Genomic DNA, 72,089 nt, shown 5'->3' with positions numbered 1-72,089 from the left:
TCTCCCCCTTTTTGACATAAATGCCAAAGGTTTATTCTATACAATAATACCAAAAGATGAAAAAAAATCAAAATGTACCTTTAAAATTAGTGCCATTGTCTTGTCCTATTTTTCTTGCAACACCTTGCTTGTGTGCAATGCAATCTAAACTTCTATTCATAGTTCTATCATGTGGTTAGCAATGAAGAAGTTTTTATCATGGATGAGGGTTTTAGCATGTGCAATATGTTTATGCAATGCATCCATGTTAGGGAGAATCATGCCTTGTATATCTACTAGTGTAGCTCTTATCCTAGCTTCTTCTCTTAGCAATTTTGCCTACATATCAGTTAAAAATATGATTTTTGTATAGTGAGAAAATCTATAGCTTGGGTCAAGTGATAACTGTTGTGCACTTGCCTTCAGATCTTCATCAATTTTTGAAAGTTTATCTTTAATTTCCTTGGTGAAAGTGGATGTGTCACAAAGTTTACCGAATAAAGAAGTCATGTTGATGGCAGAGGTCTCCAATGAGCCTAGAATAGTAGACAAATATACTTGGTGTATTGCAATATTCTATGCTACTAGCTCCAATACTTTATTCTCAAATTTCTTCTTTGCTCTCTATAAAAATTTCTCTTGTCCATCCAAATCTTCATTGAATTTCTAGACTACTTTTGCTAACTGAGCTAAAATTGGTTGAGCAGTATCAACCTTAGTGTTGAGTGCTTCTACAAGAATGTTCTTTGCATCTTCAAGCACTTGAAATTCTTTATTTCTTTCCTCTTTAAGCCTTTGTTGCTTAGATTTCTTCTGAAGTAGCTTTCTTACTATGTGCATTTGATCAGGATTTAGATTGGAGATATCCCAATTTCGGATAACTATCTCCTCATCAAGATATATGTCTTCTTCCTTTTCTTTGTCTTCACTCAAAACTTTTGTACTTGGTTGAGACTTGGTCTCAACTATACTTGTCCTTATTTGTTGCATGCTAGGAATAGAAACAATGGCAGAAATAGAAGATCTGGTAGAAAAACTAGATATTGTACTTATTGAAGAAATACCTTGTGTGACCAAAATTGATGGAGGAGGAAGTACTAACTGCTCAGTAGATGAAGTGTTGGTTACTTCTGTTAGTGAAGTACTAAGCTGAACAAGTAGAAATATTGATTGAGTGGTTGAACTTGCAATGTTTGACAAAACCAATTTTGCAATAGCTTTCTCTGAGCTTGAAGTGCTTCATTTAAAGAATGAGGAAGTGAGGCTATGAGTATTGTTGCAATCTTCTTAGGGTTGGTCTCCTTAATGTTTTGAAGCTTAGAGAGATCTTCCTTAGTAGATTCCTATTCCTACTCCTCATCATCTATATTTTCATAATGTGTTTCTTCTCCATCATTATTTCCTTCTTCCTTGTCATCTTCATTGTCACTAACATTAACAGAAAAATCACTCTACTTATGAAGATTGAAAATGTTCCTCCATGTGTTGTTGGCATTCCTTACCACATGTTCAATGCCATTAATCAATATCAAGAAAGTGTTAAATTTCAAGGTAAATTTCTCTTCATTCTTCTTGATAGATTCATTGACTTCTTCATCACCCAAGCTTCGCTTGAGTTGGGTCTTCTCATATATGTCTTTAGCAATTTTCATAGCATATTCCCATCTTGGCTTGATTTTCTCCATTAAATCACTGAGAATCTATTGTGGAAGTTGGTTAGGAGAATAGTTCCAGTTACCCATTCTAGACATAACCATGTCTTCAACTTGCTTCTTCTCCTCTATAGTTCTTATCTCATATATTAATGATTTGAAAATTTCCATGCCGACTCCTGAATCAATTTCTTTCAATTTTTCTTAGACTGTGGGTGGTGGTCATTTGAAGATCACATCTCCTCATTGTAAATACTGCAACAGATGGTTTGGTAGGTTTGGTTATAATAATCTTACATTTCTTCTTTAATGGTTCTTCTTCTTCTAAATTTTCTTCATCTTTTGCATCATCATCTTCTCTATCATCTCCTTTTCTTTTTGAAAACAGGAGAGTGGAGTTGGTTTATTTCAATTTTGCTATTCTTTTCTTCCCTTTGTTGACTGCTCGAGGGAGTTTTATTTCCAATTTAATTCTTTCTTTAGCTTCCTCATATGTGCCAAAGTATATAGATTTTGAATCAACATGGTCATTTAACAATGCTTCAATGATGTCCCTAGTTTCATCAATATTAACCTCATAACCTAGAGGCTTGACCCATACAATTCTTGGTCTTACTAGTTGTATATACACTTTATCACAATAAACCATGAGAAAAATATCATCTTTTTAGTCTTCAACAAGTTTCTTAGCGGTCCTAAATCTATTATTCATCTTGTCCTTAAATGCATCAAAATATTTGTCCATAATACTAATATAGTTTTCTCCCATTTATGCTATATACTCATTGATTTGGTAAAGAACATGTACATCTTTTCTCCACACAACTATGCCTTTTGATAGGAAGAAATTTTGCACAAAGAAAGATAACCAGGTTAAGAGTGAACCAAACATACAAGGGTTATTCTTCAAAATTCTGATGCTTTCCATATTTTTGTTGAACTGATTCAACATCAACTCAGCTAGGTGAAATGACATATTGTTCTTGACCACTTTGAATGCGAGATCCATTGCTTCACGAGATACACTATTTAGACGATTGGAGTTGTATATCTTATATGCAATCACATGTATACCAAACTTCAACTCCATATTAGTAACACAATTGATCTTCATCCCCTTCCATCTCATTCGGCAAGGGTTTTCTTCTCCAATTCTACCTAACTTAGGGCTTTAGTTATTTTTTCCCTAGTTAGCATAGGAAAACTTGTGATTTGATGGATCATTTTATTTGTTATCACAATAGGTTTCTCCAACCATAACTTCCCATTATGCACATGGCTAAGAATAAATCTTATCCACTTAATCTAAAAATCTCATGGCATGTGTGGAATGTGAGTCAAACCCTTTGCTTCTAGATATTGATGCTCTAGTTTTAACATGCCATTCACAAACAATTTTTCCAACAACTCATCCATTTATAGTGTTCCTATGTGTTGGATAGAACATTGAAAATGAAAATGAATATTGTTAATCAATAGTACCTTAGCTGGGATTTGAGATTGAGCATCAATTATATCTAGGGTTTCTGCAATAGTTGGATTAAGAATGAAATCTAGTGCCTTCCATTCAATGCCTCAAACCAACATCTCTAACCCTTTCTTTATCTTGTTATTGGTGGATGCCATCACTTGGTAGGGTTTGCAAAGACACAATAATATTCAACAGTAATTCACATGGATCACTTGGATGCACTAAAATCACTTTTCGCAAATAGCTCTTGGAAATTCATGGTAACAAATGAATTCAATTTTATCCTTTTTTTTTATCAAATTTCACCTTTTAATTGCCATAAATGCCTAGTACAATCATTTCTCAATGAAAGATTGTCTTCCACTTGGCCTACATTAAATGTTCGATAGAGTCATCCATGACTCGATGTCCACACAACAATTTAGTAACTCTCAATTTTTCTTGGTAGGGTCTTGCAACCCAACCTCGCTTAGTAATGACTAGCATTTCCTTGAACGGTCGATGATCCCTTTGCATCTTGAATGCTAATATGGATCTAGGGTTTCCGCAATAGTTGGACTAAGCTTGAAATCTTTTACCTTCCATTCAATGCCTCGAACCAACATCTCTAACCCTTTCTTTGTCTTGCTATTGGTTGATGCCATCGCTTGGTAAGGTTTGCAAAGATACAATAATATTCAACAGTAATTCACATGGTTCTCTTGGGTGCACTAAAATCACCTTTTGCAAATAGCTCTTGGAAATTCACGGCAACAAATGAATTAGATTTTCTCCTTATTATCAAATTTCACCTTTCAATTTCCATAAATGCCTAGTACAATCATTTTCTCAATGATAGATTGTCTTCCACTTGGCCTGCATTAAATGCTCGGTAGAGTCATCCATGACTCGGTGTCCACACAACAATTTATTAACTCTCAATTTTTCTCCGTAGGGTCTTGTAAACCTGACCTTGCTTAGTAATGACTAGAATTCTTTTGAATGCTCGATGACCCCTTTGCATCTTGAATGCTAATATGGATCTTTCTTTTCTGCTAACTGGAATTGATGTAAGGTATCTGCTTATGAATCCTAGTTCTAGTTTTCCTTGTAGTAGATCACGTAGAAATGCTTGAGTCACCCAATTCTTGAGTGACATGTGCTTCATTTTTTGGAATTGAATTCTCAGAAGATTTTGGAATCCATTGCTATCTCATCTACTCTCTAATGTTATCAACTTTTTCATTCTTTTCATCCTCAATTCTTCCAGTATTCATACAATTCTTGGCAAGGTGTCCAAGCTTTATACAAATAAAACATTTTCTAGTAGTGTCTCTTTTCCTCATGTGATGTTTTACACAATTTATCCCAATGTGTCCAAATTCTCCACATTAATGACATTTGCACCAAGTTTTGTAGTCCCAACCAAATATAGCTTTTACAATGTGTTATGCTGGATTCAATATCTTAGTTTTGCATTCAAAGGATCTGTGCCAATGCTTCTTGCATTTGTGACATTTTCCTTCAAATTTAGGTTTTTTTTTGCATTCATTTTCTCTATGACCATGCTAATTACAATTGTAGCATTTTCCATTGAAATTAGCTTTTCCATTGCTCCAACATTTGTTTGATGTGTGACCTAGTTTACCATAGCGACTGCAAGTAGGTCTTTAATTCTTTTGAGATCCTTCCTTGGATGATTCACCTTCTTCTATATATCCCATTCTTGCTTTTCCTTTTCGTCTATATTGGATTTGCTCATTTAGCTGATCCATGTTTGCTTGAGATTTCATCATCCTCTCATTGGTTTTCCTTTTAATGCTTAGATCATTCTACAATCTTTCATTCTCTGATCTTAGATTCATGTTTTCTTCATTTTCATTAGTAACCTAATTAATGAAGTTTTCTTGTTGAAGGGATAGGTGCTAAATTTCATTATTCTTTCCTTCTAACTCTTCTTTTGTCTTGTTTTTTTCTTCCACGAATTCACACAATCTCACTGACTGAATTTTTTGTTCTCTTTTCAATTTTCTAATTTCTTCTTGAAGTGTACCATTCTTTTCTAATAGTTCTCTAATTGCTTCATTAGCTTCATCTAAATTTATTTCTAAATATCTTAAATTCTTTCTTCAATGTAGATTTTTTCATTCATTTGAATTGCAATATCTTTTCTTCTTTTCAAGGACTGGAAGAGTTTCTCCTTTGCTTTCTTGAGTTCTCCAATAGCCAATTCCAAATCTAGTTTTTCATTGTCAATAGCCTTATCAAGTCTGAATACCTCCATAGCTTCTGATCTTTTCTCAAGCTGTTAAACTTCTTCTTTGAGAACCACAAAGCTTTGATACCAATTGTTGGAAATATTTATGATACATTAAGTTACTGAGAGGGGAGGAGTGAATTAGTAACTTATAAAACTCAATCTTTATTTACCAATTAATCCCTCATGTGTATTATGATCTAATTACATGCATGAAAAATTGAAAGCATTAAAACATTTATAACACATTGACACACAATAAAAAATTTACAAAAGACTGTTAAGTCTACCTTGTGAAAGGATTTAATTAATCCACCTGTTAGGATGAAACAATAGCTGATCTCTGATCTACAACTTGATTTGTTGAATGAAATTCCTTGAGTGTAATGATCACCTTGCTGTGATAGATAAATATTTGTTGCTCCTTATACTACTATAGCCTTTTACTTCACACTTTTTCTCTTTAAATTAACATCATACTTATATCATCTATATATCTTTTTTCTTTAGATATGATAAAATACATTACATATATACCAATCTAAATTACAAATTCACAAAGTTGGCTAGAATACAAGTTTACACAAAGTTGGCCCAACTGTAGGAACTCAAGTTTTTGAAGACTAACTCAGTGAGGTTCTGATACTTAGTATCCACTATCAATTCTTGACATCATCATGCATTTGTAGATGTAGAAAATTAGTCTATTCTGACCACTTCCAAGTAATCTAAACTCAATTTGCACATGTGAGTCAGTGAATACTACAAAACTTGACATATAAACTAAATCACTTGATTCACACTGCATAGATCAGTCAATGCTATCACTACGGGTTCGGTGTAAATTGAATCACTTAGTTGACATTGTATGGCTCAGTCAACGTTGGATTCACATCATCGAAGATATGAACTTGGTAAGCACTGCACAACTTGGTTTGGACTATGTGACTTGGTAAGCACTATGAAGCTCGATTTACATTGGTAATCACCAACCTATTAAAAACTGCTCATCGCAAACTAAATACTATTCCTTGAACTTGATAGCAATTGTAGGACTTGGTAGAGTTTGAATTACTTGGTTAACACTATTAATTGTACAATAAGCTGGTAGATACTTACTATATTAATAAGTGTGTGTGTCACTAATACATAAACTTGACTGCAATGTCAATAGATACTTGATAATAATTGAGAGTAATAGGCCACTTTGAAGGGGAAACCTCCAAATATATCCAATGAGAACATACTTCACAATCTAATCTTGAAATAATACTCACAATCTCCTATATATACCTAATTATGCTTAAGTTGAATAGACACAACCCTACATAACACATAGGTCAACCTACCTACGTAAATAATAATATAATAATGATAACATGACTTAATGAAGGATTAAGATAGCCACAAGTTGACTATTCATAACCTTATATACACCAATATTAAGGGCATAGTAGATATTATAGTGCATTGATAATCTACTTAAGGTTGGAAAGGTTGGTTACATTGAGTAAGTTTAGAAGAACAAGTTAAATGAAGTTTTTCTACCAAGCTTGACTATTTGATAGGTGTCGAGAAAGGTTAGTACAAGCTAAGTAGAAAATTAGTTAGATCCGAGTAAAGTCAATTTTAGTGTAAGCCAAGTGAAACAATGTAAGCTAAGTAAAGTTTAGTTGATGCCAAGCACTAGTAAACTTTAGTTTGTGTCATGTGTTTTGATAGTGGATGCTGAGCAATACAGTATGTGCTGAGCATTAGAAGACAATTAATGCTAAGTGCCACCATTATGAGAAAGATCAAGATTTTGATTAATCTGAGCTGATAAGTGTGATTTCTTGGATTGTGCAAACTATGTGGAAGATATAATTGATGAGCTGGTGGCACATAATTCAAGATAAACCATTTTGAGGTGAATTCAAATAGGATTGAAGCAGAAGTTTCTAGAAGGGAATGAAATGAAATGAGGGGTAGATTCATTGAATCCTATCTAATATAACCTAACTCTAAAATGGATGATGGAGGATGAATCACAAAATATTTTAATTCTCCATTTATAGAGGTGGCTGGCCAAAAGCAAGAGTTGATGTGCGAGAACCTAAGAAAGACAGGGAGTCTAGTGTATTTGCTTCATTCAATGACCTAAGAGAAGAGACTACATTGGAAAACAAAGCAAGAAGGCTTAAAGGTATGGATGCTTGAAGGGTGAACAAGCTATCAAAGCTAAAGAGTGCTAAAGCCAAGAAGAATGGAGGACTAAAACAAATATTTATAATCTGCAAATGAAGTTATAAGTTGTTATCAGATCAAGGCTTACTGCTACTCTCTAATCATTGTATCAGTCTAGGGTAAATCCTTTAGATTAAGGTTGACCTAATAGTCATTTGTAAATCCTTTAACTAGGTGACATTCCAAGTGAATGAGCTAAAGTCCTCTAGCAAGGCTCACTCCTAATAGGATGATTGAAATCCTTTAATCTGGTCATAACTAATAGTGTGTATTGTAACCTTTAATAGGGTTGGCCTTTCACAGGGCATCACTTTAGAAGAGTGAGAATGAGTAGCATGTTACTCATGGTTTTTCCTAAATTGGATTTTCATGTTAAATCATTGTGTCAAATGTGTTATTAAATCTGTTGCGTTTCATGTTTACATTTCTACAAATTGATTTGACAATAACCTACAAGTTTAAGTGATTGCATAATCTAATGGATGCATATATGATGAAAATGTTTTATGGATATGGGTTCACTAAGTTGTGAAAAGTTACAATTGTAAAGAATTCCAAAGAGTCACTCAGTTATTCTAAAGAATTCCAACAATTGGTATCAGAGCCATTTTCTTAAGAGGAATAGTTTGAACTATACTAGAAGCATAAAGATCAATATGTAGAAAAGAGAAGTACCCAAGCTTAATAGAGATAACTTTTCTACATGGAAAAGTTTGATGAAGCTACACTTATGAGGTCTTGGAGATCATGCACAATCTATGATTGTTGCTGAGCATATTGATCTTGTTGGAGCCCTAACTACTGAAGATCTAGAAAAGAAGAAAGAACACAACCAAGCAATGTTGGAGATTGCCTCTGCCCTAAGCTATGCCAATTTTGTTGATATCTAGGGCTATGATAGTGCAAAGAAAATGTGGAATGCTCTACACACTATCTATAGAGGTGACAAAAATGTTCTAAGCCAAAGCTGAAAGTCTTAGAGGTAAGTTCAGTGATATGAGAATGCAAGAAAGTGAGAATGTTGCTCAATATTGTTCTAGGATAAAAGATGTTGTTAATGCAATAGGAGGAGCTACTGGTAAAATAGATGATAATATTGTACTAAGAAAAGTTTTGAGAACATTGTTGCACATCTATGTTATTAGAGTTTCTACAATACAAGGATTAAGATGTATACCAAGAAATGATCTGAATCTTGAAGGTCTAGTAGGTATGATCACTACTTTTGAGCTATTGAATTTTGATAATTGTAAACCTGAAAATATTGAATCTTCTTTCAAAGCTAAGTTGTCATTGAAGGAACCCAATGAGAAGGAGAAGATAAAGTTAAAATATGTGTCTAGTGATAGTGATAGAGATGAGGAAGATGTAGATAAACTTGAAGCACTATTGGCAAGGAGATTTCACAAAGGTGAAGGCAAGTTTAAAGGTAAGTTACCTATCATGTGTTTCAATTATAATGAGGTTGGTCATATTGCTGCTAGATGCCTAGAGAAGAAGAATTATAGAGGTGGTGACAAGTACAAAAGGAGAAGAGATGAAGACAACAAAGAATACAAAGGCAAAGGCAAGAAGTATTGCTACATCACTAAAGAGGAAACAAAAGATGGATTTGAAGATCATGATGATGAAGTGATTTATGTTGCAATGAAGGATGAATTTGATCAAGATGAGGTGACTAAACTAGTATCTTGTGTGAATAAGAATGATAGATGGATCATTGATAGTGGGTGTTCACATCACATGACTAGAGATAAAAGTAAGTTTATTACCTTGAATTATTATGATAGAAATAGTGTAAAGTTTGGTAATGATGCACTGTGTCTGATAAAATGAAAAGGTTCTATCAAGCTTACATAAAAGATTTTATGTGACAATGCTTACTATGTTTAAGGACTTAATTATAACTTATTGAGTGTGTCACAACTAAATAGTTTGGGTTCTAAGGTCGAGTTTGAGAACAAAATTACTAAGATATATAATACTGATGGAAAATTGATTGGAAAAGTTGATCAAACTAGAGGTAATCTATTCTACCTTGATATAGAGGATGCTACTTGTTTAGTTGTAGAATTTGATGATGTGTGGCTATGGCACAAGAGGTTATGTCATGTTAATTTTGATAACTTGTTTGATATTAGTAATATGAAAAGAGTTAGAGGTTTTCCTAAGTTGAAAAATCTTGACAATATAATTTACAAACAATGTCAGTTAGGCAAAATGACAAAGTCAAGTTTTAAGAGTAAGACTCATGCCTCTAAACGAGTATTAGAGATTGTTCATACTAACTTGTGTGGACTAATTGAAGTGAAAATATACAAAGGAGATAAGTACATTATGCTGATTGTTCATGATTATTCTAGAATGATGATAGTTATATTTCTAAAATAGAAATCTGATGCTTTCCAAATGTTTAAATGGTACTTAGCAAGAGTTGAGAAAGAAACAAGTAAAAGTCTAAAATGTTTGAGATCTGACAGAGGAGGAGAATTCACATCAAATGAGTTTGATATGTTCTATAATGACAAAGGAATCGAAAGATAGACATCTACCCCTAGAACACCTCCACAAAATGGAATAGCTGAAAGAAGGAACAAATCTATAATGGAATCTGCTAGAACAACCATGATGGAGGAGAATGTTGCTTTCAAATACTGGAGAGAAGTTGTAAGTATAGATCTCTATACCTTGAACTATATACAAGTCAAGAAAGGTACTCATTCAACACCTTTTGAACTATGGTATGGATACTCACCCACGTAGATGAAGCATCAAGAATTGCTCAGACATGAGCATACACAGAAGAAATCTTTGATTGATATCAATTTTTTTTTGATGCATTCAGTTTTTTCGGCTCTAGAGGAAAACAAGTCAATAATTGAATAGTTAACTAGCTTAGTGGAGAGGCTGAATGACACAAACCTAAATTCTAATGTCAAATTACTTGAATGGTCTGAGAGAAAGTTATAAAATAAGGTTGATGAAAATATATCAACTGTTATTGCACTGACACAGGTTGACCTAGCAACCAAAATAGAAAGTGTGAAGAAGATACTAGAGAATATTTTCTCTTTGTATGCGAAACTAAATAATAATACACTCTTCACAACGAAAGTTAGGAGTCATATCCTAAACTTGGAGAGCATTATGCACACATTTGGCAAAACTCTACCAAAATCTCCAACCCAAATAGAGGAACACTTCAACACCCTTCTACATTCCCAAAGTCATTTAGTAACATCACATGTAGATGAATACAACAATAGGGATAAAATAATATGCATCTAGTCAATGTTGACTCCACACATGGAGATATTTCACAAGGAACCTGCCTATGCTAAAAATCTTATGAAGAAAGACTCTCATCTTTCTACACATGAAGTCTTAGCTGTAGTGCCCCACACAGAGATCCTTGGAACAAGGATTCAATTCAAGTAAAAGTTTTTTTTTACAAGTATGAATGTACATGACAACATCATACAAGGATCACAAAGATGGCAACGAAAGAGTTCACCAACAACCCAAGCAACCAATGAATCTCCAAATGCCACTACCAAACAAAAATGACAAACCTGTTGCCAATTGGTTAATGGAGGTTTGTAATTGTTGCAATTTATGGAAACATATGATGTACATGCTTATAGGAAACCTTGGAAATAAAGATTCTTAGTGTTTGGTAATCAGAAAATTGTCTAAGTATGAAATTTAGTATACAAAAATGTATTATTTTGTTTATAACTTGTTGCTGACATCATATTATGACTAGTGAAGTTAGATGGAGATAATATACATGTTGGTGATGATGTATATAACCTTGGAAGTCAGTAAAAACTATACAAAACAAACATAATCATGTCTTAGTGAAACAAGACAACATAATTGAAGGAAACAATTATTTTGTTTACAAAATAATTACTTGTCCAAGTAGGGCCAACATCCTAGATGTTTACTCTAACTTGGAAAAGTATATTGTGGTCTTAGTTGACCTAGCAACAATTTGTGTAAAGGCATAGTATTTATGCAAAGGACATTTTACGATGAAGTATGTAAGTTGTGCGAGTATTGTGAAATGTGAACTTACTGTGAAAGGGATATATGGAAAGTTTTGTGAAAGCTATTTCGTGATCCGAGATTGAGTTGAAGATTAGAGATTAGTCAAGTTATAGTACCTATACTCCAGAAGTTTGATTACTTGTTTGGACAATGAGCACTTCTCGTAATTGGAAATGCATGTTTGGGCAGTGGGCTCATCTTGCATCTACTATAATACAACTCCTAACAGCGATGAAATCTCCTAATAGGGACTCTTTATTCTAAATTTTTTGATTGACTCCTAACAAGGTTCATCCTCTAACAAGGAACTTATATATTAGTATATTATCTAGTGTGTATCATCCCCATCAGGGTTTTCCCTTGGCCAAGCTTTCCCTAGTTAACAAATTATGGTGTTATGAGTTATCTTTGTGCATGATTGATGTTACTATTCAACATTACTTTATTACTTTGTTATGGATGGTTTAAAGTAAGAAATAATATCTAGTTGATGAACAAAGTTTGTAGATTACTGATTTGCCCCCCTCTTAGTAATCCCTATTTCTAACAATTGGTATTAGAGCATAGTTACTTTGAAGAGGCTTAACAACTTGAGTAAGATTCCTATGGATATGGAATAGTTGATGAAGAACCTTGAAGAGGCACTTGAACAAATTGATCTCCTTACTAAAGAAAGAGATAAGTTGAAAGATAGATATAAAGAATCCAAAGTATACATTGGACAATTGAAGGAAAAGATTGAACATGTCAAATCAAAGCCTGAACCTACTAAATTTGGAACTAGTGGTGATGACTATTCAAAGCTAAAAATAGAGTACAAGATCTTGAAGCATGAATTGAAGATTACAATTCTAAAGTTGACTTTAAGAAATTATCCTAGCAAAGTTGAATCTGATTTAAAGACTAAGAATGTAGATTTCCGAGCAAGTCTGGCAAAGAGAACATCTGAATTTGAAACATTGAAAGAAGACCATGAAGAACTTCATAAGTACAATACAATTGTGATAGGTGAATTAACTCAATGCAAGCAACAACTTGAGAAGCTTTATTCTAGCAGAGAAAAGTTTGATGGTTCAATGTCAATACATAGACCTACCTATGATAAGACTAGTATTGGTTATCTAATTAATATGTCTGTGAAGAAACCTAAGATTAGATCGGATCCAAAAGAAAAAGGTAAAATTGATGATCAGATTGAATCTAGTCAATCTTCTGATAAACCTAAAGAAGTTGGATAAGATAAGGAAGTTTAAATTTTGGATAAACCAAAGCAAGTGGAATCTCCTAAGGAAACCAGGTATGAATTTAGAGGTAAGTGTTTTTCATGTAATGAAATAGGTCTATGAAAAGAGATTGTACAAATAAGTCATTTAATCATGTTAATGACTTTTATTGTCATAATTGTCATGGTATGGGTCATAAAGAAATTGATTGTAGGAAACCTAAGTATGATAATGATAGAAGGAATAGTAGAATGTCTAGAAATACTAACCCTGTAGATAGAAGAAGATATATGAAAGGACACCAAGAGAAGGATGATATTATGAAGATAGAAGATAGATCATGTGTTATAAGTGTAACAACTTTGGACACATTACTTAGAATTGTCATGCACTTGATGATCAACAGAATCCTAGAAGTGGAGCACCAATATGTTAGTTATGCAACAACTTCAAACATACAAAAAAGCACTACAAAATGGACAAAAAATTTGGAGATAGAAGGAACAATGGAAGAAACTTTGGGAACAGAAGGTATGATGGAAAGAATGTTGGAAGTGACAGAAGGAACGATGAAAGGAACTCTGAAACTAACAGAGACAATGAGGAACAAAGAAGTGTTGTCAATGAACTTTGAGAAGAACTTAATGAGGCATTTGCAAAAGAAGTAGATGCCTCAAAAGTAAAGCTAAATGATGATGAGATAGGAAGATCAAAGTTAGTTTTTGAGTTTGATTCAACTAAGTTAAATTAAGCTTGTTCATAATATTAGAATTTGGGAACATCATTTTGAGATCGAATTAGACATAGTGAAGTTGGGAAATGGTATATCCAGTTAAGTTTAGATGGTACCTAAGATCACTTGTAATTTGGAGCTTATCTAAACAAGTTATGAAGGAATTAAGAGTTATTGGTATTATAGAAAAGGTTAATTCTATAGTAGAAGATGGAAACCATGTTTTTGTAGAGAATTTAATGAAGCAAAGTCTTGAGGAGCATTATCATGATGAATGGAGGATATAGTAAACCTCAGGAAACGTTTCTTGATCCCTTGGGCTATGAATTGAGTGATGATATAGTAGTTGGTTATATTGATTTATAGTTGAAATTAGAGAAGGATAAAGTAGAATATAGGTTTGGAACCTATGATGAGATTACCCAGTCAACTCATTAGGCAACCTTGGAGAAGGCATCATACAAGAAGATAGAGTTAATCATGAAGAAAGCCTTATCAGAGGCTAGTATGACTGAAAGTGAGTCTAAGGAAATCAAGCAAACCATGAAACAAGGAATATTAAATGGGCAACCTTTGTTAGTACCTATTGTAGAGACATCTTAAGAGAAAATCATTCTATATGCAACAATGTTAGATGTGCAACATAGTGAACCAAAGAGGAAATTTGAGAGATTAGTGGAAGAAATGACCACAAAGACAAAAAGGGCCAAGCAATAGGCCACTAGACCAAGAAAGAGGTAAAAGACATTGTTGACAATTGTCGAATATACTGATGAAGAAGAAGAATAAGAAAAAGAAGAAGAAGAAGAAGTCAAACAAGCAAAGAAAGTAACAACATCAAAGCAATCAACAAGAAAAGCTCAACAACCCTAGAAGTTGAAGAAAAAAAATTTAACTTAGCTATTTCTATTGAAGGTAACTTTGTTCAGATGAACAAATTTTATGATTTGTATAATAGTTTTAAGAAGGATTAGATTGATATCTCTACTGTGAGATATATTATAGCCAATAATCCAAAATTGAAAGATATTAAGGGAATAGTGAACCGGAAAGTCTATGACAAACTTATTGAGAATAAGGCATAAACAAGAGAAGAAGATTTAGCACTTCAAAAGTGTATGCTTAGAACTATCTACAAGACTAATGATGAAGAAGAGATTAAGAGATTGTTGAATAATCTTGCACCTTACTTGAGAAATAAAGTAAGACCATTTTTGTTTATGGTGGGTGATAAAGATAAATTAAGAAGTGAGACTATAGCAGCAATAAACTAGATGTTGATAGAATCAAAGATAGCATCTCCACAAACACCTAGAACCTTAGAAGTGTCAATGAGCAGTGACACTATGCAGATAGATCAGACCAATGCTACCATTAACATTGATGATACTAATTTGTTTGAAGCATCTGAACTTAATGAACCTAATATCAAGGATATTGAAGACAAAATGAGACGAATTAATAAGAAAAGATATTACTTGAACAAGAAAACAAGAAAGTGAAAAAGGCCAAGAAGAAATTAATTGAGGATGAGAAGAAAAGAAAGGGAGAGGAGGAAAATAAAATAATAGCAGAAGAAGAAACAAGAAAGGAAAAAGAAAAGAAAGAAGAAGAAGAGAAAAGAGGAAAAGAGGCAACCAAGAAACAAAGGGAGGATGACACTAAACATTATAGTTCATCTACTTCACTCTCACTTGCCAGCTTAACATTTGATGATGACGATCAAACTGATTTGATCTTATCATTGTCAATGCTTATTCAGAAGAATAGAACAATAAAGAGCCTGCAGAAGACCTTGATGGAGGTTACTGATAGATTATATTGTATTCTAGTAGTACAACACACAAAAGTAGATCTAGAATAGAGGGCACAGGCAGTGCTAAAGTCATTTGATTAAGAATTTACTAACTTGTTGAATGCTGTAGAAGCAAAGGCATATATTTCACATGATGCTAACTTGTTTAGCACCATCTATTAGAACATTAAGAATGATTTGGTTAGTCTTGATACTTGTATCAAAAGACTTTGGAAATGTCAATAGGTTGGGAAGATATTGTACATTAAGTGTACTTTATCATATAAATTGACTAAAGATATTGATTGTCAGATTAGAGGTAAGATGAGTGAGCTAGAGGCTCTATCCAGCATGATACAAATCCATCTTGTAAAGTTGATGATTTTGAAGGACAAGTGGCTAGTATTCACAATGATATTAGGAAATTGGAAGTTTGGAAGAAACAAATTTTGAAGAGGATATCAAATTTTAGAGAGTCTATTTCTTTGAAAGTATCTTTTGTTGAGAAATAGTTGGAAGAATGTGTCTAGCCCAAGGACACTTATTCTAACTCTTTGTATTCAGATCTTAATGCAGTTGAGAATGCATCATTTGAAGGACAAGTGGCTAGTATTCACAATGATATTAGGAAATTGGAAGTTTGGAAGAAACAAATTTTGAAGAGGATATCAAATTTCAGAGATTCTATTTCTCTGAAAGTATCTTTTGTTGAGAAACAATTGGAATAATGTGTCTAGGCCAAGGACACTTATTCTAACTCTTTGTATTCAGATCTTAATGCAGTTGAGAATGCATCATATGTTTTATGTGCAATTATCACCTTTGATAAATTCACCAAAGAGATTCTAAAGGTATGAATAGTCTTAAGGAAATTTTGATGATTGCATGAAGATTCTACCAACTTAAAGCAGAAGAACAACATTTTTGATAGTTTTGGACAGATTTTGACATTTTGACCTTTGTCACTGATGTAAAAGGGGGAGAAGTAAACATGAAATTTTTTAAGATTGTTAAGAGAAGTATATTTAAGGGGAGAAATACAATAGGTAAAAAGGATTTTAAAGTATATTATAAGGGCCGGGGGAGCATATATAAACATGGACAAATTGTAATAGATGTAGTAAAGATGTATTTTTGTTAAAGTTTTGATTACTTAGCCAATTTTCCCTATTTTGTTGCCATCAATGCCAAAGGGGGAGATAGTTGAAAATTGGATAAGGGAGGTATGCAATTGTTGTCATTTATGGCAACACATGATGTACATGCTTATAAGAAACCTTAGAAATAAAGATATTTAGTGTTTGGTAATCAAAAAATTGTTTAAGTATGAAATTTTGTATACAACAATGTATTGTTTAGTTTATGACTTGTTGCTAACATCATATTATGACTAGAGAAGTTAGATGGATTTAGTATACATGTTGGTGATGACATGTATAACCTCAAAAGTTAGTACAGACTACATGGAACAAAGATAATCATGTTTTAGTGAAACAAGACAACATAATTGAAGGAAAGAATTATTTTGTTTACAAAATAATTACTTGTCCAATTAGGGATGACATCCTAGATGTTTACTCTAAGTTGGAAAATTATATTGTGGTCTTAGCTAACCTAGTAGTAATTTTTGTGAATGCATGGTATTTATGCAAAGGACATTCTGCAATGAAGTATGTAAATTGTGCGAGTATTGTGAAATGCAAACTTACTGTGAAAGCAATATCTACGAAGTTTTGTGATAACTATTTTGTGATTTGAGATCAAGATGAAGATCAGAGATTAGTCAAGTTACAATAATACTTTAGAGATATGATTACTTATTTAGGAAGTGAGCTCCTCTTGTAATTGGAAATGCATGTTTGGGTAGTGGGCTCATCTTGCATCTATTGTACTACAACTCCTAACAGCGTTGGAATCTCCTAACAGGGATTCAATGTCTCCTAACAGGGACTTCTTATACTAAATTTTCTCATTGAATCCTAATAGGGTCCATCCTCTAACAAGGAACTTATATATCAGTATATTATCTAGTGGGTGTCATCCCCACCAGGGTTTTCCCTTGGCCAGGGTTTCCCTAGTTAAGAAAATATGGTGTTATGAGTTATCTTTGTGCATTGTTACTATTACTATTCAACATTACCTTATTTCTTTGTTATGCATGGTTTAAAGTAAGAAATAATATCTAGTTGGCAACTAAAGTTTACAGTTTACAGATTACTGATTTACCCCACCTCTTAGTAATCCTTATTTCTAACAAAACCAAAGAGGAACACAAACGATTCTGATTTTTAAATCCAATTCCAAGATATTTAAGAACATTGAAGAGGGTAGTCAAAACACCTCAAAAAAAACTTTTAGACAAACCAAAAAATGCTTGTTGTCTACTTGGACAAGTTTTTCCAGAACTCAGGCAATATTGTAAATTAGTACAGTATGATACTTTCTAGTATCGCACGACCTTTCTAAGGAAGGCATATGATACAATCAAGGTTTGGGTGACACTTCTCATGAACCTGTGCAATACTTTACCAGTATCGTACAACCTTTCTGCAAGGGGTGTGCAATACAACAAAGTGTCGTACAATAGAGTTTACAAGGGCATGCGATCTAGTATCATACAATTCTTCTCCTTTGGATGTGCGATACTTTAAAGTATCACCCAATGTTGATGCACAATTTCCTAGAGAAAGAAGGAACTACTCTAAGGGTCAAAACAAGGGATAAAATGGGAAAACATACCTCTACACCAGGGAGTACTAGATCCATGTAGATCAAGGAAAGAATACTTGAGTACATAAAAAACAACATGCCATGAAAGAAGAAAGAGGAACATCTATCCATCTAAACCATAGTAGTAAAAAGGACATACTAAAAGCAATGTCATAGTGTACAGAAGCAACATTGCAATGCACATAAATAACATTGCAATAACTAAACAACCAAACTAAGTACACAATTCCTCCCAATTGTTAATAGTGTCATAAGGCCATTGTGGGTCCTAGCCATCCCTGTGGGTAACATAACTACCGACTAGATCATTGGTGCTATCTTATGAGGACCTCAGTACTAAAATGTGCTACAACATAAGAATAAGGAAATCTAACATGCAAGAAGTAAAGCATATGATAACCCAATAAATCAACAACATCATCTATCATATGCTAAACATCATACGAATACAAAATATAACATGCTAAACCAATAAGCAATAGATACAAGAACAAAGTAATTCTCATCACCTAATCATATGTTAAACATCATAATATAGGAATGCATCAAATAAACTAGCATCATCTACACATGATATCCAAGTATTCCAATGAAAGCATAAATCACAAGAAAGCATATTTCGAAACCTGAAGTACCAAGTGAAAACATCTAGCAATAGTCATACCAGGATAAAAGACCATCTCTATACACTGGTCCCCAGTAGTGGTATAGGTAGCCATGCCTCCCAAAAAAGTAGAACCCATAGGTCCACTCTGTTGGTCTGACTTTTTCTGCAGTAAAAAATTTTCAGTTAAACCATAGAAAAGTCAGATGTTCTATGTCTAAGTGAAGTATAAGGTTTTAAATAAACCATCTATAAGAAATATTCGCCATGTAAGCCTTACATTCATCCCTATTTATAAATGGTCGGGCGCGAAAATTTTCAAAATTCAAAAGAAGCGAATATGCTTCCGTATTCCTTTTCCTTTCTCCTGGGTTACCTTTCTTACTGTTTGTCCCAACCGTCAGATTCGATTAGATCTACCGCTGGCGTTATCTCGCTATTGAAAGTTGCATGCTCATTAAGTATAGCGAGATAGCGAGTGTCAAGTTTTTAAGCAGTGGGACCATGAAGTGAACGTGCGGCGATCGAAGATTTGCTATTTAATTGCTTTATTGTGCAGGTACACTTAGCAATTCGCCATAAAAAGGGGGAAAAGGACCCACTAGAATATCTGACATCAGAGCCGGAGTGTTGATTTTTTCGGAAGTTCCGCCACCTCGCTATCGGAAAATTCAGGCACTTCACCGTTAGTGAAGTAGCGAGGCCACGTGAAAATCTGAAAATGATGACATTGCATCTTGCTTGTGTCATAATTACACTAGGTGGCATGACCTGTCATAAATACTGTTGTCAGAATCAGTTTTAATTAACAGAAGTAATTACCGAGTACCCCCTTGCTTTTTCCGGCACGGAATCCTTTAAAGTGCCGAAGCTCGCTACCTCGCTATCGGAAAATTGAGGTGCTTCACCGTTAGCGAGTTAGCGAGGCCCCGTAAAATGGTAAAAGATCGGCAAGATCTATGATGACGTGTAATGACAGGTGACTGATAAAATTTGACATGTGCTAGCTATGCAGAGATCTGATTCTCATTAATGCCTACCTAACTAAATGTACAAGAAATCTGGAACGTCAGCTTGAAGTGAATCAACGGAGCTCGCTATCTCGTTATGAAGAGTTGCAAGGAAGATAATTACAGCGACATAGCGAGATGGGCCCACCGCCTTCTTTCTTAAGAAGTCCTGTAGCGTATCGTTCGATCATTTCTTGGTCCGATCAACGGTTGTCGCCACCTCGTTATGGCAAGGTGCTAGTTCTTTATGCATAACGAAGTAGCGACATGCTGACACGTGTTCTCCGTCGTCAGTGGTTTTAAAGGTAAGCACCATCAAAAGAAAGAATTATGTATGTGGCAAGCTCTCATTGGGTAATATAACTGACATGGCAAGTATAACTCCTAGTTGTTCTCTTTGTACCGCATGATCGTAGGATCTTTGAAGATCAACGGTGCAGTTTTAAATAAAAAATGTAGTGCCACTCTCTGTATTAATTAGACAAGAAAGCTTCGTCCGTGAGAAAAAACAGAGTATAATACAGAGAGATTGCATCAGTTTCATTTCACGCGAGAAAAGATTTGAAGCCATTCTTGTGCAGAAGCTATTACTGAAAGAAAAGCGTGCCAAGGTTGATAAGAAATTGTCAAGTTATCTGTTCGCTGAAATTTTGCAGGAATACAGAGGAGAATTGAGACAGAATTCAAGTAAGTAAAACTGCCATCATCTTTGTGAGCTTTTAAGTTTTAAAGAGGATAGCCCAAGATGCCTCCTAAGAAGGGATTTACAGGAGCAGTAAACTACCTGGATAGAAATGTGCATGATGATTTGCTTGAGTTACTTCCTGAGTCCACTGTAGAAACGGTGCAAGTTAAGAGGTTAACCTCACTCAATCCTCGGCTTAGGGTAGCTGATGGATTGTATGATAAGGGTAATTGGGTCCGGGATGCTCAAACTGCTCAAACTGGTTTGAGTTTATTCAAGAAATGGTTTGCAGAGAGAAAGTTATATGCCCCTCATGCCAACATTTGGAATTTTGATCTTGGGAAGCTTGTTGTTCCCAGCGTGTTTATGGATTTTGACCTGCTTGAAGCCATAGCAAAAAACTATGACCAAGCCACTAAGGTAGTGAGGAGAATAGATGGTGAGGCTTTAGTTACCATCAGTCCCAAGGAGATTAGGAAGGTATTCAGTCTGGGACCCCTCACCATGTATCATGTGCCCATTAATCTGATAGATTTAGAAAAAGAATATATATCCAAGAGGGATGTAGTTAGAAAGGGTGCACTGAAAGCCCACGTGGGCCGGATTGGAGGCCTCCCAACCATAACATCATCTTCTAAAGAGCCCTTCAAGAAATCATGTTTTAATGCCAGGGCAGTTGAGATATATAGGACCCTGTGCAGAGTCTTCGGAGAGGGCGAAGAAGACTTTATTCCGGTGAGCTTCATGTATATGATCACCCAAATCTCTTCTTTTGGTGTGGAAATAATTTTTGATTTTGCATCTTACTTGGCAAATGAGATCCATCATGGATTGGTGGGGATTGCACAGGGCAAGATGGAAAAGGTTTGGGGTCAGTATTCCTTACTGATGCATATGTTTCTTTTTAAAGGGGCCACTTATTTTGGTAAAGAAATGGTTTTAAATAGAGAACAAGAAGGGGAAGCACTACCAGTCCAATTATGGAGTGCAGACATGACCTGGGAAGCAGAAAATGCTAGCTTCGTTAGATTTGATAGGCACTTTGCCTCCAAACTAAGGTGCCTCTTATTGAGTGACAATCCCAGAATCCCTAAGGCATTAATGCACCTTATCAGGCCTATGGACAAAACCCACAATCTAAAAGTTTCACATAATTGGGGAGATATTATCCCATATTCAGTCTCAACGGTCATCAGGGTCTATGGTTTCAAAGGAACACCCCATGTGTTACCCTATCAGGTACCCTTGAAGGTAGGGATAGCTGAATTTTGTGGCAGTTGGGAGGAGTGGAGGAGGCCTTTTTGCACAAAAGGGGGACAGGATCAATTTTTCCTACTTGTACTATAGCCCACCAATTTGTGATAACTAAAGAAGGGTGGGCCTTTCTCCATAAATTTTTGGATCAATACAAAATGGCAGTGTCTCACTCTCATTTTTGTGATACAGAAGGTTTCTTTAACTCTGCCCTTAGATTGAGAATCAAGCTGCGTCCAGTTCAGCATGAATTCTATTTTCCAGAAGATGTAATAAGAAATGAATATTCTCTCCATGAGCAAGAAATAAAGAAAGAAAAATGGAGAGTCTATTCAAAAGTTTTGGAATTCATTAATTGTTTTGATAAAAATTTCAGTCCTCTTAGTAATGCTGCAAACAATGCAGATAAAGTACATAAGCTCATGAGTAATTTCTCTGAGATAATGGAGGTAATGAATGAGAAGAAACAACATTTTATTAATTCTTTTCCAGATAAAGCCAGAGAAATTATGAGAAAATTGGGTTTCACTCCCAACATTGGAATAGGTCCACTGGTGGTACGGAAGAAAACAGGATATCTCAATTGGAAAAGGTACTTGGAAAGAGAAAAGTGGGAGAATCCAGTACATTGAGAATTGCATATCCCCCACAGTCATCTGTGGGATTAACCCCTATTATTGAGATACTTGACACCCCTGAAAGACCCCAATTCTATACTGCAGAGGAGTTTGAAGCAGAAAAAACCAAATTACATGAGTGGCAGATAGAATTTAGAAATCAGCAGGAAGAGAAATGGAAGCAGGGTGTGACATACTTGAGGGATAAAATACAATGGTCAGATTTTTATGACCAGCTGACCAGGGTTGTAACCCTCATAGATGAGTTAAATAAAGGAAAGAATGGACTAGACTCTCTTGCACAGAAGTGGAGACAGAGGAATAATGATGTTACAATTGTTTGTATCTCTGCAGTTCAAATGCCTTATCATCAGGTTGAAAGAATTTTTGATTTATTGAATCAATTAGATAATTTTGAAAATAAAAGAGATTCTTTACAGAGGAAATTGACACTCTGTTTTTCAAGATATCTTGCTAAAAAATTCACCCTATTTCCTTGTGCCTTAGAAACTGTTGATACAGTAAAGGAAAAGGACAAATGGAAAAAGGAAATGGATGAATTATTTGATAACAGAATAACAAACATCATCAGTGAGACTGGCTGTTGGTTTTGGGCAAAGACAAATGAAGAGCTGGTAAAGATACAATTGTATTATGCTGATATAAGAAAAGAATTCGATGAATTAGAAGAAAATGCCAATTCTTTAATAAAGATACAAAGAGAAACCCTAAGTTTTGATTGGCCAGATGATGATACTTTCAACAGATGGAAAGATCAGTTTAGTGAACAGATGTCAGGAGAAGATGACGAGGAAGATGTAAGAGTAATAGTTACTCTTGTAGTCAGCAATGATGACATAGAAAATCCCCAGGTTAAAGTGATTTTGCATGTAACAGAAGATGATACATCACTTGCAGACCTTATGGATATGTACTCTGAAGATGAGGAATGATTGCGAGAACAGATCATAACAACCAAGAAGCATAACAGAAAGGGACCCGCCAAGAAGTGCTGTTGTAATCAACCTTTCTGTTATTCTTGTTTTTTGTTTTTTCAAAAGAAGGACACCTGTCACCTACTGTAGCCTGAAGCTTGTTGCATCTCACATTATTTAAGTGAGATCCCAAGGCTAAAGAGGGGTCCGAATTTGGTTTTCACTAAGTGTTGTGCCTAGTTCTTTTTTGGTCCAAACATTTTTAGAAAGAAATTTATAGTATGTTTTTTCTGTCAAAATTTCTGAGATATGGATGAATGTAAAAAGAACTGTGCTTCTTCTCTGAAGGTTTTTCTGGGTCTTTTGTAAAGGATATATCATTTTCAAAGGAAATGAATACAAGTTATGAACTGTCCCCATATCTGTTCTTCTCTGAATTTTGTCTCCTTTTTAATACTGAGTTACCTTGATGTTGTGTGAGTAAAAGCTTATGCAATTGATTGCAATTTAGTAAGACTGTACATCCATTTGTTATTGCTGTTAATTCAATGGATTAAGTAAAGGCTTTGATGAATGTGATGAGGTTTCTTGGGTGTTAATAAGGATTTTTGAATGATAAATTCTGGTAAGAATTGCTGATGAAAATTCGTTGCAAGGCAACAAATTAGATCTAAGAATTTACTTGACTCTGAATTCCCAATGGATTAGGCACTGATCGAGAGTATTTCAGCCAAAAGAGAAGTATATTATAACTAGCTTTTTCAAAATACATCATAAAATCAATTTTCATTTATCTTTCCTGTAAGATTTTCAAAGTTGGCCAGCACTTGCCTGCCTAGATTGTTTTAGCTTCATTTAGCCATTGTTGTTGGAAACATCTGCAGAGCTATAGAAGATTTCTTGGCCATATCTGTTCAAGGGATGTGTTTATCTGTTATTTACCTATATGTTTAAGGATTTAGAGATGAGAATCAAAATGAAACTAAGAATAATTCTCATACAATTATTCCATCTTTGAACCATCCCTGGGTGCACCCGCCCTGGTTTTACAGAGCCAAAAGAGTAGAAAACCGTCTAAGGTTTTATTGAAGTTGGGTCCTAATACTTTGCATATGCAAGTGATAATGAGAATTGGCTATTCTTTAGGTTGTGTATGTACTGATATCTAGGTACTAAGCCTTTTTTCGCCTAGTAGTTTTAGTACTGGTAACATCAAAATAAAACACCAACACACTCCTGCCATACTGATGAAGATAATGATCCAAGCGCAAACACAAATAAAGCACAACATCTATGGCTAACACTCATGCCAAATAGTATGATGAGTGAAACCAAGAACAGAGACAATGCATAAACTACAGATCCTAGTTAGAAATTCAATGGGTTACTAAGTAGGGGTTGACATCATGGAGAGTCACTTGGCATTGGCAAGACCAATCTAGTATTAGTAGCTCAAACTTCCCAACAAAAGGAGCACATCCTAAAATTTTTTATTATCTTAAGTTTTATTACCACTCACACATTTTATTTAATTATCACTTAATTAAAACTTCCTTTGCCAACCTATGGTTACATGATCACCAAGCTATGAGATAGAAGCCCCCTCCATAACGTACCCTACCCTACCCATGCTCATCCAATGTTGGGTGCCTGGAGGCATGCAAATTCCCAATCCAATCCTCATAACTTCTGCCAAGTCCGCGAAAGTTCAAGCCTTGCAAGTCACATGACAAATGTATGGGCATGTACTTGTGTGTAGTGCACCACCATCACAAAGATCATAACACAAAGATTGGATGAGAACACAAGCAAAATATCACTCAATCAAAAATAAGCTCGGGAGGATGGACTCTACACGAATCTTAAGAACAATAAAACCATATATCATGAGTTAACTCAACCGGCCTCAATTTGAGAATATGGATTCTTCATGAATTCCAATGATGTAAGAAGACCAAACATCATGAACTCACTCAACCAACATCAATCTAGGAGTATGGATTCTACTAAAATCCTAGTGTCCATAAAACCAAAGAAAGGGTCCCCAAAAAAAAACACTAGATATAAAATCACTCAATTGAACACAAATTTAGGAGTATAGATGCAACATGCATCCCAATGCAAACAAAAAAGTGAAACAATGGTCTAATTGACATCCAAATGGATGATCTAGGTCCAAAACCAAACTCATGCCAAGAAAAAACAAGAAAATAGGGTGGCACACAAAATGAGGTAAGAACCCCCAAAATTGGATAACTTCAAAATTAAAACTGATTTGATCTTTGGGCACAAAAACCCTAAAAATCCAATATAATTTGGGTTTAGACACTGTATGCAAAAATGACCAGCATAACAGTGTGAAAGCCCAAACCCCCATCCCAAAAATGTGGAAAATATTCATACCCAACCAACTGGGTAGAACCAACAAATAGAAATGAAGGGGAACACTAGTTCTCAACTTCCTAACCAATGGTTGCCACAAATAGATTCTAAAACATAGCAAAAATAATAAAATGGGAGAGCCTTACCTCACAAACAAAAAGGGAAAAATAGGAATCTGAACCATAAAATAAAAATCCTACAAAAGTAGCTAAAAATCGTAGCAATCCAAGGTTTCCTTGAGCTGGATCAAATGAGACCAACCTTGTGATGATCCCATGCCCATAGCTCCCACAACGAAAAAAATAGTAAATCCTCATGAAGAGGATTTTGGGTTTTACTCTCCAATTTTCTAATTCAAAAGTGATAAGTGAGGAATTAAATTCCTTTTTGGATACTTATTCACTTTTTGAGTGAGGACTCGATTAGGGCAAGTAACTAGCCAACCAAGGTAAACCTCAAATAGACCCAAACAAAAACAAGCTATTCCTAGAAATAAGAATTCATCTATAGAAAAGTTGCCAGAAATTAAAAATCAATTAAATAAAGTTTGAAAACTCAAAAACACAAAAATTTCCTTAACAAATTTCACAACAATGCAAACCTCTAAATGCATAGACATGCTTATTGGTATAATCACATAGTGCAATGAGTTTAGATTTAATAATCACTGAAAGATTTAATTAAACAATTAAAATAAGGATATGTCAACCATATAAGGACGACATTGGTAAAATATGAATGGTTGAATCACTAATTCCATGTGCCACTACCAAGGATATAAATCATTCACACTAACTAAAATTATCAAGTGTGATTGATATAATAATATAGCCAGAGCAATAAATGTATTAAATTACTAATTTAACCATTTATTCAATTTTACTAAAACCATCCATTTACATCACTCATGTTTGCATATAGCCAAATGAAGCAAGAATGAAGTAAATACTCATAACATTAAATTCATTACATAATATAATTTGGGATATGTCCAAATACCAAATAATCGAATATAATCATAAAACACACTATCATCTAAAAATGAAATCATCATGAAATTTGATCAGCTAAACAACATAGTAGTCTAACATCTACAATACTGAAATCAAAGTATAACATCTGATCCTCAAGTCATCTCAAATGTAAAACATAACATAAGTAACAAATATCTCTTGGATCAAAACATAACAAGGTAAATATCTATAGCACATAACCAATAAATCCAACATGGACAATCCATTTCTAATTATTTAAGCATTTAATAATGATAGTTTACAAAACATGAAAAGGAACTTAAAACATATAAGCGAACACATTCATAAACATGACTAACCACTGCTATAGGAACCTAGTCCAGTGTAACATGGTAAAAGTACATAGTGAAATCTCTACACATATCTCAGGATAATCATGGAATAACATCATGATACCACATCAATCCTGGTAACCATTGGCACAAACCCCAGTGAACCATAATCACATCATAATCTCATAAATTGACCATAATTATGATCAAAGCAATTGATATAGTAACATAAATACAATCACCTCAAGGGTGTAGACCACTCATGGTCCAATCACGATCCCTTCTCAAGGAGAGATCAACAAGGTTGCATCCACTAGGATGATTTATAGAATTCAAATGGGAGAGGCACTACATTAGCACACCTTGCTACCAAGCTAGCCATCCAAATTAAGTAATTGGAGGTAGCTTGTGATAATTGCGATGCAACTCTAGAGATTATCCTTGAGATCCACAAACCATTTTTGGATAAGCACACTATTAGTGTATAACCCATTAACATAAGTGTCAAAAAGGGGGAGTAAGGATAAAGAGGGAGTAAGGACAAAGGAGGAGTAATAATGAGAAAGAGTATGGGGGAGACAGAGATAGAGCTAAATAGACCTACAATCTACTCAGCAGGAGAAAGATTTTGTACAAAGTATAGCACATAAAAATCAACTCAGAGGGAGTTATAAAATTAAAATTTTGAGGTATAATTGATAAGTTATGTGTTGCCAAATTTTAATATTTTGATTTTTTTTTTTGTATGGAAGCCAAATAGATACTAGTTATCTATGATATGCTCATAAGGATAAGATCAATAATGTATGACCAAGTGTTTTTGACACTCATGTCAAAGGGGGAAATTTTTGATCTCAAATTCATTTTGACTAATGAGTGTGTATAAACTTAAGTCATCTACTTAGTTCATACTGAATAAGTAACATATGTTGAGCATAACATATAAGATAGTGCATGTCGAATAAATAGTGAGTGCTGAGCCACTCAAGTGCTGAGTCACTCAAATGCCGAGTAGATAGTATGTACCGAGTGATTCAAGTGTCAAGAAAGAAGTACATGCTAAGTCACTTAGATATTGAATAACTACATTGAAGTTGTAGTTAGCGTCGAGCACTAGGGACTTCAGATGCCAAGTAATATAGTTTTGACATAGTTGTTTGTATTGGCACAAACTACTAGGTAAACCATTTTTGAGCTGACTTAAGTATTATTTTCTAATTTTTGTTGATAAGAACAAATATTAATTGTGAATCCCTATGCATGACATGCATCCAATTATAAAAAGGGAAGGTTTTAGTGGCAATATGGGTGAATCACTACCGTTGATTCATACCTATCCCAAAATCACCTAGGTATTCCTAAGGAAGATGAACCCTAAAACTTTATAGATGGAAGAAAGGAATACTAAGTAGAATTGAAGAGTATTTGCATGCACAAAAAGAATATTCATGGTGATTAAGGTGTTATGAATTGAGTTACATTACAAAATTAGTTAGAAGGAGAATAGAGGAAAGGAAACATAGGACAATAGAGGTACATTTGATCAGAAAGGATCAAGTACATATTAATATAGAGGTGACTTGACATCAAGCAATAGGGTGCTAACTAAAGGATCATTGCTGAGACATTTTAATAGGTAAATCAGTCAAATCTCTTAATAGAGTAGTCCTAACAGGCTTTTATAATTCCTTTAATAGGGTGTTTACTTTATTGTAAGTTAAAGTCCTCTTACCAGACACACTTTTAGTAGGGTGTTTTAAATCCTTTAATAGGGTAGGATCTAACAATCTTGTAAGCCTTTAGTAGGGTAAATCTTTCATAGGGTAGATCATGTTTCATGATCAAACATTATAACCTTCATTGGATACACTTTATTACTGCAGTAGTGAATATTTGTGGGTATCATCCCCACCCTTGTTTTACCTTCTCCTTGGAGGGTTTCTAGGTAACCAAATATCTTGTGTCATACATGTGTTGAATATTTACTTTCATGCTATGAATGTATATGCTTAATTTGGTATTTTAGTTTATATACATAGACTGTGAGATGGATGTGTGGTGAATAGTTTTAGAGGTTGAACAATAAATTGTCAAAGAATGATGATTCAACTGAGGTGAATCAAATTTTATATAGGTCTATGATCGGTAAATTACAATATGTAGTACATAATAGACCTGATATTGCACTATCTGTAGGGATAGTTACAAGATTCTCTACTAATCCCAAGGAGAATCACTTGATGGTAGTAAAGAGAATAATGAGATATCTGAAAGGAACATAGGAGTATGGTCTATACTACAAAAAAAAATGAGAAATTTGAATTGAGAGCCTATATTGATGCTGATTAGGCTAGAAATATTGATGATAGAAAGAGCACTAGTGGAGAAGCATTTTTCTTAAGCAAAAGGCTAGTTACAGGGAATAGCAAGAAACAAAATTTTATTTCTCAATCTACTATAGAAGCTGAATATGTTGCTGCTGTGGTTACTTGTAAAAACATTGTATGGATCTAACAACTACTCAATGGTATGAAGGAGGAAATCATTGAACTTGTGATACTTTATTATGATAATACATACTTTATTATGATAATACAAGTGCTATAATTATATCAAAGAATCTTGTGATGCATACAAAGACTAAGTACATTGCAATCAAGTATCATTACTTGAGAGAATTAGTTCAAGATAAAGAGGTGAAGATGGAATATGTCAACACCAAAGAACAAATTGCTGATATCTTTACAAAAGCATTACCTAAAGATGATTGTCAGTATCTAAGAGGTAAACTAGGGGTGATACCCCTATTGAAGGCTATCTAAGAAGCATGAGGAGTACCCTACATCAAACAAGTTGATTGACATATGTTACACATTGATGTAGTGGATCTTATTTTAGGAGCTTCCTAAAGTAATAAAAGAGATGGAACTACAAATTAGTCACAAGCAAGGTGACAGAGAGAGAAACTAAAAATATTCATATTTGCATATTAAGATGACAAATATTTTGCATTGTTGTCAAAGAGGGAGAAAGTATACTAAGAAGTATGAAGAGACTGCTGAGGGAGTAAGTGTGTTGAGGGAGAAAGTTACATCACTTTGTAAGAGGAAGATGATGTTGAGGGATATATAAGAAGTGATCACGAGGGAGTCATAAGGATGAGTTGATTGTGTTTTGATCAAAACAAAAATTTTGTAGCCTATTCAGAAGATGGAATTTGTTGACAGAGGGAGAGATTTCAATATAAGAAATTATTTTCTTTTTGGTATTCTGATTGGTCATGTTGATTAAGTTTGGTCATTTTGGTTTGCCATCAATGCTAAAGAGGGAGATTATTTAAAACAAATTGATATAAGTATGATAAATATGTTTCAATCATTACTTTGTCACTGATGTCAAACTTGCTACTTGCTGGTAAGACAATTTCTTATATGATTTAAGTACTATCATTTGTTTGATTGATGAAGATGATTTAATCAAATGAGGTAACAATAGCACCTAGAGGAAAGATTGAGTTATGATACAAAAAAGAGTATAAGGATTAGTTAAGACAGTGATATTATAGTACATTGATAATATAATTAAGGTTGCAAAGGTTGATTACACTAAGTAAGTTTAGAAGAATAAGATAAATGAAGTTTATCTTCCAAGCTTAGTGCAAGCTGAGCACTAGTAAACTTTAGTTTGTGTCAAGTGTTTTGATAATGGATATCAAGAAATGTAGTATGTGTTGAGCATCAGAAGCCAATTAATGTCTAGTGTCAACATTATGAGAAAGATCAAGAATTTGATGAATCTAAGCCGATGTTTGAAAGTAAGTTTATCCTGATCTGGTTGTCCATATAATTTTAGGGTACAATACAGAGAAGTGCTAGGATAGGGTAGGGAACTGACATACCCACCTCATTTTAATCCTCCCACCTAACCATAGGGCCCTGCTATGAGGCATGATTCATGAACTATATCTTATATGTAAGCCTACTATGCGTAAGTTTGATTTCTTGGATTATGTGAATTGTCTGGGAGATAAGATTGATGAGCTGGTGGCACAAAATTAAAGATAAACTATTTTGAGTTGAATTTAAAGAGGATTGAAGTAGATGTTTTTATAAGGGAATAAAATGAAATAAGGGGTACATTCATTAAATATTATCTAATCTAACCTAACCCTAAAATGAATGATGGAGGATGAATAACAAAATATCTTAATTCCTATTTATAGAGATGATTGGTCAAAAGTAAGAATTGATTTGCAAGAATCTAAGGAAGACACATAATCAAAGGTATATTCTTCATTCAGTGACCTAAGAGAAGAGTCTACATTAGAGAAAAAAGCAAGAAGGCTTAATGCTATGGATGCTTTAAGGGTGAACAAGCTATTAGAGCTAAAGAGTGTGAAATCCAACTAGAGTGGAGGGTTGAAATAAAGATCTATAATCTACAAATGAATTTGTAAGTTGTTATCAGATCAAGCCTTACTATTACTCTCTAATTACCGTATTAGTCTAGGGTAAATCCTTTGGATTAAGATTGACCTAACAGTCATTTGTAAATCCTTTCACTAGGTGACATTCCAAGTGAATGATCTAAAGTCCTCTAACAAGCCTCACTCCTCATAGGGTGATCGAAATCCTTTAATCGAGTCACATCTAACAATGTGTATTGTAACCTTTAATAGGGTTGGCCTTTCATAGGGCATCACTTCAAAAGAGTGAGAACAAGTAGCATGTTATTGGTAGTTTTTCCCAAATTGGGTTTCCACATTAAATCATTGTGTCAAATGTGTTATTAAATCTATTATATTTCATGTTTACATTTCTGCAAATTGATTTGATAGTAACCTATAATTTTAAGTGATTGCATTATGTAATGGATGCATGCACGATGAAAATGTTTTATGGATATGGGTTCACTAAGTTGTGAAAAGTTATAATTGTAAATCTGGACCTTGGATAAATCATTCATCTCCCCACTTAATTATTCTAAAGAATTCCAACATGATGGTTTATAAGTCATTTCAAACCATGTTTGCAACTTATAAAAATGAAAGTTAGTTTGAATATTCAATTACAAAGCAAAATAATTATAAGTTAATGTTTGTATATTGTCATTTAGTGGTAAAATGGAAGCTTTCTAATAGGATGTAGACTACCACTTTTCTACGCACCAAGCCATTGAAATATGTATTTATGAGGGAAATAGGGGGATTTCCAAATATAATATCACTTATGATCGAAATTAGATTAGCTAGGATCCAAAGGGAGAAAGGTGCTAATACTAAATCCAGGTTGTAAAGAGGAATGCAATACAAATAAATACACTCTCTTCGCTGTTGGAATTTACAAGTGGGAAGATTTACTTCTGAGGGGGGGGGGGGGGCGGTGAATTAGAAGTAGCTAATTTTAACCATTTCAAAACCTTTTAGTTGAAATAATTCACATGCATCTAATTCATTTAATAAACATGAAAGTAAAGACATGCATGAAAATAGATAATATACAAATTTGGTAACCTAGAAACCCTCCAAAATGAAAAGGTAAAATTGGGGTGGGGATGACACCCACAAAGTATCACTACAAAAATATGTAACTGTTCAAGGTTACAATGTTTGACCACTTCCAATGGTCTATCCTATGAAAGACCTATCTTGTTAAAGACTTTAGACCCTGTAAAAAGTGACCTAGTTAAAGGATTTAACTACCCTGCTAAAAGTAGGCCTGATTAAAGGAATTTAGTACATTCACTTGGAATGCCACCCTATTAAAGGATTTACAAATGGCTGCTAAGCCAACCTAAGTCCATAGGATTTCCATACCTAATATAATTTCTAGAAAGTATTAGAAGATTTTGACTGATAACTTGCAATCCTCAATTGTTGATTCCAGATCCTTGTTCTACTCTATCTACTCTGATCCTTGTTTGATCTGATATGACACTCTTCAAAGTTTTGATACTCTATTCTTGATCAACAGGATTCTGCAATGCTATTCTACTCTTCTCTAAGTCTTTTCACCCTTATGCACTTCACTATAATTCACCCATACACTTCTCTCTTGCTCATCCTCTCTAGCATAATAGGGTATCATCCTCCTTTTAAAGATTTTGAAGACTTAGGGTTATGTATGAATCTATGATAAATATTAAATCTTCATTTCTCGCCCATTCTTGCACTTTTCCTATTGTTTGCTTGCCTTTTGCATTTTTCTTATTGGCTGCATGCTAATTACATAGGTAATGCAAAAGATTTGATCTTATCTTCAAGATCCTTTGAGATTCATCCCATGTTAGCTTCAAAAATGGTTCACATCTAATTTTGTGAAGATACAAACTCATATGCTAATTCTGCATTACTTGACACTTACCAGTTACTGATCCTTGACACATATAGGAAAACTGGCTCACTTAGCTCCTACAACAATTCTATTTCACTTGGCATCTATACTTTTCTTAGCACCTATAGTGACTTGACATCACTTATCACTTAGCACTTGAACTTCACTCGACACATAAAGATCACTTGGCACCTAAAGTTCACTTGGCACCTATTGAATTCCTGGTTCGATAGATGCTATAGCTTAGCTTTTGTATTGTACTTGGCATAATCTTAAGAATTGGTTAAGTGTGTTGACACTCAATTGTCAAAACCAATCCAAGACTAACAATCTCCCCCTTTGACATGAGTGGAAAAAACACTTAACTAAACATTATGCATTTGATCTCTATGAGTATACAACATATTCTATTTGACATATGTACAAAACTTCAAAATCTTGTTCAAAATTTTGTATACCTCAAAATCTTGTAACTTCCCCTAAGCTGATGTGTCAATTCTGTAACCAAAACTCTTTTATTGATTTTGTTTCATGTTGATGTATTTGATACTCTTTGCCTTGTCTACCTTTTCATTCTTTTGCCTCTATTTCTATGTACCTTGTTTCTGCTTCCCGTACTCTGTATCTATTCCCCTTTTATGTCCTTTTGGCTTTATTCCCTTATTACTTCCTTAAAATGTAAATTCTAATATCTCCCCCTTTTGATATTCTTTATTACTTCCATTAAAGAATGCATTATCTCACATTCTTAAAGAACGTATTATCTCCCATTCTTATTCACATCTCTGCAAAACATAACATCTCCCCCTTTTTGAAACTTATGTCAAAGGGTCGTAAGAATGAATAGAATAATTTATCAAAAATGTTTTGTTTACCTCCATAATCATCTTGAGAGAAACATACCAATTATCTAAAGCAATTTCCAATGACTTGTGCTAGATGGCTGTCTCTGCTACAAGATGTACAAGGCCTTCTAAGGTAGAAAGATTAAGATATTTCTTTAGAACATTTTCTGCATAGGCTTGTTCCTTATGGAGTACTTCTAGATGTGGGGTAATGGAAGATTGAATCTACATTAATTTGGACTTAATATTTTCCTCTTCTATTGTTAATACAACTAACTCTTTCTGTGTGTGAAGCATAGTTGCAAAATGCTTCTCACTCTAAACTGGATCTTTGGGTAGATGTGTGCTAGAAATCTTGAGATTTCATTCCAAGCTCATTATCCTTTGTCTAGTTTCTTGTGTGAAGTATGATGAATCACACAACTTGGCATACAATGAGAATAAATTCTCAAGTATTGTCTTCACTTTTTCAACCTTCTTTAGCCAATTCTACTTGTGGAAGTGCTATTTCACTTGATATTTTCTCATTCACTTTCATCTAAAACTTCTTTTGTGACCATTCTAATGATTTTATATTTGTATCAAGGTCTTCATTCTATACTTGGCCCACAATGTTGGACAATTGTTCCATGATGGGCTAGGTTTCATCAAGTACTTGCAAGCTAAATGCATCAGGAAATATGTCTTTGATTTTCACAAGTGCTTGCTTCTATCTATACTCATTTTTGAGTATCTCTTATCTCTTCATTCTCTCTAGTGCCTCTTGCACTTCATTTACCTTGTTAAATTAATTTTCCTTGAGTCATAACTAGGTATGACTATTTCTTCATCAAGTGCAGGGTCTCCATAGTGAAATACCCTTGTAATCTTGGTGGAGCTCGAGCATGGTGTTGAAATCTGCAATGGTACTACATCAATGCTCAACTTTTTAGTAGGAGTCCGCAAGGTAGGAAAGTTTGCCAATGTTTATATTGCCTCTTGTTCCTTTTATTTAGGGGTTCTCTCCTCTTCTTTCTCCTCTTCTCTATTGCCTTGATCAATAATGATAATTTGAGGAGGTGCATCATGGATTTGTGCTATAGGAACATCTTGTCCTATTTATTCCTTTGTTGGCTCCTCGACAGTTGTTGTTGTTATAACTATATGATCAAACTTAGTAATTTTATGTTGTTCTTCTTGCTCTTTGGGTTGATCAGCTGTAGTTGTGGGAGGTTGTGTAGGTGGTTCTTGTGTATTCACCTTCTTCCTAGTGATTTCTACTATAACATTTCGCAATTCATCCACACTCACCAAAATTGGGTTAGTGCATAACTTTGATTGCATTGTGGTTTGGTGAAGGATCTTTTTGAGATCCTCTGTAGTTAAAGGATTGATGTTCTAAGATGAAGTGTTAGAAACATCCTTAACAATTACTATATTGATAGGTGTTGTATTTGGAGGACTTGGTGGTGGTAGTTGGTTGTCTTGGACACTCTGTTCTAGTTGCTGCTCTTTAGTTGTTGCCTCTTCACCATGTGTCTTCTCCACTATTTCTTCTTCTTTTTCTTTCTCTACCTCTTTGTCATCTTTCCCATTTTCTTCTTCTTCTTCATCATTTCTTCCTTCAAATGGGTCTTCTTGCCCTTCTTTCATAGTTGTCAATCCATATATTAATTTCCACATTTGTGTGGACTTTTGTATAACATCTTCAATTTGGTTCCGCAAAATTCTAAAGGCTCTATATTTGGGTGCAAATTTTCTCCCACGCTTTTTGCTAGCCTTTGTTATTTGACCTTTAGTAAGACCTAGCATTACATGAGCCAATGTAGACTCCCTTATTTCTTTCTCCATTTTGAGACAGTAATGTCATTTATTCTCAACTAATGAGCTTAGCTCCTTAGGCATTGCGTTATCTGGTTTAAGTGGAGTGGTCTTGAACTTAGCTATAGTGTAGATGGACTCTTCCACTATGTTTTGTTGTTCCTTTGACAACTTATGGACCAGTTAGGTATACATTGTCTCTAATGTTATTGCAAATGATTTCCAATTTAGATGTGGTAGAACGTCTTACCAATTTGAATTGATCTTCATCAAACTCTGTTCTTTCTTCCTCTAATTTAAGAGGTGCAACATGTAGACACCTAAAAACCTTTAGAAAATAAAGTATTTTTATTTTCTAAAAAATTCCTGATGACATCATCATTAATTAATTTATTTATTTTTATGCCATTAAATCCCTTTATCTTAATTAAAAATATTTAATTAAGGAATCCCTCCCAAAAATGTTTAAATCTTATTTAAACATTATTTTCTTATTTATTAATTATTTAATTAATAAATTGACCAAAAAACCCAAAATAAATAAAAAATTTATTTTTTGCCCAAAACTTGGCCAATTTCCTTAAGACCACTAACCTCTTCCAAAATCTTCTAATCCTTCTTTAATTTTGATTAAAGGCTAATCCCATCATTTCCTACCCCTAATCCCAACTCAAAATATTTAATTAAGATTAAATATTAATCCTCATGTTTATTAAAAAAGTTTTAATAAATATCTCCTCAACCCAAACCCTTGAAATAAATAAAACTTTATTTATTTCCTAAAAATCTAATTTATCCTCATCCTAAGAAGTTCTAGACTCTTCTAGAAAGTCTTCATCCTCATCCTAGGAAATTCTAGACTATTCTAGAAAGTCTTTATCCTCATCCAAAGTCTAGACTCTTCTAGAAGATGTCTTTAAACCTAATCCTAATCCCCTCCTAACCTTGTCACATTCTCTAAACATGGGTTAAGACTTACTAACCCAAGCCAAAGTTAACAAATATCTCCTCCTTCACCCACCCTCATTAAATGCCATCCACTTGCCTATCCCTAAGCTAATCCTAAACCATCCTAATCCAACCTCTAATCATTTGCACAATCCTAAGCAAGCTTAAAACCCTTCTAATCAAGCCCAAGTTGAAATTGCTCTCATCTCCCTCAAAATATCTCAACCATAAAACTTTATGAAGCCCACTAGGCCATAAATGACTCTTCCAAGCCCTTTTATTGCTCTTACAAGCCATTATGAGGGTCTTTATGAAGATTTTATCTTTTGAGCCTCCTTTTTTGATTCATCCTTCCCCTTTCCTCCATCCTCTCACCCTGTGACATGTGTCACTCCCTGATTGGCTGTAAGGAAGCACAATCCATGTGCTCTCTTCTCATGCAATCTGAGCCCTCCATGAGCTTTTTCCCATCCTTGCATCTTAGCCCTCAAACCCTCAAGCCTCTTGCCTATAAATTGGATCCTTCCCCTTTGCAAAAGAACACAATCCATGAAGTAAAGTCATAATGCCATTTTACGTCAAAACCATACACTCACACCCAAATTCCATCTCCATTTGAAGCCCTTTTTGAAGCATAAGCTTGAGCATACATCCTATCTATTTAGACAAAGCCACTCAACAAGAGAGCTTCTCATTGAGAGAGTCCATTAATGGCTTATATTCTCAATTGAGAGTTCATCTTAGTCTATCTTGAAGTTTATGAATTTAGTTTAGTTTGTAGAAGCTTTATTTAAATTTGGTTTCTACTAGCATACTAACATTGCTCATATACATTTTGGCACGCCCGGTGGGACCCCGCATGGGTCATCTTCATTAGCTTTTTTAGTCAAGTTTTGTATGTCATTTGCTAATTTTGGCTAATTTTTCTTGTTTTTGTGATTGGTAGGATTGTATAAATTGGTTTTGCAGGTCCACATGAGCATGAAGAAGACAAAGGAACTCATAATCTATCTCATAGTGTTTGCATATTTTTCAAGCTTATAGGTGGACAAAGAACTTGGAATTCTTCTTCCTCTTCTTGTATATATTCTTCTTATTCCATCTACTTCTTCTTCTTCTTCTTGTGGGAGATCTTGGCCATTTTTTTGAAGGAAGCAAAATCATACACACTTCTTTTTAGTGCTTAAAATGAACCCCTAAATCATAATTAAATCCATTAAAAAACTAAAAATTTGTGAAAAAAAAAAAGCCTTTTAACAAGTGAAACTAAACCAATTCAATCATTTGCATCCTTGCAACATCAAGGTTTTAGATGCATTCATGCAAAGTTAGGAACACTTCATTTTTGGAAATTTAAAAAGAACTTCAAGTTTCCATTTTAAAATGTTCAAAATCAACACTAAGTGCACGCTAAAATCTAAATCAAACTCAAAGCATCAATCAAGGATAAAATGAATCTCATTTGCAAATATTTTAAAGTTCTTTTAAAAATCTCAAGAAAACTAAGAGTCCTAAATGGTTTCCAAAAATTGTCCTAAAAGCTTTGTTATTTGTTCCAAACAAATGTCTTGTTGCAAAATCTTGAATGTTTCTTAGGTTTTTCATGCATCAAAACAATCTAGGAATATCATTTTTGGGCTTAAAATATGCAAACTAGAACACAAAATCTTGAATGAAAACCAAAGTCCAAAGAGTCATTTTCACTTTTGAGTCCAAAACAATCTTGAATGATCTAAGGTTAAAACAAAGCACTTCAAAGTTCTTAAAACAACACACAAAATCTCAATCTTGAATGCTCAAAGGAAAAAACTTGAATGGTTAATCACTTTCTTTGAATGCATGTTGCTAAACACACTCTTGAATTCCATGGCTTAAAATAAAATTTTCCTTGAATGCATGATTAAAACAATAAATCCAATCTTGAATGCCAAGTATCAATTAACCATTGCAATATCAAACACTTCATTTGGAGCTTCTAAAATTGAACAAAACAAATCTCTTTTCCACATGCAATTTAGGTAAAGTTTGATTTTTGGACATTTAAGAAAATTTGTTAAGTTAAATACAAATTTGCAAAAATCAATTTGAGTAGTTCCTTAAACTCACCTCTTTTCTAATCACCCATCAATTCAACCATTGGTTGCAATCTCAGCGCCATTTATGGGGATGGGTCTACTTGAAAAAGGTGTTAAATGTTCCACAATCTAACTCACTCACTTGGTCTTTGAAAATTTGCTTTAACTTTATCAAAATTTTTAAATGACAAAAACTCTAGATTAAATCAATCACACTTCAAGTTTGGGCACTAAAATTGAACAATTATTGACGTGGAGGGCCTTCGGGCGCGCACTTGACAAATCGAGTTTGACACATCTTTTCTTTGGGCTTAAAACAAAATCACACCAACTCTTGAATGCTTTAAAGGAAATTAATCGATACTTGACGTGGAGGGCCTCCGGGTGTGCGAGTTTGCTTTTGTTGACCCTAACTCGTCTTCTTGTTTGCATTCTTCGATCGATTTACTTTTGTTGGCACTTCAAGTTGGAATTGAACATTGTCTCTTAAACATGAGTGCTTGCAAAGTATATATTAGCACACATAAGAGTCAGTTGGTAAAAGAACAAGCGTGTTTTTTTTTTTAGCCCAAGGTCATCCAGGTCTTCTCTCTCCCCTTGTCGGCTTTCGAGGCCATCTTGGGTGCAAAAGAGTAGGATCCAAAACCTTGTTCCTTTTTAGGAGGCCTGATTGGGGATTTCATCACCCCTTGGATGACCTCAACTCAAGCGGTCTGGCGAAGTATAAGAATTGGGAGGTGAATCGAAAGACACCTCTCTTGGAATCAAGATTTTTGTCACTCGGGCTAAGCCTCAAGGAACTTTATACCCTTGAGAAGTGAAAGAGGAGAAGTAATTGATGGCCTCATTAGGTTTTTTGAAACTCTTTTCAATCTTGTTCTCTCTTTTTAGGTCATTTTTTCATTGTTCATTTTGCATCTTCAGTGTAGAGATCTCAATGTCCTTGACATTCAGTTCATGATGTTCATTCATCATCTGACTTAGGGCGTCTATCTGCATGTTTGAAATTTTGCAAGCTCAATTGACTTTTCTTCCAGTTTGTTGGAAAGGTTTCTCTTATCTTCTTCTAGCATAGCCTTGTCTTCAATGGCTCTTTTGTTCTATTTAGTCACCTCACAAAGCATCATGGCTTGTGACTCTTGTTCAAGCATAAGTGTTCTGATTTCTTCTGCTTGAGCTCTATTCTTCTCCATTAGGTCTACTATTGCTACATCAAATTCTTTAGAATCTCCATTTGAAAATAGATTTGAGGTTTCAATCTCCTTGTACTGTATATCATTCTTAGCTATGGCAATCTCTCTTATTCTCTTTAAGGATTTTCTCAATTCCTCTCTAGCTTCTTCCAAAGCATGTAAAGTAAGTTGTATATCAATTGCTTCATTCTTTATGATCTTCCCAAGTTTGTAGACTTCCATTTCCAGATCTTTTCTCCAAGCTGTAACGCTCCTCCTTATGAGAACTTAGCTTTGATACCAATTGTTGGAATTTACAAGTGGGAAGATTTAGTTCTGAGAGGGGGGGGGGGGGGGGGGGTGAATTAGAAGTTGCTTATTTTAACCATTTCAAAACCTTTTAGATGAAATCATTCACATGCATCTAATTCATCTAATAAACATGAAAGTAAAGACATTCATGAAAATAGATAACACATAAAGTTGGTAACCTAGAAACCCTCCAAAATGAGAAGGTAAAATTGGGGTGGGGATGAAACCCACAAAGTTTCACTACAACAATATGTAACTATTCAAGGTTACAATGTTTGGCCACTTCCAATGGTCTACCTTGTGAAAGGCCTGTCATGTTAAATACTTTACACCTTATTAAAAATGACCTGGTTAGAGGATTTAACTACCCTAATAAAAGTTGGCATGGTTAAAGGACTTTAGTACATTCACTTGGAATGCCACCCTATTAAAGCATTTACAAATGGTTGCTAAGCCAACCTAAGTCCATAGGATTTCCATACCTAATACAATTGCTAGAAAGTATTAGAATATTTTGAACTGATAACTTGCAATCCTCAATTGCTGATTCCAGATCCTTGTTCTACTCTATCTACTCTGATACTTTTTTTATTTGATATGACACTCTTCAAAGTTTTGATAGTCTATTCTTGATCAACAAGATTTTGCAATGTTGTTATGCTCTTCTCTAAGCCTTTTCACCCTTCTGCACTTTGCTATAATTCACCCATACACTTCTCTCTCACTCATCCTCTCTTGCATAATGGGGTATTATCCTCCTTTTAAAGATTTCAAAGACTTAGGGTTAGGTTTGAATCTATGATCAATATTAAATCTTCATTTCCCACTCATTCTTGTACTTTTCCTATTGGTTGCATGGCTTCTCCATTTTTCTTATTGGCTGCATGATGATTAAATAGGTAATACAAAAGATTCAATCTTATCTTCAAGATCCTTCGAGATTCATCCCATGTCAGCTTCAAAAATGGTTTACATCTGAGTTTGTGAAGATACAAACTCATATGCTGATTCTATGTTACTCAGTACTTACTAGTTGCTGATGCTTGACACATATAGGAAAATTGGCTTACTTGTCTCCTATAGTAATTCTATTTCACTTAGCATCTATACTTTTCTCAACACCTATAGTGACTTGGCATCACTTATCACTTAGCACTTGAACTTTGCTCGGCACCTAAAGATCACTCGACACCTGAAGTTAACTCGGCACCTATTGAATTCCTAGCTCGACACACACTGTAGCTCGACATCATCTTGAGAATTGGTTAAGTGTTTTGACACTCAATTGTCAAAACCAATTTGAGACTAACATTAGGCCCTTAATAGGATAATGTGAGTGTGAAATTGAACTAATCGCTTAAATAATGTAAATATAGATGTTATGTGAATATAATTAGCCCAATGAAGATGGAAATCATGGGTAAAGATATAAAAGGAAATGAAATATGAAAGACTCACCTTGAAATGCATAGAGGAAGATGTGTTTATGCTCAATACCTTTCAAATTTGAATTTTTTTTGAACTTTCATTCGTGAATCTTGGAATGAAATGACAAAATGAACAAAACCCCAAAATCTAAGACCAAAGGAATAGGTCAACTTGGAAGGACATCCTATAACCAGGTTGACATAGTCCATGATTTTTAAACTGATCACTTTTGAAAGCTCATGAACTATAGGTTCTTGATCTATAATCCTTTTCACTCCGAACCTACAAATCAAGATAGAAAAGAAAGGTTTAGGGGTAGGGGTTTGATGAGGGCTTGTCTTGGTCAAGCCTTAGATTATGGAATTAATCATAATTGAGAAATGTAAATGTAATTGACTATAAACAATATGATAAATGTTAGGATTCACCTCGCCCATGTGTATGTAGATGTGTTGTATTGTAAATCTTGAATTCAATATGAAGGATGTGGGATATCTCTACAATTGTAATGGATCTAACACAACCACATCATGGAGCAATGGATGTAAATGTGCATCAATTAAGAAGATAATTAATTCCTTAGAAGTCAACATGATCTAAATCGGATTTATTTTATATAAAAATGGGGGTTTTCAAGTACTTTAAGCTCAACGGTAATGTCCAATTGAGCTCAAAGTGAAAAAAAGTCTCCCCACTCCCCCCCGCCCCTAAAATCTAATATGAAATCCTCTTGAAGCCACATATATATAAAATAATGCCAAATATCTCACAAACAAAATAGGGGCATGAAGATCTAGTGCTCTAATACCATGTTCAAGTTGAAGAAAGATTAACCCTACAACTCCCAAGAATCACCTACATGCAAACACCTGTCACATAAAGAGAGAAGAAAAAGCTATGGAGGCTGATATTCCTAGATTCATAGATGAGGTATTATTGATGAGCAAAAAAGAGAAATTGCTATAATCAAAAGTAAATCAATGTTTAATTACAAAGAGAGTTCGTCCTTATAAAGGAGATCAAAAACATAATAGATAATTGACCTAGGTTGCATGATAATAATTAATAAAAAAATTAATTATTATATGCCCAAATTTTAGCTTAAGTTAACTAGAGATAATAAGTGACTTAATAATTAAATCAATATTATTTAATTAATAAGGAAAAACTTTGTTACTAACAAAAGGTCCTTGAATGCTTGAAGAGACTTGATTGTTTAAACACTTAAATGCTAGAAGGCCTTGAATGCAAAAGGAAAAAATATTCACTAGAGAGAAAGATCTTGAATTAATTTAGAAATGATTGAGATGAGATATGAAAATGAAGCCCTCAAGCCTCCTTTTATACTTTCTTTTTTTCAGGTAGAAAAACAACTCAGGCTAATGGGGGAGTAGAATTAAATAATTGGAAAATTTGAGGACTTTCAAGCTTCTAACCCTATAATCACCAAGGAATAGGTCAAATTTAGAGGACTAGGTTGACCTAGTCCAAACTAGGTTGACGTAGTCATAAAGGACAAGTCAAATAGACCCTTGAAAGTGCCAAGAGAGGTAGGAAGATAACAATTTGATATGGTAAAAAAAATAGCAAAATAACCCATAGAAGACCTTGTTGGAAAGAGAAATATGAAAAAAAAGAGTAAAATGGAAGAGGATAGAAGAAAAAGATACATTGAGCACATGTTCATCCATGGTCTAAGGGAGGAATTATGGAAAATGGTGCTAAAAGGTCTTAAAATGCACGTGTGTCCATTTTAGGATGATACATTTAGCCCCCACTTTAGTGGGAGTATGAGTTACTTCAAAGTCATAGTAAAGTAGATCAAAATAAAAAATATGGTACTATAACAACTTAGGAGACAAAGAAATCATCAAGCTAGGAACAATGCATAGATTTTAAGATAACCTAGAAATCATACCAAGCCATAAAGCCTAAAGTGTTCTAAACCATACTCAGGATCTGTATTTTCCCCTAAGAAACATGAGTGTTCATGAAATCCCCAAATCACAACAAGAGAGATTTAACTGAAATGATAGAAAGAGAGAGAATAGGGGTATGACCAAATTTCCCAATAAGGTTTGTGTTCCTTATTGTGAATCATACAAAAGGGGATAACATTGAATAGTCTAGTAGATTTGTGTTCCTAATAATCAATCCTACAAGTTTGCACTTTGTGGTGGCTTTACACTCCCATAATATAATACTCACATATTATGAGAATGGTTTATTTATGATCCAATATAGTTCAAATGGTCTAGCAAGTGTGTGTGGCATACTAGTCAACCAATCCAAGACATGTAAAAAGAGAGAGTGGTTGGCCCTAGAAAGTCATGTCATGCTAATGCAACCCCCGCCCAAAAAAGAAAAAAAGAAATTTTTATTATTATTTTGGCATCTTAAAGAAGTGATGAAGAATGATAAAGCAATTACATCATCAAGACAATATCCACAGGAAACATGCAGTGCAAACCATAACGACCATGGTTCCTATGAGGTCATGTGTATGTAGATGTGTTATATTGTAGATCTTGAATTCTGTATGAAGGATGTAGGATATCTCCACAATTGCAATGGATATACCATAACACATCGTGAAGCCATGGATGTAAATGTGCATCAATAAAGAAGAAAATGAACGCCTCAACATAGATCTCCTCCCTTGATGGCCAACAACATGCTAGATCTTGAAGAGGAAATGTTAACAAAAGATCCTTGAATTCTTGAAGAAACTTGCTTTCTTGAATGCTTGATTTCTAGAACTCCTTCAATGGAAAAGAAAGAAATATTCACTAGAGAGAAAGATATTGAATTACTTGAGAAATTACTAAGGTGAGTGTAGATGCTCAAAAATGGTTTGTACCAATTCTTTTATCACCTTCACATCATCACTTGTCCCATTTTATCATTTCACTAACTTCGATCTTTGTGCCAACTTGATCACCATTCAGTCAAAATGTAGATCATGTTAGAATCAATTCAAAACTATTTCAATGTCATCTTATTGACCATTGATCCCTTAGGCATTGTCATATCTTTCAATGCCTTATCAACATCATCAATCTTTGTCATGTGTCCTTAACAAGTCATCATTTCATTTTCCTTCATCTAGCATCATTTATTTCATCAATTTAATCGAGTCCCTAATTCAATCCAATGTCATCACATTTGATCTACATTTTTATTATAATCCTTTAATAGGGTTATTCCTTGTATTTATTTTATCATTTGGCAATCATTTCTATAAATTTTCCTTATAGGAATAAATAACCCATGCTTTATTCTTATGTCTTAATCATTTAATCAATCTCATCTTATTAATCCACCCTATTTTATTAATTATTCCCAATTAATTAATATTTATTAAATAATTGATTATATTTGCATGCAGTTTTGGAATTTTCTATTTCCTAAATTCTAATTCTCCATTTTTGGAGGGATTTATGAGTTTTTAAATTAAAAAATCCTAACTCTCACAAATTCCCACTAATTGTGCTTCCGTTTCCTATTTTCTAGCTTCCACTCTTATACCTTCCTCTTTTCAAACTCTTACACATTCTATTCATTTTATTACACCTTCCCTTTCATTTTCCACTTCTTCCATTTAATGTTTTTGCATGTTTCTATGCACATCTCTTACAATTTGTCATAATGTGCCATTTTATGAAACATTTTCTATTGTAAATCTCTTAATCATGGCAATTTTCCAATTTGTTCAATTTAACTATGACAATTTGCAATTGCACATTTTCCTTCCATTTTTGCATTTTGGCTCTCAAACTCTATAAATTGAGCCTCTTTGCACTTTTTTTGGCTAACCACATTCTTCCAATCACATTCTCCTATTATTCTCATTATCTTGTGATTTTGTCATATCATATCATCATCTTGCTTTCAATTGTAGGTACATCTTGTCAAGAGCAAGAGCTACAAAAATATTCAAATTTATGGAGAAGAAAGGAGAGCACAGGAGTTACACTTGAAGGGAGTTTTGTTATTTTAAATTATTTTATATTTCAAGTGGCTTTTATGTTTGGATTAGATTTTTTGCATTTTTTTCTATGAGACTAGTGGTTCTCTCATTTATACAAATTTACTCTTTTTCTAGTCCTACAGTGAGATGTGAAAATGAAGCCCCCAAGCCTCCTTTTATACTAGTTTTTGGGCGGGAAAGCAACTTAGGCCAACAGGGGATTAACTCTGCAATCACCAAGGACTAGGTCGACCTAGGAATACTAGGCCAATTTGGTCCTAGAGGATAGGTCAAATAGGCCACATAAAGTGCCAAGAGAGGGTAGGAAGATAACAGGTTGAAAAGGTCAAAAGGGTAGCAAAATAACACCTAGAAGATGTTTTTGGAAGGAGAGAGATGACAAAGAAGAGTGAAATGGAAGAGGAGAGGAGAAAAATAGACATTGAGCATAGGTTCATCCATGGTTCAAGAGAGGAATTATGGAGATGGGTGCTAAAAGGTCTTAAAATGCAAGTGCGTCCATTTTAAGGTGGTATAATTTCTACCATTTTAAAAATTATTTAGAAGGATTGAGGATATATGAAAATGCTTTCATGGATGTGCTTACCTTGTTACAAAGTTTTCATTTCAACACCATTAAGGAACATGTTGGAAACATTTTTGGACAAAAGAACAAGTGCAAACACAAACCCTAGTTAAAAATAAGTGATCAAATTAGACTAGTGAAACTCGGGTGTTTTACAAACACAAACCCAACTTGGAAAAATAAAATAAAATAAAAAATTCACAATACTTCCTGGTCATACTTTGTGTTGTGTCATTGAATTCTCATCATGAATTTTGAATTATAAAATATTGTGAATGATGTTTTCTTAAGTAATGTGTGTGTTTATAGAATTTTTATGTATATGCATCATCAAAATTCTATAAAATGCATGCATTAATTTACAAAGAAAATATTTACATAAAGTGGAGGCTCGTAAAAAATGTTCATCTAAATTTGAGGCCAAATACATTATTGTTAATAGATATCAATACACCAAGTGGGGGTTTGAGCCTTTGCACCACCAATTCAGTGACGGTCTTGTAGGAAACATAACATCAACATGCCTAAATTTATCTAAACAACTACCCCCAACTTCTTAGGTATGCAAGTCAAAAAGGTTGAATTTAAAGACTTGAGCATTTTTTTATTCCTTTGTAAATCTTGGAACATCTCTAGAAGATCATATTTTATAATTTGATAAAATTCTTGTAGAAAATTAATAGGAAGTTCATTCAGGCTAAAAGCCTTATCCTTTTTCATGTTAAACACCACCTTCTCTAATTTAGATAACAAAATGTGACTCATGAGCATTTCATTCATCTCAATATAAGCCAAAGGGGGGGTATAATCTAAGACAATCCTCACCTCAATCATAGTTGTAAGATCATCCTTGCTAAATTTTTTTTAAAATAACTAAAAACTTCTCTAGATATTTCCTCACATGAGGAAAATTGTATCCTTGTTTAAGAAACAATAGAGGAAATATAAAAAAATACCTTTGTGCCTTAACCGAGTTATGAAATATAGTTGTCTTCTTATCTCCTTGCTAAGCTAGACAACATGAGCCTTCTACTTTTAGAAAATTCCCTTATATAACTCCCACACTTGTACATCCTTAAGAGCCAATAGTTTATCCATACTCAAGTAAAAAATCATCCCTTGATCCCAAATTACTAGTGACATTATTTATCTTAGATAGAGCAAACAAATTTTGAGCTTACAAGTTCCTGAAATATTGTTTGTTCCACCTCTTGATTTTGTACTTCACATGATAAATCCTCTTCCCAAAGGTATACATGGTTGTAATATGCACAAGACCTCCTTCATATCAGTAACGTATTATAAGGTCCTATAAATATTGATCTCTTTACTACATCAAATAAAACTTGAAAGAGGGATTTTTTATGACTATATGAGGAGATTGAAAGCTTGATAGGCCAACAATTAGAAGCCCTATAATCAAGAATTTCTAAATTGGTGGACCACATATCATGAACCCATTAACAAGAAACCAAAAACATGTTAAGTATTTTCAAAATAGCCTCAACTACACTCCTTCTATTATTCAAGTAAATATTCCACTAGTAGATCTTACATCAATAAGACCCAAGAACATAATATTATCTTTGAACAATATTGAAGAAGGATACAAACTAGTTATCCCACCCCACTTCTCATTAATACCAATAATAACATTAAAATTAGTAGCCACAACCCAATAAAGATATGGTGGTAAAGACCTAACAAAATTGAGATGAGACTAGAGGTGTAACCTACCCATGAAATCCATAGGAGCATATACATTAGAAAAAGGTCACCTTTCTCTAGTCTCAAAGCTAGAGGAAATCATAGAAATGGAAGGCTGACTAGAAATCACCACAAGGGGAGTACCTTTGTCATATTGAAAAAAAATCCACTCTCCCTTGAATTTCCTTGAGCACCCACCCCCTACCAAAAAACAAGTTACCCGAGGCACACAATTAACCAAACGCTCAATAGAAGTCCTTATTTCTTGAATGAAGACCATGTCAGGAGACTGCACAATAATTAACCTATAAACAACTTTATCTTGATGGATTTTCTTCAATCCCCTTACATTTCATGAGATAATAGTCATTAATGGGGTTGAGAGAAGAGATTTTCAATAGGCTTTAGAGACCCTGACTCAATCAAAGTATATCGAATAAGCTTGACCTTTTCTTGATTAGTCTTTCATTCACTTCAAGAAGGATTATCTAAAAACCCCTTGTTAAGAGGTTTCTACTATAGTCCTAAGATAGGAGAGGTGTTGATACTCTTCATCAAATCTGAGGTAACCTTAGAAGAGGAAGTTGTGGAGATTATCACCACAACATTCAACCAAATCTATACCCCACCATGATCACCAAAGTATTGAATCTGAGAGAGAAACTCCATATCCATTTACCCATGTTGTTGGTCCCCTAAACATAAAGCTCACCCTTCTTGTTTTGAATCCTTAATTTACATATCATCCTAAAACTTAGCTACACATGCCATATCTACTGTGATTTCATTTTGTTGAACCAAATCATCTAGAACCCAAAACTTATTGAAAGATTCATCACTTTATCTATCCATCCAAGTTCTCTTATTTCCTATCTTCTTGATCTAAGACTTAGCTAAGATTTTTTTTTTAAAAAATTCCTTATTCGTAGGACTATCAGTCACAAGGGCTTTCCTTTTATCCTCCTTAACAAAAAATTGAGAAGGATTAGAACCCACTAGATTAGAAGATTAGTTTCTAGGGCATATGGATTGTAAATTTCTATATTCATGACATATTCTTTACCTAAATGATAGGGTCTCATATTCTTTTTATTAAACCTAAGAGGATGCTCCCAATGAAATTTATATGAAATATGGTAAAGGATTATTTAAGTAAGGTTATACAAAAATATGTGCACAATAAATTACTTTAAAAATCCTAAGTTTGTGTAGTTCAACCCACTAATAAACCAAGAAGCAATGAGATTAGGTGAAGAATTTCTTCCCTACATAATTCTAGCAGATGCCTCAATATCAAAATGTACATAGGAACTCATAAGATTATCTCCTCTATAGAATTGAACCCATTATGCTAAGGCTTGATAAAAATTCCAACTTGGTTAAATAAATAAGACTCAACCTCAAAGGCCATATTATTATCTATCATGCTGGAGAAACTAACAACAAAGTAATTATTGGCTACAAGAAGAATGTCCATGTCCTCTTGAAGACTTCAAACATGACACGCCCAAGATTTTAGCATAGGAAAAGAAAGGAAAAACCAAAAGAGTATACATATGAGAGCATGATTGATCCAACATTCAACATCATCCAAAACTAATTCAAGTTGAATAATTATAACTAGGTGATCTTGGGACCTTTCAAAATAATCATTATAATTCTTACCATTTTGAGGACTAGATTGTTTTCTTCATGCAAATAGTTTTGCAAGGAGCTTAGTTCCTCGATTAGGGTGAAAAAATTATTGACAAAATACATGATCAACTTCATAATGGTAGGTTTGGGAGAACAAGGGGTTTTACGTCCTCATACTTGTTTTACTATTTGGTTTAAACTAAAAAGTCAAAAAAATGCCACATGAACCCTATTCTGAAAGTGATAGACTCTAAGAATTCCCATGCAAAAATGCAAGATAAAATTAAAGTTGTATTTTGAAAAGCATATTTTTCCCATTTTGGAAGGAAGGATCAAAGGTTCTTGTGAAATAATAAAGTTTCATTGTTTCAGAAGGGACAGAGAAAATACATCACAAAGTAGGTTTTTTTTTCTATTTCAAGGTGATTGAGATGAGAGGCTTGTGAAATAAAGATTTTTCATTGTTTTAGGAATACCATCAAGTGAGTAGTGCAAATTTTAAAATTTTCACTGTCTCAAAGATGGTATCTCAAAGACATAGAGAAAACACAAAAATGGTTAATGAATACTCTAAAAGGCATAATTAGTCATTTCTTGCATCTCAAATTATGACACATTAATTACATAATGTTTGAGGTGACAAGTAGGTGAAGTGGAGAAGTGGTTGCTTGTACGAAGTTTTTGAAGTCATAAATGACGATCAAAAGAAAAATAAAGGCAATAACTTATTAAAGGAAATATATCATTCTATGTGAAGTACCACTCCAAGATGAGGAAGGATTTGAAGAACAAACAAGCAAGCTGAATGGTTGCATTTGCAAGTTCTAAAAAATTGGAAGTTAAATATTTTGCTTGAATTTGAATTTCCTTGCACATGGTACCCAAGGCAGAAGTTAGTACTAAGAAAGAATCATCAATTAAGAAGTATGAAGGAAAAAAAATTGAAAATATCATCTAGAAAATACCCCTAGAATTATTTACCGAATCCTCAACTACTAGAACTATGTTTATACATTGTAATGACTATAGTGGGTGTAAGGACACAAAATTGCCAATTTATGGTAGGACTTTGTTTTGGTACATTTATGCACATAGAGATGAGAAAAAGCCTCAAAACAATGTCTAGAAGTTAGACCTAGGCAAGATTATAGTTCCAAATGTGTATGTAGACATTGAAATCATCAATATTTTAGTTGAACATTATGAACATGCCACAATAATAGTTAGGAAAGTAGATGAAATACCTCTATTGGTCATGCATTGAAGAATTTTTTGGTTTAAGCACTCAGACACTAACCAAAATATACAGAGATTAGTTTAGAATTGAGTATGAGAGGATGATAAAGTTTAGGCTCACATAAATTTCACATTTTATCAATAGAGGTTAGAATAATTGGTTGATGTCAGTCAAGAATATGGGTCCTCATTTTTTTGATAAGTTTATTAGTTTCTTCAAAAATAATTATTATAGTTGGGCTCAATTGTTCAGAGAAAACTCAAAATAGAAGATTCCCTTTGATTACATATATATGTTTATGAGGATTCAAACCCCTCACTTTTATCTAAAGTTTGACTTTTCTAGCAAAATTGAAAGAATACTCCATACACAACTAGCCAAGTGAAAGACTACCAAATCTTTCAAAAATTACTCTCTGCTATGTCATTTTCTATTATTTCAAAAAACAACTTGGTTTAGTAATCATTTGAAGCTAACTACAACTAAAGATCAAGGTAACCCATTGCCCATTTATATGTGGTGTAGGGTTTGGGAAAAACATGGCAGAGATGGGGCTTATAAAGTTCTCAGAGATGTATTTTTTGTATGGATTACAAGGTTGTTAGGAGGTTCAATTACTAGGATACTCAAACATGTCAAGATCAACTTGAGACCTAAAGAATAATTTCTTGATAAGAGATATTAACTCAGGTTTGGGGATTGGATATGCAAGCCTGACTTCACACTAATTAGGTTACATGGGTGTAGGAAACAACCTGACAAATTACCTCATTTTATGTCTAAAAGGGTATGATTTATTAAATTCATCTAGAAACTATTGTGGATAGAGAGAGAGACATTTCAGCTCCTGTGAGAAAGAGGATTCATATGCTGCACTTCATTAAATTTGACATTTTCATAATAGGATATTACAATATAAAAGATGTGCAGGTGTATATTTTGAATAATCTTGGATTACAGAGTGACAAAGCTAGGTAGTATGATCTTGAGGCTCATATAAAGTCTTTAATCACAACATGATCACCGGTTTAACATTGACGAGGAAATCATCATAAATTGGGGTCATATTCCTAAGATAAAGCAAAAGGTGAAGAAGTGGGCAATTTTGCTAAATTTTGAAAACCAAAGACTAATAAGGGATCCCACATTTCTAAGATGAAATAGAATTGGAGGTAATTAGGCTAGATAAGTGCATTCTATATTTTGATAAGTTATGTCAAGAGCATGGGAAATAGAAGAAGAGAAAGGAAAATGAGCAACCTCAGCCCTTATAGGCCCAAAGGAGAATAAAATTGCTAGTGAAAGATTATTCCTCTATACCAAAGGATAGTGCGTCTAAATAAAGTAGCACCCCATTGGTTACTTATGATTATTCAGATGAAAAAGAAGGATCAAAGGAAGGCACTGCAACTAAACAACCAAAACTTGCACTAGTGTTCTAGGAGAAGGTATATGTTTTCATGCACAAAGCATGGAAAATGACGAGCCAATTGATATTGGAGATAAAAGGAATTCTATCTCCCAAAGAATTATTAAGCAGGAAGAATTTTTTAAGACACAAGAGTTTAAATACTTCTGGATCAAATATAGAATGAATATTTTGATGAAAGGAAAAAGAGAAAGTTGGAGGGAATTGATGAATCACAACATGTTGCTATAGTGCATCAAATTATTAATGCATTGAATCTAGATGACATAATCTATATAGAAGAATAAGCTAGGGAAATTTTGTGTATAAAGTGTATCCTTATCATACTTGGCTTGACACTCAATGAGTTATTCTTGTTAGATTAGGTGAGAAAACAAAAGGATGCAATATTTGCCACTAAAATCGAGAGATTGGAGAAGATGGAGGGGCTTGGGTTTCATTAGAAAATAGAGACTTTGGGTACTTGGATCATATTCAAGGGTAATAAGCCCAAGCCAATTGATATTTCAAATGGAACATAAGGAATGATAGTGGTTCAAAAAACATATAACACAAACCCTCTATTTTTTTCTAGTGTGTTGTGTTGAGCTTTTGTTTTGCACGATGCTTAACAATAGGAATCCTTTCAAACTCCTCTCTTGAAAAGATAATTTGGGATCAATTCCAAGGTTCTAGGTGATCTTGTGACCTACTAGAATCCACTCAATTGAAGATAAATATGTTTGGCCACAAAGAGGCCTTTGCTGGTTTGAACCAATTCTAGATATGATGATTAATTTGCTTGCTATCTCAAAAAGTAGCAACAAAAGATATTTTTTTTGTATTTTTGGTTTTATGATGAATGCAATATAGCAATGCAACTATATGAATTCCTAATTTAACCAAGTGTTACCAAAAAAAATAACAAAGATAAGGTAATGAGAGATGAAAGCAAATAAGTTGAAATGGAAATTCCTAATAGACATAAACCATGGTAACAACACATCTGTGATTTTAATCATTGAAAAGATCAGGTAGGAAACTAATGAAAATAGGAGCAACACTTTCTCAAATCCAATGATGCAATCATCGATGGGAACTTGATATAAAATGAAAGATGTTTCACTTCTCATCGAATCACAAGGTCACAGAGAATGCACTCATGCAAGACAAGCAACTATGTAGGAACAATAGAGAAATCTCTTCTCCAACTTAGTACATTAGAGGAATTCCTCAACACATGATAAACACTAGAACTAAAAGGTCACACAATCAAATCAACACAACAAAGCCATTGGCTCCATTATTATTCATGAAGGAGAATTCACAAAAATAACACTCTGACAAGAATAACTACACTTAGAATGAGAGCACCAATAGCATATATTATTGCATCAAAATAACAACCAAGAATACATATTACATTCTTAAATTTATAAGAAATTATCTCCTCAATTTATGTTGAGAGTGAGAGATCTCTTCATGCAAATATATGCTTAAAATTAATTTAAAAAAGATAATTATATAAAAAATGACTCTCTAAATGGTGCTATGTAGGTCTCCACCCTTTTTTATATCAATTAATGGGTACATGAGCCTTTACAAGCATTAAAACAGTAAAAGAAGAGGTATACAAGAAGAAGGAAGTTTCAAGAGGATTTGAGAGTCATTAGAAGCTCTAAAAATGGAAGCTTGACCTTCTTTGGGTATTTGTAGGAGTTCAAAGACCATCAAAATATGTTTCCAATTTGTGGAAAGCTCTAAATTAGGAATTGGCAGTTAACTGTTAGCACAACTCTATGCATAACACTATTGCACACCTTCAGAGAATTTGTGCAAGGTGCTCAATTCACCAGAAAATCAAAGTTCTCTATTTTGAAAATAATTTTTGGGTTTTTATTAGACGATGTTTGGGAGCATTCTTATAAACTTATTTTTCCCTTTTTGATGGTTTTTACCCTCCTTATAGCCCAACATTTTCATATATTTGAACTCCCAAAGTACATGTGTTGAATCTTATCATTAATAGTTTCATAAGACGAGGAACTTGTTCTGGTTCATGTGTCCAACTTCTGTATCTTTCGTCTTTTGTGTAAATTAATGAATCAAAACTTACATGTGACTCCTATGAAGGTGAAGGTTACCATCTTAGGTGAGATATATATTGTTGATAAGGAAGATGCTATGATAATGTATGCACTTGTATGCTATGTGCTATAGCTTCGTGTTATGCACACTTGCAAAATTTTGTGTTATGCACATCTTCATGCACTGTAGAGTCTATTCCTTGATTTTTTCATCTCTTTGAGTGCTTGATCCTTTCTAGTTAGAGACCACATGATCCAAATTATCCAACAATCAAATATTTGAAAGATTTTCATATCTTTTTTAACAATATTTTCTAGGCATTTCTAACTAGCTTTATCAAGGCTGTTTAGCTCAAAACTTCATGTTAAAACTTTCATTAGTCCCTAAAATTGGGAAGCCAAAGGGTCCTTATTTTAGTGACTAAAGTTAGATTTTTAGTTCTTCTTTCCAATGGTGCAAACAATTTTTTATTCTAATCTCTATATCAAAAGTTATGACCCTGACAAGTTAAGGATGCCTTTTTATCCACACAAAGAAGAAAACATTAGTCTGAAGAGTTGAAAATATAACACAAAATAAACCCTAATTGATAAAAAACCTAACCTAGATTCTCAAAAATAGTGAAAAACCAATTGAATCCCCCCTATAAGCCATAGAATGCAAAATAACACACTTAGCACACCTTGATAGGTGTGCTAAGTGCACTGAATGGTCATTTTAAGGCAATTTTAGCACAATTGTGCACCTGTGCACCATGAATAGGTGTGTACATTAGCATGTGTGCAACTGCATACATTCAAAGTAAGTGCAAGGGGGGAATTTAGTGTTTAAAAAGTGTGGCACCTTTATGGGGTGTGCATGTGTGCACCCTTAACATTTCCTTAAGGTTTTTTGAAAGGTGCACATGTGCGCACCTTGTGGAGGTACATGCATGCACACCTTCCCTTAGGTTTTTTAGTTTTGGACCTAGTGGGCACCCTTTAGAGGTGTGCACCTTCCCATATGTGCAAGTCTACATCTCCAAAGGGAGATAAGTGCACACTATCACATTCAGTGCATGTGCACACCTTAGGTAGGTGTGCATGTGTAGTGTGCAAGTGCGCACTTATGCACTAAAACACTTAAAATCTTCCAATTTTTTCTTAGTTCTCACACCTTCTACTTGTTTTTTCAGAGACTAGAACTTGATCCAAACTCAGGAAGGGTTCCAAACATAACCTAGGCCCTTGAATAGGGGTTTGGGAAATAAATTTTTTGCTAGGGGGTCTATATTTCTAGAAGAAATGAGGTGTGCATTATGAAACCACAACATGTTGATGGATATAGAAATATTTAATAGGGCTCAGATGAAGCATATGAAAGATAGGATTGAAGAGATGTGGAGAAGGGAGATGTGCATAAATTCAATAATAAAAAAATGCATACAATAATGAGGCATCTAAAAAGTGAGCTCCATAGTTTAAAATGACTTCCTACAGCCAATGCCATTTTTGTTCACCAAGCAGCCCCTGTTATTTCTATCCAAGAAAAAAGGCTATAAAAATCAAAGAGGAAGACATAAAAAAATAATGTACTTATAGAAGCATTGAAGATATCCTAACAATTAGGATGAAAATGATTTTGGGAAAATGCAACGAAGTACATGAAGGTTTCCAAAATATAAGTTATATGCTTGATTTCTTCAAGAAAAACAAAACTATATTGTTGGAGTTATAAAGTGGAATTCCTCCCATTTTGAATTTAATTAAATTTATGAGATAACCAAAAGAGATCTCGATGGTCCTTAGAAAATTAAGGATATATTGGATATGATGGAATCCATATCAAGAAACTTGGTATATATGGAACAAAAGCAGTGAATAGTTGAGCAAAAGATAATACTCATTACTTCTATTAAACATTGCATCATACCTACTTTAAAGAAAAATGAGGGAAATATCAAAAACTTTGAGGAATAGAGAAATGAAATGATGATGCTACCTCTGATATCTATGGCCCATTTCAAGGAAAATAAGAGTTTTTAGATAAATGATTTCCACACCTTACTCGTTAAAATCATCATTTGATAATTTTTTTTTATCAAATTCCATACTGATGTACATATTGCAATAAGGAAAAAATGTCAAGAGATAGATAGATTCATTCCTAAAGTTTCCCAATTTATATGGACAACACACAACTAGATTTAAAATGGATCAGTGATTACATGACTATCCCAAAACTAGTGCAAGTGGAAGTTGTTGACCTTATGGTCAAATCATTTGTCTATTAGTTGCATGTAGGAAATGTGGACCTCAATATTGATACACACTTCAACAAGATCATTATATGCGGAATCATCCTAGAATAAACATGGGATTTTTCATCCAAAACAATTTGGTAAGCCGATCTGTTGCCTCCTAACTAGGTGGATTATATGCTATTGCTCTTAGAATGAGAAGCTAGCAACCAAACATCTAGTATGAAGGATTTATTTAAGCTAGATGATATGCTAATTAATCTAAATGAGATATGCAAATTAATCTATATGAAATGCATATACGAAGCTAAGAATAAAAAGAGCATATTATTCTAAATGTATACATTTTAACACTTGAATGAGATTATTATGCTAGAAAAAATGTAAAAGCTATGAATGTATGAGAAAATGTGTATTTTAGCATGAATTTGATAGTCTCAATTTTCCAACTCCTATAATGAGGAATTGAAGGCTGCTTAAATAGAATCGTAGAAATTGATCAATGGTCAAGATCAAGTAGAATAGATGGTTGAGATTGGAAATGAGATTCATTTAGAATGGAAACTTCCTTGTGCAGATTAAGTTAATTGATTCAAATTTGAGGGTCATGGAGAGTTAACTGATTCTCTTCTGAGTGTGAGAAAGAGTTAATTGAATTAATCCCATTTCCAATTCTACTTCACTCAGAGTTTCCATTTCTGAACTGAAGAGAGAATTCAGAGAGTATATTTAATTTAATAAAATAGGACATGACCTCATAAATGCATAAGATTAATTAATTGAATAATTAAATTCAATAAATTAAAATGAGGTTATATCTTATTAAATCAAATACATTTAATTCCCTTTCACATTAGGTAAAAGATAATTTTAATTTAATTAAAGTATAAGGACTTAAAATTAAATTAATCTTGGTTAATAGGTTTAATATAGCTTATTTTGAGTGAATATTTAGGAATTATATAAAGAGTGTGATTAATGAAATTTAGAGTTTTCTGCATTTGACAATTTGATCAAGTAGTGATTATCAGAATCAGAATTGCCTAGTAAAATAGGACTTAGGAATGATTAAATAGACCAAAATTGGTTTAGCATGGCAATGTGTCAATTTTGGGGTATTACATTTACCCCTCTTTGAATGAATGTGTGAGCAACACATTTGATTCAAAGAAATCAAAAGTATGAAACATAGATCAAGCAATGAGATTGGTTCTGAAATTGATGATACAAAGACCAATTGATAAGCTTTTTAAAGTTATCTCCATAATGAAGTTTAACCTTAGGAAATCTAGATAGAACACCTAGATACCGAAATTAATAAGCTTTTTAAATTTATCTTTAGAATGAAGCTTAACTTTAGGGAATCTAGATAGAACACCTAGATACCAAAATTGATAGAACTAAGATTGTTAAACTTCATAGAATTGTTCCCAGAATGAGACTCAATTCTTAGGAGTCAGGGTTAGACTATCCCAATACCTATCCATTTGGAAGATGACAAGATTAACCACAATTCATAGGATTATCTCCAAAATGAGGTTAATCTTGAGGAGTTAGGGTCAGATTATTTCATTGTCTGTCCATTGAATAATGATCAAACGAAAGAGCTTAGAATTATCCCTAGAACAAGGCTTAAATCTCAGGATGAGTTAGAATTATCTCTAGAATGAAGCTTAACCCTTAGCAAGAATTTGGAATTATCTCCAAAATTGAGCTTAATCTGCCAAAGTCTAGATAGAACACCTGAATACTAGTTAATTAAAGATAAAAAGATCTATCAGGAGTCATAGAATTATCCCTAGAATGAGGCTTGATCCTTAGGAGTCAGGGTTAGACTATCCTGATAGCTATACATCGAACTTTGACAAGAATTGTTGTAAGAATGATCAGCTGATCAAAAGATAAGATAGATGTCATAGATGCAAAATAGAGAGGAACAAGATGCCCCAAGTGATGAGATTCCATGAGAGATAAGGACGTAAGATTCAGATTAAGTTGAAGCCAGTATTGGAAGATTGAATGATGTAATCATCCTGCCCCTTTGCGAGCAAAATTGAAAGATGACACACCAGAATAGTGATGCAAACTACTATGCTAAAGAAATTAGAGATTTAGAAGAATGTAGAAGAGATTAGAAGAACCTGAATAAAATTTGGAGTCAAATCAAAGTGATTTGAAGGTCCAAAAGACTAATTTTGACCAAAATTGACTAGGTTTGACTAGAGTTGACTTTTTCCAAAAATGTTGGAAAATTTGAAGAAAATGTGATTTGAAAATATTCAAAGATTCACAAAAGTATCAAAAACATGAATTACACAAGTGTTCAATCGCATTAGTCCCAAAAATTTAAAGTGTAAATTTGAGTTGTTTAACTGTGTCAGATTTCAAATTCGATCTTGAAAATGAGCGTAGAGCAACCAAATTAGCCAAGGGGTGATTTTCACACCAATTAGAGCACTTTGATAAATTATGTCAAAACCTATATTAGTCATCAAAAGGTCATTTTCAATTCATTTGTGCTTTTTTCTTTTGTGAAGAAGAGAGCTCTGAAGAGAAAGATGATAGTCCCCATGTGTATGCATCGATTCGAACACTCTAGATGACACAATTGGCTGATGGACTATGGGCCTCCAGTGAGTAATAAATAATCTCACTATGTTTTGAATTTTTTTATGCATTTCAAGTCATTGTAACATATTTTATGATGTTTTGAATTTTGTTGTGTTGGTTTTTGCGCAAGGATGTCATTCCCTGCACCACACCAATCATCCTTCGTGCGAAGACGTAATAAGCTGGTACTTCTTCACCTAGTTTTTTGGGATTCCTCACATAGAAGATATCCATTTTTCACACAAGAAGCCCTAAATGTAGTGCCTCTTATGTTTGCAGTCTGTAACTTGTCTATTTTGATTCAAGAGAGACTTAAGACTCTTATTTTGTACCTAGTGATGACCCAAGGGTCCGATGTTATACTTTGACTTAGTAGCATAGATGTGTTACTTCTATGAAGTTTAGTTGATCATATTTGCACATTGATGCTATTTTGAGATGACAATAGACCTATGATAATATTTAGTTAGATGGTTTATTTGGACATAATTGTAGGTTATGTTATGAGATGAATTTTATGCTATGGTTATTTACCTCATTCTTGTATCTTTACACTTTCTATGAGTGTGAGTGATGTAAATGGATTAAATAGGTATTTATTTACATGTTGCTTCAGTTATGATATTATATGCAATTATATTTGATCATGTATTTTAGTGTGCAGGAATTATATTCCTGGTAGTGGCACATGGAGTTAGTGATTCAGCTATTCAAAGTTTGCCAATGTTTCCCCTCTATGGTCGTTGTATCCTTATTTAATTTTTTTAAATTAAAAAATTTCAGTGATTAGTAGATTGAAACTTATCTGCATTATGTGACTAGACCAGTGAGCGTGTCTGTGCATTTAGAAGTTCTCATTGTCGCAAAAATGTTAAGTAATTTTCAGTGATTTTGGGTTTTCGAGTTTTAAATCTTTTTGGATTTAATTTATGGAAGCTTTTCCTTAGGTGAATTTCTATTATGGATGATAACATATTCTCATTTGGGTTTATTTAGAGTTTAGCTACTCCAGTTGGCAGTTTGCCATAATCAACTATTCACTTGAAAAGTGAATAAGTATTGGAAAAGTGAATTCATTATTCACTATTCACTTTTTAGAATTGGAAATTTGAGAGCCATTTTGGAAATCCTCTTCTGAAGGGTTCTTGTTTTTTTCATTATGGGAGTTGTGAGCGTGGCGTCTTCATGAGGTTGGTCTCATTGGATTCGACTTGGGGAGTTTATGCTTTGCCATTATTTTCAGCAAATTTGGCAGGGGATTTATTTGGTTGCGCGAGTTTTAGTTTCTGCCCTTTTTGTTGTCAGGTAGGGCCTTCGCATTTTATTGTTTTCTCTCTATTTTAGCTTTTGTTTCTTGTAGTAGTATGTTAGGAGGTTGAGAACTAGTATACCCCTCCAATTACATATGCTAGTTCTACCTAGTTGGTCGGGTATGAACATTTTTCGTATTTTTGAAATGAGGGTTTGGGATTTTGAGCTGTTATGCTGGCCATTTTTGGATATGGTGTCTGGTTTCATTTATTTTTGGATTTTTAAAGTTTTTGCACCCAAAGGCCAAATGTGTTTTAATTTTGAAATTTTTCCAAAATTTGGGGTTTTTACCTCGTTTTGCATGCCACCCTATTTTCTTAGGTTTTCTTGGCACAATGTGGGTCATGGACCTGGATGATTCATTAGGATATCTGTCAAACCTCTTTTGTAATTTATGTTACATTGGGATGCCTATTGCATTCATCTTCTTGATGTTGTTTATCGGTTGAGTGACTTTTCACTTTATTTTCTCATCTAGTCCTTTTGGTATGATCTTCATGATGGTGGTGCACCACACACGAGTACATTTGTTAGGTGACTTGTGGGGCCTGATCTTCCATGGTACTTTCAAAAGTTGTGATCATTGGGGTTGGGTTGGGAATTTTCATGCCCACAAGTAGTCATCATTAGATGAGCATGGGTAGGGTAGGGTAGCATATAGAGGAGGCTTCTAATTTGCAACTCAATGTTCATGGTGCCAGAGGTTGGCAGAGGAAGCTTTATATAAGTGATAACTAAATAAAACATTGGGTAGTAATAAAATTAAAGATAATAAAATAGTACTTCAGTGTGTGAGCCTTCTGTTAAGGGAGTTGAGTCCAGACAGTGTGTGAGCCTTCCATTGAGGGAGTTGAGTCCACACAGATCCAAGCATGGGCTTTTGGATGCCAAGCGACTCTCCATGATGTCAGCCCCTAAATAGTAGCCCATTGAGATGTCTAACTAGAACCTATAGTTTATGCATTGTTTATGTCTTAGATTCAGTTGTCATACTACTTGGCATGTGTGTTAGCCATGGATATTGTTTTGCATGTATTTGTGGTTGGATCATTATCTCCATTAGCATGGTGGGTTGGGAGGTGTAGCTACCTTTACCAATGCTAGGTACCGGTGTATAGAGACAGTCTATTGTTCTAGCATGATCATTGTTGGATGTGTTCACTTGGTACTTTAGGTTCTGGAGTATGTTTCTTGTGATTTATGCTTTCTTTGGGATGTTGTTTATCATGTTTAGATGATGTTAGTTTAACACATTTCTTATTATGATGATTAGTATGTGGTAGGTGATGTTATCTACTTTGTAGGATTATCTTCTACTTTATTACTAGCATGTTAGATTTCCTTATGCTTTTGATTTTAGTATGTTTTAGTAGTGACATCTCTATTATGGTAGTACCAATGATTTGATTAGTGGCTTGTGATGTTATGTGTGGGGGATGGCTAGGGCCCATGATGGTCTTATGATGGCATGTACGGTTGGGAGGAACTACATACTTAGTTTGGTTATTTTGTTCATTGAGATGTTGCTTTTAGTTCACTATGATGTTCCTTCTATTCTTTTGCTTCTTCTAGCTATGAGATGATTAGATGTAGATTACGACTTCTAGTAGTGTGTTCAAGTGTTCATGCCTTGAATTTTGGATTTGGTACTCCCCGGTGTGGAGGTTCTAGACTCAATTTTAGTCTATTGTTTTTCCTTAAGTGTTTTCTTGAGTTTCCTTGGTGACCATTTATTAGCATGGTGCAACAAAAAAATGTATTGCATGCCCATAGAAATTGTATCGTACATCCCCTGATTCTATCACATGCCTCTTGGAGAAATATCATACGATACTTTCTAGTATCGTACCCCCTTTTGAGAACTGTCATACGATACCCTTAAAGTATCACATGCCTTTGAGAGAAGTATCACCCAGTCCCTAAAAGTGTCACCCTCCTTTAGGAATGTTATGCAATACTTTCCAGTGTTGTATTAAAGTATCACCTAGTTTTTGTAAAAAGATGTGCGAGTGGGTAGCAAGAACTTTTTGGCTTGGTCTGAAATTTTTGGGAGTTGATTTAGATACCCTCTTCGGTGTTCTTTAACCCTATGGTGTCACATTTTGAATTTAGGATGTGTTCATTTGGAATTCAATTTTTCGTCTTTCATTCTGAGTTCTTTTGTTCAGTTGTGATGTTTGGAGATTTCGTGGTTGTCAGGATGGTGGTTCAGTATTTCATTGCAATCTTTGTGATCCATGTATATTGTTGCTTTATGCACTTACACTTGTTCAAAAAAAAATTCTAACTAGTATTTCATCCTTGTTCTAAGGATCTTTGAGTGGGGCATTACATCTGGTATGAGAGCCCATGTTGCAACATTGGGATCTCTATGTTATGCTTCCACTATGGTTTTGTTTGATGTTGTGTATTGCTATGTTATGTTTGTTTAGCTATTATCTTGTTGGTTCATGTTTTTGACTCTTGTGCTTATGATTCAATTGTTATGACATTATCTTGTTGCTTCCATAGTGATGCCTCTTGTACGTAGACTTGGTGGCTGTGGTGGTACCTATAGTGGTAATCATGGAAATGAATACCATGAAGAGGAACATTAGGATGGAGAGGGAGAATGAGGTAATAACACTAATTAGGATGGCATGGGGGTATTGTTTCTAGTACTCCAGTAGATTCTTGCTCTGTTGGGCCCTTGTTTTAAGGACCACCAACATGATCATGATTGAGGAGAGGGGTCTCATCATAGAGATTCCCATCATTTAGAGCATACAAAGGAGGAACATGAATGTAAGCATTCTCTTACTCCACCAAGTGGTAAAGGGCACTATCAGGGTGGAAGAGGCTACAACAGTGAGGATCCCATTAGATTGGATATCATGAAGTCCCTTCGGAGTTCCAAAATACCACCGTATGATGGCAAGGGAAGTGGTCTCAAAGCTAAGACTTGGTTATTTGACATGGAGCAGCTTCACCATGTATCCATATTCAACCAAAATGAGGGTCCATTATGCAATTATGCAGTTGAGGGACCATGCATCCATTTGGTGGATTATTGAGAGTCAGAAGATTCAGGTTAGTGTTACAGATCTCACCTGGGAGATCTTTGAGGAGAAGTTCTAAGAGAGATTTTTATCTCCTTAGTTCAGAGAGGCCTATGTTGATGAGTTTCACATAATCTAGCAAGGAGACATGACTGTGGATCAGTACAAAATCTAATTATTTAAACTTAGACAATATTCATGCTACAACAATGATGAGTTACTCTTAGCTCATCATTTCATCTGAAGCCTTAAGGACTCCCTCATTAGAGAAGTTCGTATGAATCAACTTAGGAATCTTATTATTGCTATAGAGAAGGCATGAATTATAGAGGAAAATTTAGCTAGAGCTTTTAGTAGCAAATCTGGTTCTTAGAACTAGAGTGCTACGAATCTAGGGTAGAATGCATAGTTTACCTAGTCATTAGGAAAGGGTCAAGCTCAATTAGAACCTTCTCAAGGGGGCAAATGTTGTGGCTAGCAAAAGGGATTTTGTGGAAAGGGTGAACAGTCTTTTGGTACTTCTGGAAAGAAAGGTGATAACAAGAATCGGGGATAGAAATCTCAATAGGATCATCCTCAGAGTGTTCAACATAATTTGAGCAGAGGCAGTGCACCATACCCTAGTGCTACCTAGGGTGGTCATGGGACAAGACCCAACTTTTCTGGGAATTTTTATTCTAATGGATAGCTTGGCCATAAATCTTATGATTGTTTGATCAAACCATGCATAGGACTTGGTAAGGACACAACAAGATCTAACCCTACTATAGGAGATGTTGGTCAGAACCATCGAGTCTTTGCAATAGTTGACAACCGTCAAGCTGAGCATCAAGGTATGGTAGTCGAGGCTACAAGTACATTACATGGTATTTCAACTTCATCTTTGTTTGACTCTAGTGCTTTAGATTCTTTTATTTCACCATCTCTTGTTCAGTGATGCGGGCTATTGGAAATGCATCAGGTTGATAGCTGGCAGGTTGAGTTAGCCATGGGCTCCAAGGTGGCTGTAGACTCATTGGTCAGTGGTTGTGTTTTAAATTTGGGAACATTCACCACCATAGTGGATCTATGAATTCTACCTCTGGGATTGTATGACATTGTGTTGGGCATGGATTGGTTAGCCACCCATCAGGTGATTATCGATTTCCATCGTAAGGTGGTACAATATGTTAATGACATAGGTGGGCAGGTGGAACTTTTTGGAGTCTAGAGACCAGTCTCACTTCATATGATCTTAGCTAATTAGCTAATGTAGAGTGTGCGAAAGGGTTGCCAATTGTTTCTTGTGTCTCTCAATGATCTCGAGGAAGCTGAGAGTCATATAGTGACTCCTGATGATCACTCACTCCTTCATGAGTATGTCGATGTGTTTCTTGAAGAGATTCTAGCTATGCCACCATAACGTGACATAGATTTTCAAATTGATTTTGTACCTAGAGTGGAGCTGATTTCATGAGCTCCTTACCACATGACTACTCAAGATTTTAGTGATCTCAGATTGTAGTTGGAGGAATTGTTGGCCAAGGGCCATATTTGTCCTAGTGTAGCCCCGTGGTGTGCACCAATCATCTTTGTTAAGAAGAAAGATAGTTCATTGCACTTGTGCATTGACTACCAGTAGTTGAATAAGGTGATGGTGAAGAATCATTATCCTTTGCCAAGAATAGATGAATTTTTCAATTAGATGAATGAAGCTTGAGTTTTCTCAAAGAGTGATCTTAAGTTGGGACACCATCAACTTCATATCGAAGAGGCTGATATTCATCAAACAACTTTTCATACACGGTATGGGCATTATGAGTTCATGGTTGTACCTTTTGTGTTAACCAATGTGTCATTAGTATTTATGAGTTTGATGAATGGTTTATTTTGCACTTACCTCAATTAGTGTATCATTGTATTCTTAGATGACATATTGATCTATTCAAAGATTGTGGTGGAGCATGAAGTCTATTTATGTCAGGTATTGCAGGGCTTGAGAGACCAGCAATTGTGTGGAAACCTAAGTAAATGTGGGTTCTTCTAGTCCAAGGTGAAGTATTTGGGACATATCATCATTGGTGATGGAATTACAGTGGATTTGGAGAATATTTGTGCTATCATGGATTGGTTGGCTCCCACTAATGTCTCAAAAGTTCAAAGTTTCATGGGATTGGTGGGTTACTATTGTCACTTCATGAAGAATTTCTCACAAGTAGCACATCCCATAAGTTCTCTTTAGATAGAAGAGAAGAAGTTTGTTTGGTTAGACTAGTGTGAGGTAGCATTTTGTGCTCTTAAGGAGTGTTTCACTAGTGCACCAGTCCTTGTAGTGCCTAATCCTATAGGTGATTTCATGGTTTGCATAGATGCTTCTTTGGAAGGTGTGGGTGTGGTGTTAATGCAGGATGGTCGAGTGATTGCATATGAGTCTAGAAAATTCAAGGACCATGAGCTTAACTACCCCACTCATGATTTGGAACTCATAGTCATAGTGCAAGTCCTTGTCTATTGGAGGCATTTTCTTTTCTGACACAGGTTTGAATTGCATAGCGATCATAGGAGCTTGCAGTATATCTTTACTCAACCAAACCTGAATGCATGATAGTGTTGTTGGATAGAGTTCTTGTGTGAGTATGCCTTTGATGTTCATTACACTAAAGGGAAGGAGAATTTCATCATGGATGCTTTGAGTAGAAGGTGACATGAAGTATTAGTGATGTCACTAGGAGTGGATTTGAGAGGCCACATCTTGGAGGCATTTCCTAGTGACACTTGGTATTAGGAGGTGAGAGCATAGATTGAGTCTAGACGTACCCTTGAGGGGATATTTTTGAGTTATATACTTGAGTCTAATGGACTATTGTGTCACATGGGGCATATCTATGTACCTTCTTGAGTGATCTTTGTACCTTAGTTTTGTCTGAAGTGCATTGTGCACCATATTCTGCACATCCTCGTGTTAAGAAGATGCATGCTGATCTCAAAAATCTATACTTTTGGGTAGGGATGAGGCATGATGTTGCTGATTTTGTTGCTAGATGCATTGAGTGCCAAAGACTAAAGGAAAAGCATCAACATCTGGTGGGTCTTTTGCAACCACATATCATTCCAAAGTGGAAGTGGGATATGATATCTATTGATTTTGTTACAGGGTTGCCTATGTCATAACGAAGACATGATTGTATCATGGTGATAGTGAAAAAGTTGTCCAAGGTAGAACCATTTTCACCCATGAGCGCATTCTACACAACTTCTTTAGTAGCACACGTTTAGTTGGTAGATATTATTCGTTTGCATTGGATTCCTCATTGGATCATTTCAAATAGAGATCCAGTGTTTACTTCTACATTGTGGATGTCTCTCCAGCATGCTTTGGGCGCATAGCTCAATTTAAGTTTAGCTTATCACCCAAAGACCGATGGTCAGACTGAGAGAGTGAATCAAGTTCTAGAGGATATGCTTCAAATGTATGTTATGGGTTGACAAGTGAAGTGGGAGGAATATTTGTACCTTGTTAAGTTTGCATACAACAATGAGTATCATAGTTCTCTTGGCATGTCACCTTTTTAGGCCTTGTATGGTAGACCATGCCATACCCCCTTGAGTTGGGATCATTTAGAGGACTGAGTTCTTTTGGGTCCAGAGATGCTTCAGGATATGGAGCAACAGGTGGTTTGTATTAGGGAGTATTTGGTTATTTCTTAGGATAGGCAGAAGAAGTATGCAGATGCCCATAGGTTGGATTGTCACTTTTCTGCTGGCGACAGAGTGTTTTTGAGAGTGCATCTAAGGAAGAGCCCCATCCATTATGGGAAAGTCTCTAAGTTGGCACCACATTTTTTCAGACCTTTTGAGATCATCAAGAGGATTGGTCCTTTTTCTTATCGCCTAGCATTGCCACCTAGCCTATCGGGCATCCATGATGTTATTCATGTTTCTATTTTGCAATAGTATGTTCTGAATGTGCCCCGTGTTCTTGATTGGGATGCTTTATAGGTAGCAAATGGATAGCTTACTTTGGAGCCCATTCATATCCTACAGTATCGAAGGCTGACCTTGCAAGGTCGAGACATAGAGTAGGTAAGGGTCCAACGGGACTCGAGCAACGATACATCTACAACTTGGTAGGATGCTTCACAACTGAGGAGATTTTACCCCTACCTTTTTGCTGGCTTCCAGGCATAAGCCTATGCTAGTGGGGGAGGATGTAGTGCCTCTCATGTTTGTAATCTATACGTTGTCTATTTTGATTTGAGAGATACTCGGGACTCTTATTTTGTACCTTATGATGACCTGAGGGTTAGATGTTATACTTTGACTTAGTACCATAAATGCATTATTGCTATGCTGTTCAATTGATCATATTTGCATGTTGATGCTATTTTGAGATGACAGTAGATCTATGATGATATCTAGTTATATGATTTATTTGGACATAATTTTTGGTTATGTTATGAGATAAATTTTATGCTATGGTTATTTACCTCATTCTTGTATCTTTACACTTTCTATGAATGTGAGTGATTTAAATGGATTAAATAGGTATTTTAATAGACGTTGCTTCAGTTATGATATTATATGTAATTGCACTTGATCATGTATTTTAGTGTGTAGAAATTATATCCCTGGCAGTGGCACATGGAGTTAGTGATTCAATTGTTCATATTTTCCCAATTTCACCCTTGTATGGTTGACATATCCTTATTCAGTTATTTTAAATTAAAACCTTTCAATGATTAGTAAATCTAAACTTATCTGCATTATGTGACTAGACCAGTGAGCATGTCTATGCATTTAGAAGTTCGCATTGTCGCAAAAATGTTAAGTGATTTTCTATGATTTTGGGTTTTCGAGTTTTAAATCTTTTCAGATTTAATTTTTGCCAGCTTTGCCTTAGGTGAATTTCCATTACAGATAATAACCTATTTTGATTTGGGTGAATTCAGAGTTTAGCTACTCTAGTTGGCAGTTTTCCATAATCAACTATTCACTTGAAAAGTGAATTCATTATTCACTACTCACTTTTTAGAATTGGAAATTTGAGAGCCATTTTGAAAATTCTTTTCTGAAGGATAATTGTTTTGTTTTTTCTGGGAGCTATGAGCATGGGATCTTTGTGAGGATGGTCTCGTTGGATTCAACTCAGGGGGTTTATGCTTTGCCATTATTTTTAGTAGATTTGGCGAGTGATTTATTTTATCACACGGGTTTCAATTTTTTCCCTTTTGCTATCAGGTAGGGCATTCCCATTTTATTATTTTCACTATGTTTCAGCTTCCATTTCTTGTAGTAGTATGTTAGGAGGTTGAGAACTAGTGTTCCCCTATGTCTCTGTATGCTGGTTCTACCTAGTTGGTCGGGTATGAATATTTTCCCTATTTTTGAAATGGGGTTTTGGGATTTTGAACTGTTATGCTGGTCATTTTTGCATATGGTGTTGGGTTTCATTTATTTTTGGATTTTTAGAGTTTTTGCACCCAAAGGCCAAATGGGTTTTTTAGATTTTTTTCAAAATTTGGGATTTTTACTTCATTTTGTGTGTCACCCTATTTCCTCAGGTTTTCTTGGCACAATGTGGGTCGTGGACCTAGATGATTCATTGGGATATCTGTCAGACCACTTTTGTACTTTATGTTACATTGGGATGTGTGTTGCATCCATCCTCTCGATGTTGTTTATGGATTGAGTAACTTTTTGCTTAGTTTTTTCATCCCCTTTTGGTATGATCTTCATGATGGTGGTGCACCATAGACCAATACATTTTCTAGGTGACCTGCGGGGCCTGATCTTCTATGGTACTTTTGGAAGTTGTGATCATTGGGATTGGGTTGGGAATTTGCATGCCTATGGGAACTCATCGTTGGATGAGCATGGGTAGGGTAGGGTAGCATATGGAGGTGGCTTCTATCTTGCATCTTGGTGTTCATGGTGCCAGAGATTGGTAGAAGAAGCTTTATATAAGTGATAACTAAATAAAACATTGGGTGGTAATAACATTAAAGATAATAAAATAATACTTCATCGTGCTAGCCTTTTGTTGAGGGAGTTGAGGCTACATAGTGTGTGAGCCTTCCGGTGAGGGAGTTGAGTCCACATAGATTTGAGCTTGGGCTTTTCAATGCCAAGGACTCTTCACGATGTCAACCCCTACATAGTAGCCCATTGAGATGTCTAACGAGGACCTATAGTTTATGCATTGTCTATGTCTTGGATTCAGTCATCATACTTCTTGGCATGTGTGTTAGTCATGGATGTTGTTTTGTGTGTGTTTGTGGTTGGATCATTATCTCCATCAACATGGCAGGTGTGGACCTACAAGTACCACTTGGTTGGGAGGCATAGCTACCTTCACCATTACTAGGGACTTCTAGCACAACTGTTGTTGGATGTGTTCACTTGGTACCCTAGGTTTTGGAGTATGCTTCTTGTGATTTATGCTTTCATTCGGATGTTGTTTATCATGTTTAGATGATGTTAGTTTAATGCATTACCTATTATGATAATTAGTATGTGGTAGGTGATGTTATCTACTTTGTAGGATTATCTTCTGCTTCACTACTAGTATGTTAGATTTCCTTATGCTTTTGATTTTAGCATGTTTTAGTAGTGACATCCTTATTATGACAGTATCGACGATCTGATTGATGGCTTGGGATGTTACATGCGGGGGATGGCTAGGGCCCACAATGGTCTTATGATGTGCAATTGATGGTTGGGAAGAACTGCGTACTTAGTTTGGTTATTCTATTTATTGAGATGTTATTTCAGTTATTGAGATGTTGCTTTAGTTCACTACGATGTTCCTTCTATTCTTTTGCTTCTTTTGGTTGCTAGATGGTTAGATGTAGATTACAACTTCCAGTAGTGTGTTTGAGTGTTCATGCCTCAAATTATGGATCTGGTACTCCCTAGTGTGGAGGTTCTAAACTTAGTTTTAGTCTGTTGTTTATCCTTAAGTGTTTTTTGGAGTTCCTTGGGTGACCAATTATCAGCATTGTGCAACACAAAAATGTATCACATGCCCATAGAAATTGTATCCTAGGTCCATTGATTCTATAGCACTCCTCTTGGTGAAATATCATACGATACTTTCCAGTATCGTACCCCCTTTTGAGAACTATCGTACAATACCCTTAAAGTATCACACACCTTTGAGAGAAGTATCACCCAACCCTTGAAAGTGTCACCCTCCTTCTTTAGGAATGTCACACAATACTTTCCAGTGCTATATTAAAGTATCACCTGGTTTTTGTAAAAAGCTGTGTGGACGGGCAATGGGCACTTTTCTGCTTGATCTCAAATTTTTGGGAGTTAATTCGGATACCCTTTTCAGTGTTTTTCAACCCTATGGTGTCGCACTTTGAATTCGAGATGTGTTCAATTTGAATTCAGTTTTGCGTCTTTCATTCTTAGTTCTTTTGGTCAGTTGTGGCATTTGGAGATTCGTTGGTTGCCGGGATGGTTGTTCAGTCTTCCATTACAATCTTTCTGATATGTGTATATTGTTGTCTTATGCACTTACACTTGTTCAAAAAAAAAAAAAATCTAGCTTGTATTTCATCCTTGTTCCAAGGATCTCTGGGTGAGGCATTACACTAAACATGACTAGTTTTTCATTGAATTTTTTATCGTTTCTTACATGGGAAAGTGTTTCCCTGTGTGAAGATATGCAAGCTTGCATGAGAACATGAATTCTCACGTGAAAATTTGGTGTAAAACAAAAATTTTAATGTTTGAAAATTTATATTCTTGTCAATATTTTGCATTTTCATTCAATTTTTTTTCCTTTTGGAGACTGATTATTTTCTTGGTGTCTTCATGCGTGTAGGTAATTTTTCCTAATGTTAGATTCTGATCACATTACTTGTCATACGAAGCTTTGTTGTGATAGTTAGATGATGCAAACATGGCACACATTGATGCTCTAGAATTATCATATCTTTGTTGGATTCCCACATTTTTGGTGAATCACAACCTATTGACTACACTAGTTGAGTATTTCCATTCGGAGACAAACACCTTCCATATATCCTAGGAAGAGATAACTATCACCCTAAAGGATATCTAATAAATACTTCGTATACCAATCCATGGGCCACAGGTTGTATATGACATAGTACCATTGACAAGTATAGAGGAACTAAGGTCCATATTCAAGGAGGACCTCATCATGGGTAGAGCCATCACCTGGGATGAGCTAGTGCATGCCTATGGTCCCACCCATAGGTTGGCATTAGTACTTCGTATATTCATTAGTTGATTTCTAATGCTTGATAGAGGTCAACATGGTTTAGAGTGTAGATGGGGACATATATTGTAGTTGATGTTAGGGGCACCTGAGTGATATGGATGGGATCAGTGGATGCTTGCTCATATATTCCATGAGATGCACAAGATCATATATCATGAGAGAAGGAGCATGGTTGTCAGTGTCTATGTACTTCAAGTGTGGATATGAGAGCATTTTACTATAGA

The sequence above is a fragment of the Cupressus sempervirens genome, chromosome 11 (assembly GCF_028749045.1).
Source record: "Cupressus sempervirens isolate cs-2001-9-10 chromosome 11, ASM2874904v1, whole genome shotgun sequence".
Taxonomy (NCBI): Eukaryota; Viridiplantae; Streptophyta; class Pinopsida; order Cupressales; family Cupressaceae; genus Cupressus; species Cupressus sempervirens.
Note: the sequence above shows the minus strand (reverse complement) of the source record.